This window comes from Coffea arabica, chromosome 9e (genome assembly GCF_036785885.1).
Source record: "Coffea arabica cultivar ET-39 chromosome 9e, Coffea Arabica ET-39 HiFi, whole genome shotgun sequence".
NCBI classification, from domain to species: domain Eukaryota; kingdom Viridiplantae; phylum Streptophyta; class Magnoliopsida; order Gentianales; family Rubiaceae; genus Coffea; species Coffea arabica.
In genome coordinates this window covers 34,721,699-34,793,787 of record NC_092327.1, presented here as the reverse complement: position 1 = coordinate 34,793,787, position 72,089 = coordinate 34,721,699, and the positions used below count along the sequence as shown (strand labels likewise).

At 36.7% G+C, this 72,089-nt stretch overlaps 4 protein-coding genes and 1 long non-coding RNA gene across 5 annotated transcripts; 3 read left to right on the top strand and 2 right to left on the bottom strand.

The window, feature by feature from the left end:
- Window positions 1-44,041: 44,041 nt before the first annotated feature.
- On the top strand, window positions 44,042-49,776 carry LOC113709800 (wall-associated receptor kinase-like 1). Its single transcript, XM_027232654.2, has 2 exons — window positions 44,042-45,058; window positions 48,427-49,776. Exons 1-2 carry the CDS (start codon window positions 44,143-44,145, stop codon window positions 49,611-49,613), a joined length of 2,103 nt encoding a protein of 700 aa, XP_027088455.1. The 5' UTR covers window positions 44,042-44,142; the 3' UTR covers window positions 49,614-49,776.
- Window positions 49,777-58,751: 8,975 nt separating this feature from the next.
- LOC140014539 (uncharacterized) lies at window positions 58,752-59,779 on the bottom strand. The gene is made up of 2 exons (XR_011821311.1): window positions 59,493-59,779; window positions 58,752-59,151 (listed from the first exon to the last, which is right to left on the bottom strand). It is a non-coding gene; the product is annotated as an uncharacterized lncRNA (long non-coding RNA).
- Window positions 59,780-64,292: 4,513 nt separating this feature from the next.
- Window positions 64,293-65,315, bottom strand: LOC140014698 (uncharacterized). The gene has a single exon (XM_072065794.1). It carries the CDS (start codon window positions 65,313-65,315, stop codon window positions 64,293-64,295), a length of 1,023 nt encoding a protein of 340 aa, XP_071921895.1.
- Window positions 65,316-68,156: 2,841 nt separating this feature from the next.
- On the top strand, window positions 68,157-69,488 carry LOC113709801 (wall-associated receptor kinase-like 6). The gene is made up of 2 exons (XM_027232656.2): window positions 68,157-69,210; window positions 69,286-69,488. The coding sequence occupies exons 1-2, from the start codon at window positions 68,358-68,360 to the stop codon at window positions 69,405-69,407; spliced, it is 975 nt and encodes a 324-aa protein (XP_027088457.2). The 5' UTR covers window positions 68,157-68,357; the 3' UTR covers window positions 69,408-69,488.
- A 157-nt stretch (window positions 69,489-69,645) lies between these two features.
- Window positions 69,646-71,503, top strand: LOC113709802 (wall-associated receptor kinase-like 1). Its single transcript, XM_027232657.2, has one exon. The coding sequence runs from the start codon at window positions 70,454-70,456 to the stop codon at window positions 71,501-71,503; it is 1,050 nt and encodes a 349-aa protein (XP_027088458.2). The 5' UTR covers window positions 69,646-70,453.
- The last annotated feature ends 586 nt before the right edge of the window (window positions 71,504-72,089 follow it).

Here is a 72,089-nt window from a genome sequence, read left to right as displayed (position 1 = left end):
TCTTAATTTTCTATTCTTTTTCACCTCATAAATTGCTTTCATCCCCTGATACTTGTTCGGAACAACTTTGAATTTACTCCTACAAGCAAACTCAGAAAATTCTTGCACAGAGGGATTAGTAGCATGAATAGCGAGCACAGAGTGAGAGTTAGCAGGATGTTTCATTATATAAAAAATATTAAAGTGGACTATTTCTCCATCAAATTCTATTGTGAGAGTATCCTTACTAACATCAATCTTAGTTTGGGCAGTACTCAAGAATGACTTTCCTAATATAATGGGTGATAGATTTGGGGCACTTTCATCATCCATGTAAAGCACATAAAAATCAGTAGAAAAAATCAATCCATCTACTTGCACTAAAACATCTTCAACTATCCCATCCAGATAAGTAAATGTGCGATCAGCCAATTGAATTATTATCCCTGTTTCTTTTAAAGGTCCTAAATTTAGGAAATCATAGATTGATTTAGGCATCACATTAATTGAAACCCCTAAATCTAGCATGGCATTTTTAATTTTAGAATGTCCAATCTTACAGAGAATAGCAAATATACTTAGATCTCCGCATTTAGATGTTAGTTTTCTTTGTAAAATCACTGAAACGTTCTCACCTATCACAATATGCTCATCCCCTCTCAACTTCTTCTTATTGATGCACAAGTTTTTCAAGCATTTAGCATATTTTGGCACTTGCTTGATCGCGTCCAACAAAGGGATATTGATTGCCACCTTTCGAAACACCTCTAGAATTTCCTTTTCCTTATCTTACTTCTTCGGTTTCTCCAACATGCTAGGAAAAGGCGGTGGGTTAGTCTTAACTGTAATGAATGGGTCCGGGAGTACCTTTGGATCTTTGTTACTTCTGCCCTCCTCTTCAAGCTCTTTCTCAATTCGTTCCTCGTTCTTGTCCTTAGGAATCACGAGATCGGGTCCTTGGATTTCCTTCCACTCCTCAAAGCCATTGCGCTCACATTCTTCAGGTTCAGTTCAGGTTGAGACGGCAATTTTTCATAAACTTGGGATTCCAGGCGGTTGATTGCTATTGCCATCTGACTCATCTGACTCTGCATTGCTTGCACCTGTCCCAGTTGATTCCTCATACTTTGTAGGTCAGAATCTGTTTTTTGTTGATTAGCAATCAATTGTTTCATCATCTCTTTTATAAACGGATTTGAGTTTGAAGGGAGTGGTGGTAGGTGAGACTGATGCTGCTGTTGATTCCCTTGCTATCTATTTGGTGCAAAATTTGACTGCCTATTTCTTTCATAACTGAAGTTAGGTTAATCTCTTCAACTTGGATTGTACGTATTCGAGTACGGGTCATAAGGCTTTTTTGGCGCGGGCGTGCGACGAGTCATATTCATTTGCTCCGCACTTTCTTCTTGAACTAGCGGACACATCTCCGTAGAATGTCCCAAAACAGTCCATACCCCACATACTTTGGCTTGTGGAGCATTTCTCACAGCCAGTTGTTGCACGAAGGACGTCAGCTCAGAGAGTTGTTGTTGGATAGATGATGTTTCCACCACATTCACCCTACGTGTTGGAATATCCTCTCTTGAACTGAACTGCTGTGAATTCTTAGCCATCCATTCAATCAACTCCAATGCTTCCCGAGTAGTCTTGTTCACCAATACCCCTCCACTTGCAGCATCGATTATGCTTCTATCTCTGAAGAGTAATCCCTCATAGAAATATTGGATGAGCAGTTGCTCACTTATTTCGTGCTGAGGGCATTTGATGCACAACTTTTTAAACCTCTCCCAGTACTCATAGAGAGACTCGCTTGGGTGTTGTTTGATGCCGCATATCTCTTTTCTTAAGCTGGCGGCCCGAGACGCAGGAAAATATTTTTCTAAAAATTTTTTCTTCAGCTAGTCCCACGTGCTGATGCTACCTGAAGAAAGGTAGTACAGCCAATCTTTTGCCGAGTCCTTGAGAGAGAAGTGGAATGCCCTCATTTTTATTTGCTCATCTGTAATCCCTGGGAGTTTCATACTAGTGCAGACCACATCGAATTCTTGCAAGTGCTTGTGCGGCTCCTTACCTGAAAGGTCATGAAAAGATGGTAAAAGATGAATCAATCCAGACTTTAATTCAAAGGGGGTATTATCATTCAAATTAGGAAAAGTGATGCATAAGGGGTGTTGATTTAAATTAGACGCAGTCAACTCCCTTAATGTTTGTGCATTCGCCATGGTGACTTTCTCTTAGTCTGAATCACTTGAATTATTACCACGCAAATTTGTCGACTCCACCTCTGGATTAAGTCCCTGAGGTGCAGCACTAGATTGCTCCACTCTGAGTTGTCTAGTTTCTTTCCTAGTTCGGCGTGCAGTTTTCTCTACTTCAGGGTCGAAAATCAATTCGCATGTACGAGAAGAATGGGGCATAAATTAGAAAAATATCAAGAAATTAGAAAAAAAAATGAACTTAAAAAGAAACAAATAAACTAACGCCAGTCCCCGGCAACGGCGCCAAAAATTGACAGGTGTCGAGCCTGTACAATAATAATTACTTACTCAAGAAAAATACAAATTTGTATATAGTGATAAGTAGGGTCGAATCTACAAGGATTGGGGGTAATTTGTTTCTTTAAAGTTCCAATTAACAACGGGGGGTTTTATCGGAATGAAACTAAAAATAATTAAACAATTCCACCAAAAGTAAACGATTAACTAACACGAATATAAACAGGAATTAAATAAACAATAGACATACTCTAACCAAGGATACAACTACTCAGATACAATCCATTCATCCGATCATTGATGCAAGGGTAGTTCACTTAATTTTATTAACAGGTTAGTTATAGCTGTCAATAAGCTTTGACGACCAACTTTTCCTTAATTTATTGATAACTAAGGTACGACCATTGATTACCCCTAACCAGAAAATACTTCTAGGTACGACCGTAGGAGTTAATTTCCTAATTACACTAAGAACTAGAAAAGTCTAACCCCAATCAATAACACGCTATGAGTGTTATTTAAATCAGATTGCACGTTCCTCTAGTGTGTAAAAACGCTAGTTGCCACTGATATTAATCAATTAAATAATTACAGATTTAATTGATTAATTTGGCAAGAGATTAATAAGTCACATTGAACATCGGACCCTTGACATCCAATTAACAAAATAATCCCATGAAAATTCAAATAGAAAACGTGCAAATATTAACAAATTAAGGAACACATGAAAGCTAATTCGATCTCACAGATATTCGGGACTGTGTCGTCGCATTGACCCTTGATTAGATGAGAAGCTTAGCCACGCCTCATGAGAAAATCTCCACGCAATTTAATTGATTTCCAAGGCATCACGTTTTTCACTAAAAATCAAGAAGTAAAAGATGTTTCTCCAGTCGGGAATAAAGTCGAACTGTAGGCATGCATGAACAATGAAGAATAATAATAAATCCTATCTCTAAACAATGACTCCCTGTTTTCGTTTGTCTCTGACGAAGATAAGGAAAAGAAAAGACAAAAAGTCAAGTGCTACCCAATGTCCTTCTTTTTCGTTTTCCTTAAGCTAGCAAACTACCTACTACCAAAAAGAGTACTCATCAGCAACAGAAAAGGAATCCTCTTGTAGCACAATGTGGGGCCAGGTCTGTAGATCCGTTGAAAGCTTCCCACGTGTGGAGCAATTTTCTCAAGAAGGTCCCCCTTTTTCGTACTTTTCAGTTCCACTTCCTGTAGATATGTCCAAATACCAAATATAAGTATATATTAATAATTATAACAATATTTGGTAAGGACAAAAAGGAAAATTAACAGTGAAATTACTAACAATTAACACCCTATCATCTCCTACCAAGAAATAAGCATGTAAAGAGAGTACAAGAAAAGAGAAAATGTTAAAAGAATTCAAAATTAATAAAAATTTGACATAAGTAGTACTTTTTTCAAATATATATTCCACATTAATTAAACTCTTTTCCAAAACATAGAAAATCATGATCTGTACAAATAAATATCGTAAACAAACTATAGTCTCTCATATTTATAATGCAATTTGTTTGATGAAATTACTTATTTAGTTCTAAAAATTTAGATATTTAGTTCGTGGGAAAGGTAAGGATTCAAAAAAAAAAAATTTTTTTGATTTCCGTAGAAAAAAAAAACCAAAAAAAAAGAAGAAAAAAAAATATTTCTCACCGTAGCTCAAATGGAGCCTAAAAAAAAAAAAAAAAAATCTTTTCTTTCTTTTTCTTTTTCCTTCTTTTCTTTTCTTTCTTTTCTTTCTTTTCTTTCTTTCTTCTACTCTGTGTTCCTGCTGGTCCGCCGCTGCTCTGCGCACTACTACCAGCTCCACCAAGCGCCATCCGCCCACTTTCCACCGCTCGCCACTGCCGCTGCGTGAGTGACACCGACGCTGCCACCTACCTCGAGCTCCACCAGCGAGCTGCTCCTCGCTCACTCCATCGCGCGAAGACCAGGCGAGCACGGCCCGCAGCCTCTCACCGCCACTGCGCACCTCTGCTCTCCGTCTCCCTCTCGTTGCCGCAGCAACCCAGCTCTCTTGCGCACGGCGAGCCAACTAGCTGCTGCCCATGGCTTGCTCTCACACCGCGAGCCTCCCTGTCCCCTTCCTCAGCGCCGCCAATCCATCAGACAGAGTTTTGCATTTGCTGGTTGAATTGAGTTATGATGACTCAGAACTTGGGCGCGTACTTCCACCACATCGGTTTCCCTCCATCGTCCCCGCCTACCCCGTAGCCACTTGAGAGGGAAGTTTCGTTGTCCTTTTCACTTTAACTGCTTTATTTCCTCCATTGAGGGCAATGTAGGATCTAGGTGTGGGGGGGGCAGCTGTGCTAGTTTTTCTACTTTTTAGTTTTTCTTAGATGTTTTTGCTTTCTTTTTTTTAATTTGCTATTTGTCCACCTCTCGTTCAATTTCTTTCTTCCTTTTTAATGATTAGCTCATAAGTGATGCCAAAGTTTGATGTTGGATTATTGCCTCTATTTCTACTTTTGCCAAGTTTTAATAATAAAAGGGTGTCAATTTAATGTGGTTGAATCCAAGAACATCTCTTTGGTGAATATCGATGATTGTTTTACTCTTATAATTTTTTGGTTAACTCTCCTAGGCATAGGGAATGACTGTTGCATTTTCATGTGAATTGGTCCGGTTATTAACCTTAGTTCTCTATATTTAAAAATGAGACTAGCAGCTGCAAAGTTCCTTTTGATTTTTGTGTTATTTTGAATTTTTGGTATTATTTGGCTGTGAATAAGAGTTGACTGTACTCCGCTAGTATTTACTACTGAGTAACCGGGGATCTTCACCAAAAGTGTCGATTCTCGCGTCAAAAAGTAGTAATTGCTATGAGTACGTGGTCACGTGGCGATAGAAGCTGAGTAACCGGGCTCCTTCATCTGGCCAATGTTGGAGTTCGCGTCAAAAGGCTCAAATGGCTAGCGACTAAGTCTTTTGTTACTATTGAAAAAAAAAAAGAATCAAAAAAAAAAAAGAAGAGAGAAAAGTAGAAAAACAATGTGAAAAAAAGTGAAGGTTATGTTAGTGTGTAATAAAAGTCAGCTTGCCGAATTATGGATTTAATGTTGAGATTTTGGTTAATAGTTGGACCATTTGCTGATAAATGTTGCACGTCATTCCTTTTTCTTAGATTAGTTAACTTGAAATTAGAGGAGTTTATGGTTTAGAAGCTAATCGGAGTGATGTTTCTTGGACTTGACCATTGATGCTTGATTATTATTTTTCTTGGTATCTTGGCAATTTGGTGGATAGAGCAATAGCCATTGTCAAATTTTGGTATCTGTTTACTATTCTTATGCTTGAGGACAAGCATGATTCAGGTGTGGGGGGAATTGATAGGTTGCAATTTATTCATTTATTTTATTATTAATTTTCCCTATTACCTGACTTGATGTGGATTAATTGTTGGATTCTACTCACTTTTCGTAATTTACATTTATTTCAGAGAGTAGAACGAAAATATGATAACAAGTGCCAATTTAACAAGAAAAGAGGCCAAATAACAGAGCTTATCCCAGGGGCATTAGTGGCAAAGGAAGGCTTTTGCCCATTTTGGTAATTTCAAAAGAAGAGAGCAGGGCAGAGACTTCTATTTTACTGGAGGGCTGGAGCGCCGCAGGGGGTCTCAGCTTCTTCTTCCTCCGGAGTCCTCTCCGCAAGGGAGGGGGCCGCACAAAGCCGCCGCGCAGGAGACTACTTGGAAGCTTTAGTTTTTTACTTTTCTTTGGTTGCTTTTCCTTCTGGCATGGCGGGTCCTCTTTGTTTTCTCCATTTCCTTAGTTTTTAGAACTTTGACTTTTCTTTTCTTTTGCTTCTCGTTAGTAGTTTCTTTTCGGCCGTATGTCAGGGAGAGCAAAAACATTGAATTCCTTCCTGTGGCTTGTCTTTCTTCTTGATTTCTCCGAATTGAATTTGACGATGGCCGCTACTGTTGCATCAGTTCTGCATGGGTTTTCCTCATCAACAATGAGTTAAACCCCTTTTTCTAGTCAAGGGACAACGGATGCTTTGGGTCATCTAAAATTGTGAGATCGTTTTAATTTTATCTTTTTCTTTTATTTATTGGTATCCGCATATTTCTTGATTGCTATGCTTATGGTTATTTAATTAATTGATTGTCTTGGATCCAGATAATTAGTTGATTGGATAATCTATTGTCAATTAGGGCATTAAATCCGTAATTGTTTAATTGTTCTAAAATAGTGACAACTGGCATGATTAGGTTTGTGTCAGGGGAATACGCGGGCTAATCTAAAATAACCCTGGTAGTGCGTTATTTGGTTAGAATAGGGCTCCTCTAATACGTAAGGCAATTGGGGAATTAAATTCTATGGGCGTACCTAGGATTATTTCTCAATTAGAGCAGTGATTAACGGGCGTACCTTGATCACCGACACAGTAAGGAGGGGTTGACTGTCATCGCTTGTTTGATAGTTATAACCTATTTATTGATAAATAATTGGAATTGGCTTTGCATCGATGATCAATTAGGTGAACCATTGCTGAAGTTATTTCTTGGCTAGATCCTTAATTATTACTCATTTGATTTTAATATTTTGTTATTTAATTTTTAGTAGTTTCTTAGATTTTATTTGAATTTCTTTGAGCGTCACCTTCTACACAAAAACACCCCCTTTGTCACTGTGAATTTGAAAAGAAACAATTACTCCCAGTCCCTGTGGATTCGACCCTGCTTACCGCTATCTACAGAAATTACTTTTAGTTTGAGCATGTTTTATTATTGCACAGGCTGACAACCTGTCAATTTTTGGCGCCGTTGCTGGGGACTGGTGTCAGATTAATTTGTTTCCTTTTGAGTTCATTTTGTTTTCATTTTTTATTTATTTTTCTCTTAATTTTTTTTTTTTGGATATAGTTTATGACTTCTAACACTTCGTATTTTGGTGAAATACTGGATTTTCTTTCCGGGAAAGGCGATGGGACTAGTTTTTTCGCTAAGTCTGCATACTCAGAGGCACTAAACTCTATTAGAAAAAGAATGGCTGCTGCAACCTGTAAAATTTGTTATGCCAGGGATCATTCAACCGGTATGTGCCCCGAATATCAAGATAATCTGAGTGTCCCACTCAACAATTATGGAGATTTTTCACCCTGGTCTCAAACGTGGTATAACCCTAATCCAAACGGGTATGATCAAGGATGGTGGGATAACTCCAATTATAATTATACAACGGGGCCCATGAATTTTCAGCAGTATGAGTCTCAAGAATCGTCATCTATGTCAGGTACGTTTTTTGAAGAAATAGTTGAACCAATAGCTACTAATACATACCAATTCCAACAGGAGACACAAATGAGGAATGAGATGATGAAGGATGCAATGAATTATCTGGCAGATCAACTATATCTATTGACATCCAGAATAAATCGAGTGGCTTCTCAAATGGAAGAATTGCCATCGAAAATCGTTGTTGATCTAGAAGAAAATGAGAGTGCAATTTGCTTGACTGGTGATGAGGAGATGCAAGAGTGTCAAAATGAGAAATCTACAGATGCAGTTGAAAAAGAAGCCGAAAAGGAAGAAATGGAACCCCAACCGCAACCCATTCAGGTGAAAAAATCCAGTGAACAATCTCCAAATGCGGTGACATCTCCTCCACTCCTTCATCAATATTCTCCTGACTCTTACTCTTCAATTCCTGTTAACGAAATTGACTTTATTATACCAGACAATTTTGAATTTCATGACAGGAATAAATTAAGAGTGGCGATGGCGAGATATCTTGAACCAATAAATGCAAGTGGGGGAGGAGTGAATGGAGAATGCAAATTATCATCAACTCGTTTGGCGCCATTCACTAGTCCATGGAAGCCCGTAGCTCGTATGCTCAAGGATTATTCTATTTACGAGGGTTATCAGGACTATATAGAGGATGAAACATTAAGACGAACCACAAGATTTTATCCTCCATGAGCAAAACATGATAATGTCTAGCCAAAGACATTAAAAAAAGGCGCTCATTGGGAGGCAACCCAATTATTTCTTTTAATTGTTTGTTTTGATTTTGTGTGATAGTTTAAATATGTTTTCCTTGAATTTGACTGATTTCGGGTTTCAATTTTCGTTTTTGATGATTTGTAGGTGTCTTTCTGTCATGACGCGCCCGCGTCATGACGTCTGGAGAGCTCACGGTCAGAATGGTCAAAAGGGGTTCCTGCCCTCATGACGTGCCCGCGTGACGTTCGTGGGAAAGGTAAGGATTCAAAAAAAAAAAAAAAATTTGATTTCCGTAGAAAAAAAAAACCAAAAAAAAAAAGAAAACAAAATATTTCTCACCGTAGCTCAAATGGAGCCTAAAAAAAAAAAAAAAAAATCTTTTCTTTCTTTTTCTTTTTCCTTCTTTTCTTGTCTTTCTTTTCTTTCTTTTCTTTCTTTCTTCTACTCTGTGTTCCTGCTGGTCCGCCGCTGCTCTGCGCACTACTACCAGCTCCACCAAGCGCCATCCGCCCACTTTCCACCGCTCGCCACTGCCGCTGCGTGAGTGACACCGACGCTGCCACCTACCTCGAGCTCCACCAGCGAGCTGCTCCTCGCTCACTCCATCGCGCGAAGACCAGGCGAGCACGGCCCGCAGCCTCTCACCGCCACTGCGCACCTCTGCTCTCCTTCTCCCTCTCGTTGCCGCAGCAACCCAGCTCTCTTGCGCACGGCGAGCCAACTAGCTGCTGCCCATGGCTTGCTCTCACACCGCGAGCCTCCCTGTCCCCTTCCTCAGCGCCGCCAATCCATCAGACAGAGTTTTGCATTTGCTGGTTGAATTGAGTTATGATGACTCAGAACTTGGGCGCGTACTTCCACCACATCGGTTTCCCTCCATCGTCCCCGCCTACCCCGTAGCCACTTGAGAGGGAAGTTTCGTTGTCCTTTTCACTTTAACTGCTTTATTTCCTCCATTGAGGGCAATGTAGGATCTAGGTGTGGGGGGGGGCAGCTGTGCTAGTTTTTCTACTTTTTAGTTTTTCTTAGATGTTTTTGCTTTCTTTTTTTTAATTTGCTATTTGTCCACCTCTCGTTCAATTTCTTTCTTCCTTTTTAATGATTAGCTCATAAGTGATGCCAAAGTTTGATGTTGGATTATTGCCTCTATTTCTACTTTTGTCAAGTTTTAATAATAAAAGGGTGTCAATTTAATGTGGTTGAATCCAAGAACATCTCTTTGGTGAATATCGATGATTGTTTTACTCTTATAATTTTTTGGTTAACTCTCCTAGGCATAGGGAATGACTGTTGCATTTTCATGTGAATTGGTCCGGTTATTAACCTTAGTTCTCTATATTTAAAAATGAGACTAGCAGCTGCAAAGTTCCTTTTGATTTTTGTGTTATTTTGAATTTTTGGTATTATTTGGCTGTGAATAAGAGTTGACTGTACTCCGCTAGTATTTACTACTGAGTAACCGGGGATCTTCACCAAAAGTGTCGATTCTCAAAAAAAAGTAGTAATTGCTATGAGTACGTGGTCACGTGGCGATAGAAGCTGAGTAACCGGGCTCCTTCATCTGGCCAATGTTGGAGTTCGCGTCAAAAGGCTCAAATGGCTAGCGACTAAGTCTTTTGTTACTATTGAAAAAAAAAAAGAATCAAAAAAAAAAAAAGAGAGAAAAGTAGAAAAACAATGTGAAAAAAAGTGAAGGTTATGTTAGTGTGTAATAAAAGTCAGCTTGCCGAATTATGGATTTAATGTTGAGATTTTGGTTAATAGTTGGACCATTTGCTGATAAATGTTGCACGTCATTCCTTTTTCTTAGATTAGTTAACTTGAAATTAGAGGAGTTTATGGTTTAGAAGCTAATCGGAGTGATGTTTCTTGGACTTGACCATTGATGCTTGATTATTATTTTTCTTGGTATCTTGGCAATTTGGTGGATAGAGCAATAGCCATTGTCAAATTTTGGTATCTGTTTACTATTCTTATGCTTGAGGACAAGCATGATTCAGGTGTGGGGGGAATTGATAGGTTGCAATTTATTCATTTATTTTATTATTAATTTTCCCTATTACCTGACTTGATGTGGATTAATTGTTGGATTCTACTCACTTTTCGTAATTTACATTTATTTCAGAGAGTAGAACGAAAATATGATAACAAGTGCCAATTTAACAAGAAAAGAGGCCAAATAACAGAGCTTATCCCAGGGGCATTAGTGGCAAAGGAAGGCTTTTGCCCATTTTGGTAATTTCAAAAGAAGAGAGCAGGGCAGAGACTTCTATTTTACTGGAGGGCTGGAGCGCCGCAGGGGGTCTCAGCTTCTTCTTCCTCCGGAGTCCTCTCCGCAAGGGAGGGGGCCGCACAAAGCCGCCGCGCAGGAGACTACTTGGAAGCTTTAGTTTTTTACTTTTCTTTGGTTGCTTTTCCTTCTGGCATGGCGGGTCCTCTTTGTTTTCTCCATTTCCTTAGTTTTTAGAACTTTGACTTTTCTTTTCTTTTGCTTCTCGTTAGTAGTTTCTTTTCGGCCGTATGTCAGGGAGAGCAAAAACATTGAATTCCTTCCTGTGGCTTGTCTTTCTTCTTGATTTCTCCGAATTGAATTTGACGATGGCCGCTACTGTTGCATCAGTTCTGCATGGGTTTTCCTCATCAACAATGAGTTAAACCCCTTTTTCTAGTCAAGGGACAACGGATGCTTTGGGTCATCTAAAATTGTGAGATCGTTTTAATTTTATCTTTTTCTTTTATTTATTGGTATCCGCATATTTCTTGATTGCTATGCTTATGGTTATTTAATTAATTGATTGTCTTGGATCCAGATAATTAGTTGATTGGGTAATCTATTGTCAATTAGGGCATTAAATCCGTAATTGTTTAATTGTTCTAAAATAGTGACAACTGGCATGATTAGGTTTGTGTCAGGGGAATACGCGGGCTAATCTAAAATAACCCTGGTAGTGCGTTATTTGGTTAGAATAGGGCTCCTCTAATACGTAAGGCAATTGGGGAATTAAATTCTATGGGCGTACCTAGGATTATTTCTCAATTAGAGCAGTGATTAACGGGCGTACCTTGATCACCGACACAGTAAGGAGGGGTTGACTGTCATCGCTTGTTTGATAGTTATAACCTATTTATTGATAAATAATTGGAATTGGCTTTGCATCGATGATCAATTAGGTGAACCATTGCTGAAGTTATTTCTTGGCTAGATCCTTAATTATTACTCATTTGATTTTAATATTTTGTTATTTAATTTTTAGTAGTTTCTTAGATTTTATTTGAATTTCTTTGAGCGTCACCTTCTACACAAAAACACCCCCTTTGTCACTGTGAATTTGAAAAGAAACAATTACTCCCAGTCCCTGTGGATTCGACCCTGCTTACCGCTATCTACAGAAATTACTTTTAGTTTGAGCATGTTTTATTATTGCACAGGCTGACAACCTGTCAATTTTTGGCGCCGTTGCTGGGGACTGGTGTCAGATTAATTTGTTTCCTTTTGAGTTCATTTTGTTTTCATTTTTTATTTATTTTTCTCTTAATTTTTTTTTTTTGGATATAGTTTATGACTTCTAACACTTCGTATTTTGGTGAAATACTGGATTTTCTTTCCGGGAAAGGCGATGGGACTAGTTTTTTCGCTAAGTCTGCATACTCAGAGGCACTAAACTCTATTAGAAAAAGAATGGCTGCTGCAACCTGTAAAATTTGTTATGCCAGGGATCATTCAACCGGTATGTGCCCCGAATATCAAGATAATCTGAGTGTCCCACTCAACAATTATGGAGATTTTTCACCCTGGTCTCAAACGTGGTATAACCCTAATCCAAACGGGTATGATCAAGGATGGTGGGATAACTCCAATTATAATTATACAACGGGGCCCATGAATTTTCAGCAGTATGAGTCTCAAGAATCGTCATCTATGTCAGGTACGTTTTTTGAAGAAATAGTTGAACCAATAGCTACTAATACATACCAATTCCAACAGGAGACACAAATGAGGAATGAGATGATGAAGGATGCAATGAATTATCTGGCAGATCAACTATATCTATTGACATCCAGAATAAATCGAGTGGCTTCTCAAATGGAAGAATTGCCATCGAAAATCGTTGTTGATCTAGAAGAAAATGAGAGTGCAATTTGCTTGACTGGTGATGAGGAGATGCAAGAGTGTCAAAATGAGAAATCTACAGATGCAGTTGAAAAAGAAGCCGAAAAGGAAGAAATGGAACCCCAACCGCAACCCATTCAGGTGAAAAAATCCAGTGAACAATCTCCAAATGCGGTGACATCTCCTCCACTCCTTCATCAATATTCTCCTGACTCTTACTCTTCAATTCCTGTTAACGAAATTGACTTTATTATACCAGACAATTTTGAATTTCATGACAGGAATAAATTAAGAGTGGCGATGGCGAGATATCTTGAACCAATAAATGCAAGTGGGGGAGGAGTGAATGGAGAATGCAAATTATCATCGACTCGTTTGGCGCCATTCACTAGTCCATGGAAGCCCGTAGCTCGTATGCTCAAGGATTATTCTATTTACGAGGGTTATCAGGACTATATAGAGGATGAAACATTAAGACGAACCACAAGATTTTATCCTCCATGAGCAAAACATGATAATGTCAAGCCAAAGACATTAAAAAAAGGCGCTCATTGGGAGGCAACCCAATTATTTCTTTTAATTGTTTGTTTTGATTTTGTGTGATAGTTTAAATATGTTTTCCTTGAATTTGACTGATTTCGGGTTTCAATTTTCGTTTTTGATGATTTGTAGGTGTCTTTCTGTCATGACGCGCCCGCGTCATGACGTCTGGAGAGCTCACGGTCAGAATGGTCAAAAGGGGTTCCTGCCCTCATGACGTGCCCGCGTGACGTTCGTGGGAAAGGTAAGGATTCAAAAAAAAAAAAAAAATTTGATTTCCGTAGAAAAAAAAAACCAAAAAAAAAAAGAAAACAAAATATTTCTCACCGTAGCTCAAATGGAGCCTAAAAAAAAAAAAAAAAAATCTTTTCTTTCTTTTTCTTTTTCCTTCTTTTCTTGTCTTTCTTTTCTTTCTTTTCTTTCTTTCTTCTACTCTGTGTTCCTGCTGGTCCGCCGCTGCTCTGCGCACTACTACCAGCTCCACCAAGCGCCATCCGCCCACTTTCCACCGCTCGCCACTGCCGCTGCGTGAGTGACACCGACGCTGCCACCTACCTCGAGCTCCACCAGCGAGCTGCTCCTCGCTCACTCCATCGCGCGAAGACCAGGCGAGCACGGCCCGCAGCCTCTCACCGCCACTGCGCACCTCTGCTCTCCTTCTCCCTCTCGTTGCCGCAGCAACCCAGCTCTCTTGCGCACGGCGAGCCAACTAGCTGCTGCCCATGGCTTGCTCTCACACCGCGAGCCTCCCTGTCCCCTTCCTCAGCGCCGCCAATCCATCAGACAGAGTTTTGCATTTGCTGGTTGAATTGAGTTATGATGACTCAGAACTTGGGCGCGTACTTCCACCACATCGGTTTCCCTCCATCGTCCCCGCCTACCCCGTAGCCACTTGAGAGGGAAGTTTCGTTGTCCTTTTCACTTTAACTGCTTTATTTCCTCCATTGAGGGCAATGTAGGATCTAGGTGTGGGGGGGGGCAGCTGTGCTAGTTTTTCTACTTTTTAGTTTTTCTTAGATGTTTTTGCTTTCTTTTTTTTAATTTGCTATTTGTCCACCTCTCGTTCAATTTCTTTCTTCCTTTTTAATGATTAGCTCATAAGTGATGCCAAAGTTTGATGTTGGATTATTGCCTCTATTTCTACTTTTGTCAAGTTTTAATAATAAAAGGGTGTCAATTTAATGTGGTTGAATCCAAGAACATCTCTTTGGTGAATATCGATGATTGTTTTACTCTTATAATTTTTTGGTTAACTCTCCTAGGCATAGGGAATGACTGTTGCATTTTCATGTGAATTGGTCCGGTTATTAACCTTAGTTCTCTATATTTAAAAATGAGACTAGCAGCTGCAAAGTTCCTTTTGATTTTTGTGTTATTTTGAATTTTTGGTATTATTTGGCTGTGAATAAGAGTTGACTGTACTCCGCTAGTATTTACTACTGAGTAACCGGGGATCTTCACCAAAAGTGTCGATTCTCAAAAAAAAGTAGTAATTGCTATGAGTACGTGGTCACGTGGCGATAGAAGCTGAGTAACCGGGCTCCTTCATCTGGCCAATGTTGGAGTTCGCGTCAAAAGGCTCAAATGGCTAGCGACTAAGTCTTTTGTTACTATTGAAAAAAAAAAAGAATCAAAAAAAAAAAAAAAAGAGAGAAAAGTAGAAAAACAATGTGAAAAAAAGTGAAGGTTATGTTAGTGTGTAATAAAAGTCAGCTTGCCGAATTATGGATTTAATGTTGAGATTTTGGTTAATAGTTGGACCATTTGCTGATAAATGTTGCACGTCATTCCTTTTTCTTAGATTAGTTAACTTGAAATTAGAGGAGTTTATGGTTTAGAAGCTAATCGGAGTGATGTTTCTTGGACTTGACCATTGATGCTTGATTATTATTTTTCTTGGTATCTTGGCAATTTGGTGGATAGAGCAATAGCCATTGTCAAATTTTGGTATCTGTTTACTATTCTTATGCTTGAGGACAAGCATGATTCAGGTGTGGGGGGAATTGATAGGTTGCAATTTATTCATTTATTTTATTATTAATTTTCCCTATTACCTGACTTGATGTGGATTAATTGTTGGATTCTACTCACTTTTCGTAATTTACATTTATTTCAGAGAGTAGAACGAAAATATGATAACAAGTGCCAATTTAACAAGAAAAGAGGCCAAATAACAGAGCTTATCCCAGGGGCATTAGTGGCAAAGGAAGGCTTTTGCCCATTTTGGTAATTTCAAAAGAAGAGAGCAGGGCAGAGACTTCTATTTTACTGGAGGGCTGGAGCGCCGCAGGGGGTCTCAGCTTCTTCTTCCTCCGGAGTCCTCTCCGCAAGGGAGGGGGCCGCACAAAGCCGCCGCGCAGGAGACTACTTGGAAGCTTTAGTTTTTTACTTTTCTTTGGTTGCTTTTCCTTCTGGCATGGCGGGTCCTCTTTGTTTTCTCCATTTCCTTAGTTTTTAGAACTTTGACTTTTCTTTTCTTTTGCTTCTCGTTAGTAGTTTCTTTTCGGCCGTATGTCAGGGAGAGCAAAAACATTGAATTCCTTCCTGTGGCTTGTCTTTCTTCTTGATTTCTCCGAATTGAATTTGACGATGGCCGCTACTGTTGCATCAGTTCTGCATGGGTTTTCCTCATCAACAATGAGTTAAACCCCTTTTTCTAGTCAAGGGACAACGGATGCTTTGGGTCATCTAAAATTGTGAGATCGTTTTAATTTTATCTTTTTCTTTTATTTATTGGTATCCGCATATTTCTTGATTGCTATGCTTATGGTTATTTAATTAATTGATTGTCTTGGATCCAGATAATTAGTTGATTGGGTAATCTATTGTCAATTAGGGCATTAAATCCGTAATTGTTTAATTGTTCTAAAATAGTGACAACTGGCATGATTAGGTTTGTGTCAGGGGAATACGCGGGCTAATCTAAAATAACCCTGGTAGTGCGTTATTTGGTTAGAATAGGGCTCCTCTAATACGTAAGGCAATTGGGGAATTAAATTCTATGGGCGTACCTAGGATTATTTCTCAATTAGAGCAGTGATTAACGGGCGTACCTTGATCACCGACACAGTAAGGAGGGGTTGACTGTCATCGCTTGTTTGATAGTTATAACCTATTTATTGATAAATAATTGGAATTGGCTTTGCATCGATGATCAATTAGGTGAACCATTGCTGAAGTTATTTCTTGGCTAGATCCTTAATTATTACTCATTTGATTTTAATATTTTGTTATTTAATTTTTAGTAGTTTCTTAGATTTTATTTGAATTTCTTTGAGCGTCACCTTCTACACAAAAACACCCCCTTTGTCACTGTGAATTTGAAAAGAAACAATTACTCCCAGTCCCTGTGGATTCGACCCTGCTTACCGCTATCTACAGAAATTACTTTTAGTTTGAGCATGTTTTATTATTGCACAGGCTGACAACCTGTCAATTTTTGGCGCCGTTGCTGGGGACTGGTGTCAGATTAATTTGTTTCCTTTTGAGTTCATTTTGTTTTCATTTTTTATTTATTTTTCTCTTAATTTTTTTTTTTTGGATATAGTTTATGACTTCTAACACTTCGTATTTTGGTGAAATACTGGATTTTCTTTCCGGGAAAGGCGATGGGACTAGTTTTTTCGCTAAGTCTGCATACTCAGAGGCACTAAACTCTATTAGAAAAAGAATGGCTGCTGCAACCTGTAAAATTTGTTATGCCAGGGATCATTCAACCGGTATGTGCCCCGAATATCAAGATAATCTGAGTGTCCCACTCAACAATTATGGAGATTTTTCACCCTGGTCTCAAACGTGGTATAACCCTAATCCAAACGGGTATGATCAAGGATGGTGGGATAACTCCAATTATAATTATACAACGGGGCCCATGAATTTTCAGCAGTATGAGTCTCAAGAATCGTCATCTATGTCAGGTACGTTTTTTGAAGAAATAGTTGAACCAATAGCTACTAATACATACCAATTCCAACAGGAGACACAAATGAGGAATGAGATGATGAAGGATGCAATGAATTATCTGGCAGATCAACTATATCTATTGACATCCAGAATAAATCGAGTGGCTTCTCAAATGGAAGAATTGCCATCGAAAATCGTTGTTGATCTAGAAGAAAATGAGAGTGCAATTTGCTTGACTGGTGATGAGGAGATGCAAGAGTGTCAAAATGAGAAATCTACAGATGCAGTTGAAAAAGAAGCCGAAAAGGAAGAAATGGAACCCCAACCGCAACCCATTCAGGTGAAAAAATCCAGTGAACAATCTCCAAATGCGGTGACATCTCCTCCACTCCTTCATCAATATTCTCCTGACTCTTACTCTTCAATTCCTGTTAACGAAATTGACTTTATTATACCAGACAATTTTGAATTTCATGACAGGAATAAATTAAGAGTGGCGATGGCGAGATATCTTGAACCAATAAATGCAAGTGGGGGAGGAGTGAATGGAGAATGCAAATTATCATCGACTCGTTTGGCGCCATTCACTAGTCCATGGAAGCCCGTAGCTCGTATGCTCAAGGATTATTCTATTTACGAGGGTTATCAGGACTATATAGAGGATGAAACATTAAGACGAACCACAAGATTTTATCCTCCATGAGCAAAACATGATAATGTCAAGCCAAAGACATTAAAAAAAGGCGCTCATTGGGAGGCAACCCAATTATTTCTTTTAATTGTTTGTTTTGATTTTGTGTGATAGTTTAAATATGTTTTCCTTGAATTTGACTGATTTCGGGTTTCAATTTTCGTTTTTGATGATTTGTAGGTGTCTTTCTGTCATGACGCGCCCGCGTCATGACGTCTGGAGAGCTCACGGTCAGAATGGTCAAAAGGGGTTCCTGCCCTCATGACGTGCCCGCGTGACGTTCGTGGGAAAGGTAAGGATTCAAAAAAAAAAAAAAAATTTGATTTCCGTAGAAAAAAAAAACCAAAAAAAAAAAGAAAACAAAATATTTCTCACCGTAGCTCAAATGGAGCCTAAAAAAAAAAAAAAAAAATCTTTTCTTTCTTTTTCTTTTTCCTTCTTTTCTTGTCTTTCTTTTCTTTCTTTTCTTTCTTTCTTCTACTCTGTGTTCCTGCTGGTCCGCCGCTGCTCTGCGCACTACTACCAGCTCCACCAAGCGCCATCCGCCCACTTTCCACCGCTCGCCACTGCCGCTGCGTGAGTGACACCGACGCTGCCACCTACCTCGAGCTCCACCAGCGAGCTGCTCCTCGCTCACTCCATCGCGCGAAGACCAGGCGAGCACGGCCCGCAGCCTCTCACCGCCACTGCGCACCTCTGCTCTCCTTCTCCCTCTCGTTGCCGCAGCAACCCAGCTCTCTTGCGCACGGCGAGCCAACTAGCTGCTGCCCATGGCTTGCTCTCACACCGCGAGCCTCCCTGTCCCCTTCCTCAGCGCCGCCAATCCATCAGACAGAGTTTTGCATTTGCTGGTTGAATTGAGTTATGATGACTCAGAACTTGGGCGCGTACTTCCACCACATCGGTTTCCCTCCATCGTCCCCGCCTACCCCGTAGCCACTTGAGAGGGAAGTTTCGTTGTCCTTTTCACTTTAACTGCTTTATTTCCTCCATTGAGGGCAATGTAGGATCTAGGTGTGGGGGGGGGCAGCTGTGCTAGTTTTTCTACTTTTTAGTTTTTCTTAGATGTTTTTGCTTTCTTTTTTTTAATTTGCTATTTGTCCACCTCTCGTTCAATTTCTTTCTTCCTTTTTAATGATTAGCTCATAAGTGATGCCAAAGTTTGATGTTGGATTATTGCCTCTATTTCTACTTTTGTCAAGTTTTAATAATAAAAGGGTGTCAATTTAATGTGGTTGAATCCAAGAACATCTCTTTGGTGAATATCGATGATTGTTTTACTCTTATAATTTTTTGGTTAACTCTCCTAGGCATAGGGAATGACTGTTGCATTTTCATGTGAATTGGTCCGGTTATTAACCTTAGTTCTCTATATTTAAAAATGAGACTAGCAGCTGCAAAGTTCCTTTTGATTTTTGTGTTATTTTGAATTTTTGGTATTATTTGGCTGTGAATAAGAGTTGACTGTACTCCGCTAGTATTTACTACTGAGTAACCGGGGATCTTCACCAAAAGTGTCGATTCTCAAAAAAAAGTAGTAATTGCTATGAGTACGTGGTCACGTGGCGATAGAAGCTGAGTAACCGGGCTCCTTCATCTGGCCAATGTTGGAGTTCGCGTCAAAAGGCTCAAATGGCTAGCGACTAAGTCTTTTGTTACTATTGAAAAAAAAAAAGAATCAAAAAAAAAAAAAAGAGAGAAAAGTAGAAAAACAATGTGAAAAAAAGTGAAGGTTATGTTAGTGTGTAATAAAAGTCAGCTTGCCGAATTATGGATTTAATGTTGAGATTTTGGTTAATAGTTGGACCATTTGCTGATAAATGTTGCACGTCATTCCTTTTTCTTAGATTAGTTAACTTGAAATTAGAGGAGTTTATGGTTTAGAAGCTAATCGGAGTGATGTTTCTTGGACTTGACCATTGATGCTTGATTATTATTTTTCTTGGTATCTTGGCAATTTGGTGGATAGAGCAATAGCCATTGTCAAATTTTGGTATCTGTTTACTATTCTTATGCTTGAGGACAAGCATGATTCAGGTGTGGGGGGAATTGATAGGTTGCAATTTATTCATTTATTTTATTATTAATTTTCCCTATTACCTGACTTGATGTGGATTAATTGTTGGATTCTACTCACTTTTCGTAATTTACATTTATTTCAGAGAGTAGAACGAAAATATGATAACAAGTGCCAATTTAACAAGAAAAGAGGCCAAATAACAGAGCTTATCCCAGGGGCATTAGTGGCAAAGGAAGGCTTTTGCCCATTTTGGTAATTTCAAAAGAAGAGAGCAGGGCAGAGACTTCTATTTTACTGGAGGGCTGGAGCGCCGCAGGGGGTCTCAGCTTCTTCTTCCTCCGGAGTCCTCTCCGCAAGGGAGGGGGCCGCACAAAGCCGCCGCGCAGGAGACTACTTGGAAGCTTTAGTTTTTTACTTTTCTTTGGTTGCTTTTCCTTCTGGCATGGCGGGTCCTCTTTGTTTTCTCCATTTCCTTAGTTTTTAGAACTTTGACTTTTCTTTTCTTTTGCTTCTCGTTAGTAGTTTCTTTTCGGCCGTATGTCAGGGAGAGCAAAAACATTGAATTCCTTCCTGTGGCTTGTCTTTCTTCTTGATTTCTCCGAATTGAATTTGACGATGGCCGCTACTGTTGCATCAGTTCTGCATGGGTTTTCCTCATCAACAATGAGTTAAACCCCTTTTTCTAGTCAAGGGACAACGGATGCTTTGGGTCATCTAAAATTGTGAGATCGTTTTAATTTTATCTTTTTCTTTTATTTATTGGTATCCGCATATTTCTTGATTGCTATGCTTATGGTTATTTAATTAATTGATTGTCTTGGATCCAGATAATTAGTTGATTGGGTAATCTATTGTCAATTAGGGCATTAAATCCGTAATTGTTTAATTGTTCTAAAATAGTGACAACTGGCATGATTAGGTTTGTGTCAGGGGAATACGCGGGCTAATCTAAAATAACCCTGGTAGTGCGTTATTTGGTTAGAATAGGGCTCCTCTAATACGTAAGGCAATTGGGGAATTAAATTCTATGGGCGTACCTAGGATTATTTCTCAATTAGAGCAGTGATTAACGGGCGTACCTTGATCACCGACACAGTAAGGAGGGGTTGACTGTCATCGCTTGTTTGATAGTTATAACCTATTTATTGATAAATAATTGGAATTGGCTTTGCATCGATGATCAATTAGGTGAACCATTGCTGAAGTTATTTCTTGGCTAGATCCTTAATTATTACTCATTTGATTTTAATATTTTGTTATTTAATTTTTAGTAGTTTCTTAGATTTTATTTGAATTTCTTTGAGCGTCACCTTCTACACAAAAACACCCCCTTTGTCACTGTGAATTTGAAAAGAAACAATTACTCCCAGTCCCTGTGGATTCGACCCTGCTTACCGCTATCTACAGAAATTACTTTTAGTTTGAGCATGTTTTATTATTGCACAGGCTGACAACCTGTCAATTTTTGGCGCCGTTGCTGGGGACTGGTATCAGATTAATTTGTTTCCTTTTGAGTTCATTTTGTTTTCATTTTTTATTTATTTTTCTCTTAATTTTTTTTTTTTGGATATAGTTTATGACTTCTAACACTTCGTATTTTGGTGAAATACTGGATTTTCTTTCCGGGAAAGGCGATGGGACTAGTTTTTTCGCTAAGTCTGCATACTCAGAGGCACTAAACTCTATTAGAAAAAGAATGGCTGCTGCAACCTGTAAAATTTGTTATGCCAGGGATCATTCAACCGGTATGTGCCCCGAATATCAAGATAATCTGAGTGTCCCACTCAACAATTATGGAGATTTTTCACCCTGGTCTCAAACGTGGTATAACCCTAATCCAAACGGGTATGATCAAGGATGGTGGGATAACTCCAATTATAATTATACAACGGGGCCCATGAATTTTCAGCAGTATGAGTCTCAAGAATCGTCATCTATGTCAGGTACGTTTTTTGAAGAAATAGTTGAACCAATAGCTACTAATACATACCAATTCCAACAGGAGACACAAATGAGGAATGAGATGATGAAGGATGCAATGAATTATCTGGCAGATCAACTATATCTATTGACATCCAGAATAAATCGAGTGGCTTCTCAAATGGAAGAATTGCCATCGAAAATCGTTGTTGATCTAGAAGAAAATGAGAGTGCAATTTGCTTGACTGGTGATGAGGAGATGCAAGAGTGTCAAAATGAGAAATCTACAGATGCAGTTGAAAAAGAAGCCGAAAAGGAAGAAATGGAACCCCAACCGCAACCCATTCAGGTGAAAAAATCCAGTGAACAATCTCCAAATGCGGTGACATCTCCTCCACTCCTTCATCAATATTCTCCTGACTCTTACTCTTCAATTCCTGTTAACGAAATTGACTTTATTATACCAGACAATTTTGAATTTCATGACAGGAATAAATTAAGAGTGGCGATGGCGAGATATCTTGAACCAATAAATGCAAGTGGGGGAGGAGTGAATGGAGAATGCAAATTATCATCGACTCGTTTGGCGCCATTCACTAGTCCATGGAAGCCCGTAGCTCGTATGCTCAAGGATTATTCTATTTACGAGGGTTATCAGGACTATATAGAGGATGAAACATTAAGACGAACCACAAGATTTTATCCTCCATGAGCAAAACATGATAATGTCTAGCCAAAGACATTAAAAAAAGGCGCTCATTGGGAGGCAACCCAATTATTTCTTTTAATTGTTTGTTTTGATTTTGTGTGATAGTTTAAATATGTTTTCCTTGAATTTGACTGATTTCGGGTTTCAATTTTCGTTTTTGATGATTTGTAGGTGTCTTTCTGTCATGACGCGCCCGCGTCATGACGTCTGGAGAGCTCACGGTCAGAATGGTCAAAAGGGGTTCCTGCCCTCATGACGTGCCCGCGTGACGTTCGTGGGAAAGGTAAGGATTCAAAAAAAAAAAAAAAATTTGATTTCCGTAGAAAAAAAAAACCAAAAAAAAAAAGAAAAAAAAATATTTCTCACCGTAGCTCAAATGGAGCCTAAAAAAAAAAAAAAAAAATCTTTTCTTTCTTTTTCTTTTTCCTTCTTTTCTTGTCTTTCTTTTCTTTCTTTTCTTTCTTTCTTCTACTCTGTGTTCCTGCTGGTCCGCCGCTGCTCTGCGCACTACTACCAGCTCCACCAAGCGCCATCCGCCCACTTTCCACCGCTCGCCACTGCCGCTGCGTGAGTGACACCGACGCTGCCACCTACCTCGAGCTCCACCAGCGAGCTGCTCCTCGCTCACTCCATCGCGCGAAGACCAGGCGAGCACGGCCCGCAGCCTCTCACCGCCACTGCGCACCTCTGCTCTCCTTCTCCCTCTCGTTGCCGCAGCAACCCAGCTCTCTTGCGCACGGCGAGCCAACTAGCTGCTGCCCATGGCTTGCTCTCACACCGCGAGCCTCCCTGTCCCCTTCCTCAGCGCCGCCAATCCATCAGACAGAGTTTTGCATTTGCTGGTTGAATTGAGTTATGATGACTCAGAACTTGGGCGCGTACTTCCACCACATCGGTTTCCCTCCATCGTCCCCGCCTACCCCGTAGCCACTTGAGAGGGAAGTTTCGTTGTCCTTTTCACTTTAACTGCTTTATTTCCTCCATTGAGGGCAATGTAGGATCTAGGTGTGGGGGGGGCAGCTGTGCTAGTTTTTCTACTTTTTAGTTTTTCTTAGATGTTTTTGCTTTCTTTTTTTTAATTTGCTATTTGTCCACCTCTCGTTCAATTTCTTTCTTCCTTTTTAATGATTAGCTCATAAGTGATGCCAAAGTTTGATGTTGGATTATTGCCTCTATTTCTACTTTTGCCAAGTTTTAATAATAAAAGGGTGTCAATTTAATGTGGTTGAATCCTAGAACATCTCTTTGGTGAATATCGATGATTGTTTTACTCTTATAATTTTTTGGTTAACTCTCCTAGGCATAGGGAATGACTGTTGCATTTTCATGTGAATTGGTCCGGTTATTAACCTTAGTTCTCTATATTTAAAAATGAGACTAGCAGCTGCAAAGTTCATTTTGATTTTTGTGTTATTTTGAATTTTTGGTATTATTTGGCTGTGAATAAGAGTTGACTGTACTCCGCTAGTATTTACTACTGAGTAACCGGGGATCTTCACCAAAAGTGTCGATTCTCGCGTCAAAAAGTAGTAATTGCTATGAGTACGTGGTCACGTGGCGATAGAAGCTGAGTAACCGGGCTCCTTCATCTGGCCAATGTTGGAGTTCGCGTCAAAAGGCTCAAATGGCTAGCGACTAAGTCTTTTGTTACTATTGAAAAAAAAAAGAATCAAAAAAAAAAAAGAAGAGAGAAAAGTAGAAAAACAATGTGAAAAAAAAGTGAAGGTTATGTTAGTGTGTAATAAAAGTCAGCTTGCCGAATTATGGATTTAATGTTGAGATTTTGGTTAATAGTTGGACCATTTGCTGATAAATGTTGCACGTCATTCCTTTTTCTTAGATTAGTTAACTTGAAATTAGAGGAGTTTATGGTTTAGAAGCTAATCGGAGTGATGTTTCTTGGACTTGACCATTGATGTTTGATTATTATTTTTCTTGGTATCTTGGCAATTTGGTGGATAGAGCAATAGCCATTGTCAAATTTTGGTATCTGTTTACTATTCTTATGCTTGAGGACAAGCATGATTCAGGTGTGGGGGGAATTGATAGGTTGCAATTTATTCATTTATTTTATTATTAATTTTCCCTATTACCTGACTTGATGTGGATTAATTGTTGGATTCTACTCACTTTTCGTAATTTACATTTATTTCAGAGAGTAGAACGAAAATATGATAACAAGTGCCAATTTAACAAGAAAAGAGGCCAAATAACAGAGCTTATCCCAGGGGCATTAGTGGCAAAGGAAGGCTTTTGCCCATTTTGGTAGTTTCAAAAGAAGAGAGCAGGGCAGAGACTTCTATTTTACTGGAGGGCTGGAGCGCCGCAGGGGGTCTCAGCTTCTTCTTCCTCCGGAGTCCTCTCCGCAAGGGAGGGGGCCGCACAAAGCCGCCGCGCAGGAGACTACTTGGAAGCTTTAGTTTTTTACTTTTCTTTGGTTGCTTTTCCTTCTGGCATGGCGGGTCCTCTTTGTTTTCTCCATTTCCTTAGTTTTTAGAACTTTGACTTTTCTTTTCTTTTGCTTCTCGTTAGTAGTTTCTTTTCGGCCGTATGTTAGGGAGAGCAAAAACATTGAATTCCTTCCTGTGGCTTGTCTTTCTTCTTGATTTCTCCGAATTGAATTTGACGATGGCCGCTACTGTTGCATCAGTTCTGCATGGGTTTTCCTTATCAACAATGAGTTAAACCCCTTTTTCTAGTCAAGGGACAACGGATGCTTTGGGTCATCTAAAATTGTGAGATCGTTTTAATTTTATCTTTTTCTTTTATTTATTGGTATCCGCATATTTCTTGATTGCTATGCTTATGGTTATTTAATTAATTGATTGTCTTGGATCCAGATAATTAGTTGATTGGGTAATCTATTGTCAATTAGGGCATTAAATCCGTAATTGTTTAATTGTTCTAAAATAGTGACAACTGGCATGATTAGGTTTGTGTCAGGGGAATACGCGGGCTAATCTAAAATAACCCTGGTAGTGCGTTATTTGGTTAGAATAGGGCTCCTCTAATACGTAAGGCAATTGGGAAATTAAATTCTATGGGCGTACCTAGGATTATTTCTCAATTAGAGCAGTGATTAACGGGCGTACCTTGATCACCGACACAGTAAGGAGGGGTTGACTGTCATCGCTTGTTTGGTAGTTATAACCTATTTATTGATAAATAATTGGAATTGGCTTTGCATCGATGATCAATTAGGTGAACCATTGCTGAAGTTATTTCTTGGCTAGATCCTTAATTATTACTCATTTGATTTTAATATTTTGTTATTTAATTTTTAGTAGTTTCTTAGATTTTATTTGAATTTCTTTGAGTGTCACCTTCTACACAAAAACACCCCCCTTTGTCACTGTGAATTTGAAAAGAAACAATTACTCCCAGTCCCTGTGGATTCGACCCTGCTTACCGCTATCTACAGAAATTACTTTTAGTTTGAGCAGGTTTTATTATTGCACAGGCAGACAACCTGTCACAGCACATTAATAAAGTCATTGAATCATACATAAATCAAATGACAAGTGTACACTTGGCTCTCCTATCTGCCATGGCGGAAGGGGAGGGAGTGGAGAAGAGGGATTGAGGGAGAAGAAGGAAGGATGGGAGGGGAGGGGAGGGCTTGAGGAGGAGGGAGACACAGTGGAGGAGGAAGGAAGGAAAGGATGGTGGTAGTGGTGGGTGAAAAAAAAATGTCGTATGATTTATTTTATTTGTTTTCGATATGTCTATTTTGGGTTGCTGGTTTTTGCTTATGTGTCATTCATCTAATTATGATAGTGTATACACTGACAGTATATATAAAATTTACTCCTACAGTATTATATTTGAAAACTTATCTTTAAAAAAACACTACTCCAAACAAATACTATATAGAATTTTGTTTACATTGTACTTTTTTAATTGTTAATTGTCAATTATTCAATTATAAAGTCCATCGTAGGTTGGACTTTGAATTCGAAGAAAACATATCTACTGGGAAGTGGTTAATGAATTCGACACAGCTACTGGGAAGTGGTTCCTAACAACGGGATTGGGGTAAACTCACGGTATAACAAGTGACTTGGAGGAATAGAAATAGAATAAGTAAATTCATTTAACCTAATGCCCCTAAAAATTGATATTACAATCTAAACCTTTACTCTCTCTCTCTTTTCTTGGTAGATTTAAAACTTTAATTTACTAATGTTTATTGATAAATTCTATCTGTTGCTCCCGTGCTTGATATGTGCATTTATTTCTTTTGCTTAACAATATTGTTTTGTTTATAAAATTGTAATATTATAACTAAAGTATAAAAATATTCCATGTATATAACAACTCTAACGAAACATGATATTATCAATATTTGATGTGTTAAGTTCGAACTATAAAAATTCTTGGTTTATTATTCAAATTTAATCCTTGAGGGCATGTTAACCAATAAGGATGGTTTCAGTCTCTTTCAGTTTAAAATTTTCTTCTTTCGTGAAAACATATGGTTAAAGAAAATGGAATACATAAAATTATTTTATTATGATGTTAGTTACTAGAATTCCACAAAATAAATATAGTAGAGTGTTTTACTTTTGGATAATATAATCACGTGCAAATCATGAGAGCGATTTTAGTTCTCTAAAGCACTCTTAAAGCTAATACTGTTTGCTGGACCACCGAATGGGTAATTAATTGAAGTTTAAAACAAACTTTGCAATAGAAAATTCACTATTAGTACTAGACTACTAGTATGTGTGTGTTTGTGTCGATCAATTAATTGTCGGGGAAAAAAATAAATTATCTTTTAATAGCTAGTATGCACCATTTGAAGATTCATGAATGTTATTGATCCTTTCGTACTTAAACCCTAAAATCTTTCATATCTATTTGTCCAACATGTTGAATTAAGATTCTCAAGCTTAAATCTTCGAAAGGGCAGAAATTCCCTCCTTGGAATATCCCGTTGCTCAAAGAATAAATTACTCCACAAAGCATCTAAAGTCATGAAAATTTGCTTTGATTCCTTCAGAACAATATTTTTAAGCACGAAAAGCCCAATTCCTAGGAGACCAGCCATGGGGAACAAAGTAGTATTTATTCAAACTGCACACATTTTGCACTAATACAACAAAAAAACTTAAGTAAAAATATATACACAACTCTATCAAGAAATCTACAGAGAATAATTGAAAACAACCACCAAAGTTCACAAATGACAAACTGTGAATGTTTTACTGAAAACACAGCATGAACAAATTGAAAAGAAAAAATAATCGATGAATCTGAGAAAAAATCTGGATCAATCGGTTCGAAATTTGGGGGAGAATTAGCCATCATCCGATAAATGTCTTCGCTTGTCAACAGGTTACCTTTGTTTCTATCCAATCCTTCATTTGACAATATTTGCACTACTCCAACCCCATTTGCTCCCTCTGCTTGTTCATGGTGGCTTCAGAATCTCATTTTGCTGAATATTTTTTGGCTTTGGATTCTGCAGGAGAATTTGAGGTGCATCATTTTGGTTGGTAAGCTCCTTGACAATCTCCTCAATCTCTTTAGGTCCCAGATCATTTACACCGCTCTCAATGACCGTATCCCTCACATTCTTTTCACCTTCAAAAGTTCTGAGAAGGTTCTTTTGTGCCTCAGCAAGAAAGTCCTCAACGGCCCTCTTGGTTATAGCCTCCACAGCCACAGGAGTCCGTGGGAACATGTTCAGCAAATCCTCATATGCAATGGCTTAAAACTTTTCCATGCTCAGGTGCCTTCTGTTATAAATAAAAGGTGTATTTCAAAAGATCTTGTTCTACATTGGAAAACCAATGGTACTTCTCATCATTTATAATGCTTAATCTTTTATTGAGTTTGTGTTAGGTTAGTAACTAGTATGGGTTTGCATGCATAAGAGGGAAGTTGAGTTGGGTTATTTCAGTACAAACTGACGGATTCGTACCGTCGCGCGTGGGTACAAGAAATTAGGCATGTTTCTTTTATGCTACCAGAAATTATCGGGCGTGTTTCTTTTATGCTACCAGAAATTATCAGGCACATTTCTTCTATGCTACCAGAAATTATTTCTTATCCTCTGCAACGTACACTTTCTGAATTTTATAAATAGCAGCTTTCTTCTTCTTCTTCTTCCACTCGCTATTGAATTTATGCAACGTTTGCTAGTTCAGATCTTTCTTGTTTGCAACAAGAAGAAGGCTTGTTTAATCTTGGAGAAACATTTCAACCTCATGAAATAGTTTCTTAGAACAAAGCTATTAAGCACGATTCAATCTACATGTTATTAGTTTTACTTATCATGTTTTGCCTATTTTTCCCTTCATCTTCTCCAAATAGGCTCCAAGGAAACTTCTTCTTTGCTTGGATTCTGAGTTCTGCTGATTCCAATTGTTTTTCCTTTTGTTTTCCTTTGAGAATGCTGCTTCTGATGGTTTAATCCATTCAGCTTCCCGCAATACCACTCCATTAGTAGACTTTCTGATAAAATTAAGCAACTATTAATACCCTAATGCCCCCTAGAAATTGATATTACCATTTAAACCTTTACTTTAATAATGTTCATTGGTAAATTCTATCTTTTTATTATACCCTAATTGACAGGTGCCGAACCTGTGCAATAATAAGTACCTACTCGAGAAAAATACCGATTTTGTATATAGCGGTGAGTAGGGTCGAATCCACAGGGACTGGGGATAATTCGTTTCTTCTAGAGTCCAAGGTATGGGGGGTTTTGGATTAAATGCTAACTAAATAAATTAAATGCAAAAAATAAATAAAAGGAATAATTATTGGAGAAACTCTAGCCAAGGGTACACTTCAGAAATGGTTCAGGCACTGATCATTGATTCACAGATAATTCCACATTTATTAATAGATTAGTTATAGTTGTCATGCACGCGATAAACAACCAACCCTTCCTTAATTTGTCGATAGCCAAGGTACGACCGTTGACTATTTCTCTAATCAGGAAACAACCCTACGTACGACCGTAGGATTTAATTTTCTAGATTTGCATTAATAATTAGAAAGGCCCAATCCTAACTAACAAACACGCTACGAGGGTTTGTTTAAATTAGATCGTATGTTCCCCTGTCATAAACCCAATTACGCCAGTTGCTACTGAGATAGGGATAACGAACAATTACGGATTCAATTACCCCTATTTAGCAAAATAGCCTATATGAATAATTAAATATTGCGCATCTATTCAATCACTCACACGAGCTATAGCAATTAAAAGCAGGAAACATATAAATACCAATAAATTAAGGAAGCAATTAAAATAAATTAGATCTCACAGTAATTATTGAACCAAATCTTTAGTTGTCCCCTTGACTAGAAAAGGTTAACCACGCCTCATGAGAAAATCTCCCCGTTGGGGAATATTGTCGAATACCTGGCGTGTGTCAGAGGCCAGTCCAAAGAAAGAAAACTAGAACTAAACTAAAAAACTAAAACTAAAGCCCTAGATATCTTTTGCCTCTGTACGTTGTCCCCTTTTAAAGCAACAAAAGAAAGATGACTAAAAGCTATCTAGGTGGTCCCCACACATGTGGACAAAGCCTCCCAAGTACTTCTTGTTCCAAGTCTCGTTGCTTTCTTTGAATCCCAAATGACCAAATGCCTTTCACTAGCTTATGGCCCCCCACCAATTCAAGGGCCCAAGGATTGAAACCCTTAGAAGTCTCCATATTTTTCACAAAGTTCCTCCTTTTTGGTAGTTTTCTGCTTCATTCCTGAAATTGATTCCAAATACCAAATATGAGTAAATATCAGCAATTAACACAATATTTGTCAGGGATAGAAGGGAAAATTAATAATAAAAATACTAACAAATTATACCCTATCAATTCCTCCCACACCTGAATCATGCTTGTCCTCAAGCATAAGAACAGCAATTGAACACCAAAATTTTGACAATGGCTATTGCTCTAACTATCATATTGCCAAGATACCCAGAAAAACATATATCAAGCATCACAGTTAAGATCCAAGAAAAATCACTCCGGTTAACTTCTCAACCACCAACTCCTCCAATTTAAAGCAAACTAATCTAAGAAAAAGGAATGGTTGCTCACATTTATCAGCAAATGGTCCAACTATTAACCAAAATCTCGACATTAAGATCACAAACCGGCAAGCTGACTTATTCACATACTAACACAATCTTTATTTTATTATTTTTTTCTTTTTGTTTTGTTTTTGTTTTGTTTTTTTTTTTTTTGAGGAACAAAAGACTTAGTCTATAGCCCTTAGAGCCTTTTGACGCGAACTCCAACATTTGATAGATGGAGGAGCCCGGTTTCTCAGCTCCAATCGCTACAGGACCACGCACTCATAGCAACTACTACCTTTTGACGCGAAAATCGACACTTTAGGTGAAGATCCCCGGTTACTCAATAGTAACTACTAGCAGAGTACAGTCAGCTCTTATTTACAACCATACAACACAATAACTAAAAAATAACACAAAAATAACAACAACCAGCCTCAAATTTCCAAATATGGAGAACTAAAATTAATAACTGGACCAATTCACATGAAAAATGCCAACAATCATTCCCTATGCCTAGAAAAGTTAACCAAAAATTAGAAAAGTCAAGCAATTACCGATATCCACCAGAGAGATGTTCATGAACTCAACCACATTAATTTAATACCCTTTTATTAATAAAACTTGGCAATAGCATAATTAGAGGCAACAATCCAGCATCAAAACTTGGTATTCATTTAAGGACTGACCACTAGAAAGAAAAAGAAAATAAAATAAATGAAAGATAGGCAAAAACTAACTAAAAATAAAGGAAAAGCCCCTAGAAATCGAAAACTGGAAATACTAGCACCCAAACTGACCCCCCCACACCTAATTCACACATTGCCCTCAATGTGATAAATAAACAATAATAGTAAGCAAAAGAGCAACGGTACTTCCCTGAAATCACGGGGACCATGGCGGGGCCACAGCAGTGAGTGAGGCGGGGAATGGTTGAGTTGGGTTGGAGTAGGCTAAGGTCAAGAGGTTCTGAACCTAGAAGAGAATTTTGATCTCACTATTGCCGCTAACAAGTAACCCAATCAATAGAAACAAAATTGCCAACATATAGAGGAACAAGTAAATGCAGATCAGTAGAAATCCATATCCTCTAATGAAGTCAAAAATCAACCCAATAAGCTCAGGTATCTCCCAATTCAAAAGGGTAGTGCATAATAAATGGCTCACCAAATTAGCAATTTAAAGCCCTGAGCAACTTAAGCCCAACAAGTCAATCAGTACCAGAAAACCACTCCAAACAATGTAACAGTTAAACTCCACAGGCAAAGGACGTCCAACCAATTTCACTCAAGCAAACTAGGAGCAATGCGACTGATTAAACAAAGCAACGAATTTCAGCAAATGGACACATAGCCACCCAAAATCCCAACAAATGCCCCCAAGAATTCAGCAAGTCCAGTAAGAGCAGGTCAGAATATAGGCAATAACAACTTAGTCACAAGCTCTGAGCTTCCAATCAAGCAGCCAACCAAAGAGAATGAATGAATGTTAGGCAAACTACCACAACCAGTACCACTGGTGCACGCACAGAGAAGAATTAAATCAAACGGCAAACTCAATTCACTGAGAAACCCCAAACAATCAACTTAGCAACCAACTTAATTTATGGGAACAATCAGCGTAAAAATTGACAATCTGGCCTCAGCTAAGAAAGTAAAAATCTGTCATCTGCTAAACAAAAATGAAGAATCTGGCCTCAGCTAAGAAAGTAAAAATCTGTCATCTGCTAAACAAAAATTAAGAATCTGGCCTCAGCTAAGAAAGTAAAAATCTGTCATCTGCTAAACAAAAATTAAGAATCTGGCCTCAGCTAAGTAACAGGAAGTTGAAAAAGAAATCACCAGAGTCTTGGAGGAGGAAAAAGGCACCGCGCGTACGTCGCACGTGCTTGGACAGGCCCGCTGAGCTCCACGTGCTGGGCCGCTGCCTGGCTGCGCGCCTGAGCTGCGAGGAGCTGCGCGCACAAAGGGGAAGCTGCTGGTGGACTGGAGCTCCTGGTGCTGGGCTGACTCGCGTGGACTGGCGAAGTGCGAGGGGGGTCGCGCGAGGGACAGAGGAAAGCTGAGACGGCGCGGGCTGGTGGAGAGTTGGTGGCGCGGCTGGCGAAGTGCGGCGGGCTGGAGAGGGTTGCGCAGGGGAGGCTGCAGCGTTGGGCTTAGGGCGGCATGCAATGAAGTGAGGTCGAGGTGGAGCTGGGCAGAGAGAAGCCGCGCGCGCAAGGTGGGGCAGATCGGCAGGCGGCTGCGCGCTGGGGTTGCGCGCGCTAGCAGCAGTCGCGCGACTGAGGAGGTTGCGGCCGAAGTTGGCCGCGAGCTGGTGGTGGGGTGGGGTCGATGGTTGCGGTGAAAGAAGCGGCGGCTGAAGCAGGCGTCGTGCGATGGTGGCCTGCTCGCTGGAACTGCGTGGGAGGGGTAGAGATCTGCTGGCGGAAGCGCGCGGAGAGAGAGAGAGATGGCGGCGGACAGGTGGGTATGTTGGGTGAATGGGTGAAGAAGAAAAGAAAAGGGGAAAAGAGAAAGCAGCGGGGAAGAAAGAAGAAAGAAAGGAGAAGAAGAAAAAAAAAAAAAAAAGAAGAAAAGAAGGAAAGAAAGAAAAAAGAAGAAAAAAAATGAAATTTTTTTTTTTTTTTCAAAAGCTATCCGAACGTAGATCTGAAATCTGAAATTTTTTTTTTTTTGAAAGTAATAATAATAAACAATAATAATAATAATAATAACTTTTTTTTTTTTTTTGGATAAAAAGCATGGTTTGGGTCGTCCAATACCGCGCGGGCACGCCAAGATTGGTTTTCGTCCTCTGGTATCAGAAAACGCAAACACCGCGCGGGCACGCCAAGATTTCACTTCCTGGTCACAGTGGAGGAGATATTAGCCTTGATACTACCCAATGGAGAAACGACAAAACGAAAGAAATAAACAACTAAAACCAATAAAATCAATATTCGGGTTGCCTCCCAAACGAGCGCCTTTCTTTAATGTCTTTGGCTAGACATAGCCTGTTTATTCATGGAGGATAAAATCGCGTAGCTCGCTTCAATGCTTCATCTTCAATATGATCCTGGTAACCCTCATAGATGGAGTAATCTTTGAGCACACGAGTTACGGTCTTCCATGGAGTAGTTGAGGGCGCCAAATAAGTCAACAATGATCTGCATTCTCCACTCACTCCTCCATCACACGCATTCATTGGTTCAAGATATTTTGCCATCTCCACTCTTAGCTTATTCCTGTCATGAAATTTTAAATTTTCTGGTATAATAAAATCAATTTCAGTAACAGGAGTTGAAGAATAGGAGTCAGGAAAATATTGATTAAGTAGTGGAGAAGATGTCACCGCATTTGGATATTGTCCACTGGATTCATTCACTTGGATGGGTTGCGGTTGGGGTTCCATTTCTTCATTTTCGGCTTCTTTTTCAACTGCATCTGTAGATCTCTCATTTTGACACTCTTGCATCTCCTCATCACTAGTCAAGCAAATTGCACTCTTATTTTCTTCAAAATCAACAATGGTTTTCGAGGGCAATTCTTCAATTTGAGAAGCCACCAATCGATTTATTCTGGATGTCAATAGACATATTTGATCTTCCAGATTACTCATTGCATCCTTCATCATCTCATTTCTCATTCGTGTCTCCTGTTGGAATTGATATGTATTAGTAGCTAATGATTCAACTATTTCTTCAAGAGACATACCTGACATAGATGATAATTCTGGAGACTCATACTGCTGAAAATTCATTGGCCCTGTTGTATAATCATAACTGGAGTTATCCCACCATCCTTGATCATACCCGTTTGGATTAGGGTCATACCACGTTTGAGACAAGGGTGAAAAATCTCCATAATTATTGAGGGGGACACTCAGATTATCTTGATATTCGGGGCACATACCGGTTGAATGATCCCTGGCATAACAAATTTTACAGGTTGCAGCAGCCATTCTTTCTCTAATAGAGTTCAGTGCCTCTGAATATGCAAACTTAGAAAAGAAACTAGTCTCATCGCCTTCCTCGGAAACAAAATCCATTATATCACTAAAATACGGAGTGTTAGAAGCCATAAGCTATATATAAATAAAAAATAAAAAATAAAAAAATAAGAGAAAAATAAATTAAAAATGAAAACAAGGTGAACTAAAAAAGAAACAAATTAATCTGACACCAGTCCCCGGCAACGGCGCCAAAAATTGACAGGTGCCGAACCTGTGCAATAATAAGTACCTACTCGAGAAAAATACCGATTTTGTATATAGCGGTGAGTAGGGTCGAATCCACAGGGACTGGGGATAATTCGTTTCTTCTAGAGTCCAAGGTATGGGGGGTTTTGGATTAAATGCCAACTAAATAAATTAAATGCAGAAAATAAATAAAAGGAATAATTATTGGAGAAACTCTAGCCAAGGGTACACTTCAGAAATGGTTCAGGCACTGATCATTGATTCACAGATAATTCCACATTTATTAATAGATTAGTTATAGTTGTCATGCACGCGATAAACAACCAACCCTTCCTTAATTTGTCGATAGCCAAGGTACGACCGTTGACTATTTCTCTAATCAGGAAACAACCCTAGGTACGACCGTAGGATTTAATTTTCTAGATTTGCATTAATAATTAGAAAGGCCCAATCCTAACTAACAAACACGCTACGAGGGTTTGTTTAAATTAGATCGTATGTTCCCCTGTCATAAACCCAATTACGCCAGTTGCTACTGAGATAGGGATAACGAACAATTACGGATTCAATTACCCCTATTTAGCAAAATAGCCTATATGAATAATTAAATATTGCGCATCTATTCAATCACTCACACGAGCTATAGCAATTAAAAGCAGGAAACATATAAATACCAATAAATTAAGGAAGCAATTAAAATAAATTAGATCTCACAGTAATTGTTGAACCAAATCTTTAGTTGTCCCCTTGACTAGAAAAGCTTAACCACGCCTCATGAGAAAATCTCCCCGTTGGGGAATATTGTCGAATACCTGGCGTGTGTCAGAGGCCAGTCCAAAGAAAGAAAACTAGAACTAAACTAAAAAACTAAAACTAAAGCCCTAGATATCTTTTGCCTCTGTACGTTGTCCCCTTTTAAAGCAACAAAAGAAAGATGACTAAAAGCTATCTAGGTGGTCCCCACACATGTGGACAAAGCCTCCCAAGTACTTCTTGTTCCAAGTCTCGTTGCTTTCTTTGAAGCCCAAATGATCAAATGCCTTTCACTAGCTTATGGTCCCCCACCAATTCAAGGGCCCAATGATTGAAACCCTTAGAAGTCTCCATATATTTCACAAAGTCCCTCCTTTTTGGTAGTTTTCTGCTTCATTCCTGAAATTGATTCCAAATACCAAATATGAGTAAATATCAGCAATTAACACAATATTTGTCAGGGATAGAAGGGAAAATTAATAATAAAAATACTAACAAATTATACCCTATCACTAATGTACATTTATCTCTTTTATGTAACATTATTGTTTTCTTTACAAAATTTGTAACATTATTACCTAAGCATAATGATATTACGTGTGCAATAACTTTGGTAAAATATGATATTATCAACATATGATGAGTTAGGCTCGAGCTATTACTTATCTGAATAGATTAAAGATTTTCAAAAAAAAGTTTGATATGTAATTTCAAATTTAATCCTTACGGACGTGTTAACTACATAAGGATGTCTTCAGTTTCTTTCCATTCAAAATAATTTTTTGTGAAACAAATGGTTAAAGGAAATGGAAAACATATAAATACTGTGTTATAGTGTTGGCAATTAGCATTTCACAAAATAATAGTAGAGTATTATACTTTTTGGGTAATATACTCACGTGCAAAGTTCGTGAGCTATTTCTCACCCTGGAGTTTAAATTTTTGCTTTTGCATTAATTTGCCCAACATGTTGAATTAAAATTCTTAAACTAAAACTTTTGAACGGGTAGAATTTTCCTCGGAATTTCTTGTTGCTCCAAGAACAAATTACTCCACATAGCATGTAAAATGTCATGAAAAATTTTTGTGATTCCTTCACAACAATATTATGTAATAAGCGCGAAAAGCTCAAGTCCTACAAGGCCAACCATGGGGGACAAAGAAGTTTTTTTTTTTTATTCAAACAGCACACAATTTGCACAGATACACCAAAAAAAGACTACATTGAAAAATATATACACAACTGTATCAAGAAATCTACCAAGGAAACTTAAAAACAACCATCAAAGTACATAATAATAATAATGACAAACTAAGAATCTTTTAATGGAAACAAAGCATAAACAAATTGACAAGAAAATCTAGCCTATGAATTTGAGAAGAAATCTAGGTCAATTGGGTCGAAAATGGGGCGAGAATCAGCCATCATGCTATCAAGTCTTCGCTTGTAAACAGCTTATCTTTGCTTCTATCCAATCCTTCACTTGACAACATTTGCGCTACTTCCAACTCCTTTTCAGTCAGCCCATTCCCCTCCTTTTGCTGAGGGTTCAGCTGTTCTCCATGGTTTAGTGGCAGAACATTTACACTGCTCTGAATGACTGTATCCCTCACATTCTTTTCACCTTCGAAAGTTCTCAGAAGATTCTCTTGTGCCTCAGCAAGAAATGCCTCGACGGCCCTCTTGGTTTTAGCCTCCACAGCCACAGGAGTCGGTGGGAACATTTTCAACAAATTCTCATAAGCAGTGGCATAAAACTTCTCCAATTTGATTTGCTCAGGTGACTTCTCGGAATAGGCTCCATGGAAACTTGGTGACTTCTCGGAATAGGCTCCATGGAAACTTGGTGACTTCTCGGAATAGGCTCCAAGGAAACTTCTTCTTTGCTTGGATTCTGAATTCCGCTGATTCCAACTGTTTTTCCTTTTGTTTTCCTTCGATGAGGATGCTTCGGATGGGTTAATCCATTCAGTTCCCTGCAATACCACTCCATTAGTAGACTTTATGATAAAATTAAACAACTATTAAGCTAGTTAAAAAAAAAACACAAAGTTGATGTATCAGTATAACTGTGTGTCAATTAAATAAGACAATTTGTACCTTAAGCTGCTTTGGTTTGCAAGCCTCTTTTGCATCCTCCAGGTTATTTTTACTCTTGATGTACTCTACGACTTCAATCACCGAACGAAACATTTTTGTAGACGTTGCATGAAAATAGAACTACAGCACAAAAAAAAAAAAAGCTCATTAGTTTCTTGGATCGAACAAGACGTATTAATTGGACAATCAATTCAGTTTCTATGCATGAAAAATTAGCTACAGGAGTTGTGCACATGGGTTGCACAAGTTCAAGAGTCAACTTCTGATGTGTTTTTTTTTTTTTTTGGGTAAGTCTGATGTGGGCAATGTTTTAAAAGACCAAGGCGTTGGACGAGACGTTTTAACTCTATCCAGACGGGGCCAAAGCCCCGAGGCGTGGGCTGTAGGCTCCATAAATTTTTATTTTTAAGGCAAATTACACTTTACTTTCCTGTGATTTAGTATTTTTCTACCTAATCCCCTATAATTTTAAAAACTATACATAACCCCCTCATAATTTGGATTAAAGTGTGAAAGTGACGGAAATGATCATTTGTAACGGAATTTTTAAAAATATTGAAAAATTACCCTTATAAATATATAACACACTAATTCCGTATGGTTTTCTGTTTTACTATATAACCCCTTTATGATTTAATACTTTACCATATAACCCCTTTATAGTTTTCAAAATATACACATAACTACCCTTAATTAATAAATAATTTTCAACTTTACATAAGGGTATTTTTGATATTTTAAGTAACTTTGTTACGAATGATCATTTCTGTCACTTTGATACTTTAATTGAAACCAGAGGGGGTTATATATAACTTTTGAAATTATAGGAGAGTTATGTAAAAAAATACTAAACCACAGAGGGATAAAATGTAATTTGTCCTTATTTTTAAATATTCTTTTTAAATTTTTTAATAGTTAAGAATATAAGAATACAAAAACTGTGTATTAAAATTAGAAAAAAAAAGAGCCATTAAGAATACAAGTAATTACAACAAATTGTACAAATTAAGAAAAATACATAATATTTTGAAATTGTAAAGTAACAGTTGTGTAGGATAATAAATTAAAAATGAAATTTAATGTTTTGGGACGTTGTAGAAGTGAAAATTTGAACTTAGATGCAAAACGACCAAAATAAATAATCTAAGTCCAGACCACTGACTACCTTCATCTTTTTCACCACACCAATCAATATCACCGTCACAATTTGGAAGAGTGTACCAAATTCAACATATCATAGAGATTGATAGAGCCAGCCAACCATACAAATCTTCCTATCTATTTCATCTTTCCCTCGCTCAAAAACTTCTCAACCCACAACTTTTTTCTGACTTTCTATGCGTTTCTCAGCCCCAAGGCGTACGCCTTTTACTTCCTGAGTTTCGCCCCAAGACTTGAGGCATTGTTGGGCATTAAACCCAAGTGTTTAACTGTACGATGTCATTTTATTGCAGGTGTCCATTTACTACATGACAAGAAGTAACATTTATGTGCTTCTACTGATGAAAGTTTCGCCTTATCGAAATGTACGTGATTCAAAGTTATACTGTTAAATGTACCATGCAATTTTTGTTTATCTATCGACAATAGTATGACTGCAAAATCAATTTTCCATCCATGAACTGAATTTTCTTACCTTATCTCTTGTGCCGTTTGGACGTTCCCTTGTCTCCCTTTTCCATCCCTTCAAGAGATGAGGAAACGGCAGTAGATGCTCTACGTCTATTGCCCCTTCTTCCATCTCAGGAGAAGATTCCACCTGCATTACCAGAGACGCAAATGTATAAGAACTAGCACGCATTTGGATTTGAACCTACATTATTTCTTTACCATTCTTTGATGCTTATGCATTCACAAAAAATAAATAAATATTTCTCTGATGCTTAATTAGGAAAGACCGAGCACTGAACTCACATCAATCAATTCTAAAGCATGCTGGGGTGGATCATCACCACGCTGCAGGAATTTGAAGTAGACGTACGAAGTTCCTACAACCTTCGCAGTGCATAAACGTTTTTTCTTTCTGGTGTTCTCCATTTCACCAACTGGCACCTGACACAGGATCAGGTGTTAGAAAGAGTTTTACATCAAACCATCTTCATGCCCTGCTGAATTCATGTAATGCTATGCAGAAATCGCGCAAACCATTTGGAAAAGATCGAGAAGACAAGATTTACACCTGAGCACCCCATAAATTGTCTGTTGATTCATCTACAGATTAAAAAACAAAAAAAAAATCTTACTTCAGTAATAGAAAGCTCCTTGCTTTGATGAACAACATCTTCTGGTCCATTCAAGACAGGAAGGGGAACATAGGGTATGATCTCCCAGCCGGCTACACTGTTGGAGTTCTGATTGGAGGTTGATGCCATTTCACAAAGATAGACAAAGTGATAAATATTACAAATGAAGAGCTTAAGGGTTCAGCTATTTGCCCTTGAATGTGCGTCTAAGGAAGAAGATCTGTGATATGTGTCCTAAGTACATTACAGGGATATATATATATTGCTCATGAGTCTTGGCAAATAGGGAAAAACTTTGATATTTGAGATGTGCATGAATATACCCCTCATTGCTCCATTGATTTTTGAGTAAGTAAACGGTACTTTCCAAATTTTATACAGATATCCTTATGTAACAATGTCTGGATTTTGCATTAATTGCATAAGCTGATTAATAAGGATTCTCATGATTACTACCCCAAAGCTGATGATTAATAAAGATTCTCATAATTACTACCTCACTAATATTATATGGTAACTAAATGTACTACAAATCTCTCTTACCATACTATTGTGAATAAGGGTAAACCCGTATTTATTGGCTTTATTAGCTTAGAGATGATGATAAATAAGAAAGTAGTTAAAAAACAAATATTGTTTAATAAAATCATAAATTGTGCATCTAAAGTGCACTAGAAAAAAATATAACAAATTAATGCAGCATAGTATGAACTTCTCATAAAACACAAGTGGTCTATGATAGGGTTAAGGCTTAATTTGATGATTCATTTTCCTTAACAACTACCATAGTCACCAAAAATGAAAAAGCCCTTATTCATGAAATTGAGAAATTTTACAATTCATTCTATACCGTTGAAAGTAATATTCAACATACACACACATTCAAAATCCAGGACCCCTCTAAAGATACCCACATAAAAAAAAAAAAAAGATGAAGAAAAGAGAAGAAAGCTCTTACATATACATGTGTTGGCATGTAGGCACAAACCGCACTTTTTTTTTAATATTTTGTTTCCCAAGCTAAACTGCTCAAAGCAAAGAAGAAAAAAACACTTGAACAAGTTTCATTCTAACCTAGGTTGAATACTATAATTGACGTTGACATGCCACTGGATGACAACATGGGAATGACATTGGTTCGCCGTAAATAAAACATTCATCAGGGAATTCAAACCCTCTAGATGGGCAACAATGCCTGCCAAACATATCTAGGAAACAAAGAAACAGTTTGTCTAGGGCCAGGTTTTCCTTTCAACGAGATTATTAAGGGTATATAAAAGCTAATTCAACCTTGGCATAAATTAATGGCTATTAAACAAGGCCTAGTGCTTGCACCAAAAGGTAAAACTGATTTTTCCTAAGCTTAATATCAGCATTTCAAAATTAAAAATTCACCGCAGTTCAATTGTTCTTATATCTTGAAATGAGCACCATATATGACTTCCTAAAAGAAATACTTTGATCGCTATTAACAACCATATGAATGTTTTGTTTTCATACAATTTGTTGACAATTTTTTTTTTCATTTTTTCTTTCTGTTTTTTAGGACAATTTGTTGACAGTTAGCTGGCAAAGATTTTTTTTTTTAAATAAAGTTTTGTGTTGAACTCTTTATAACTATATCAATGCAATAAACAGCACTAAATGAAAAACATAATATCATATGAGCCGAATCTTATGAATGAAGCTCATTAACCAAAACAAAAGACATTGTTAAAATGGACATTCTACTAATAATTGCTTTTGCAAAAATGGTACTTATGCACTTATCCTCAAAGAAAGATATATGCTAATCTACAGTATTGCTAACTATAAATACATGCTCAACATGCAAAGCCACTGTATTTCTTTTTCTACACCTATTTTGAGCGATGGTAAACAATTTTTTTTTCCAATCTAAATGTACCAAAAGATAGCCATGCACTAATGCAGCTTGGATTAATTTTGACCTACCCTGGCCATAGGGCTTTTCCTGAAATTAGGAGTACATTTTTAAATTTTTTTATTACTTGGTAAAAACATATACTAGATTGACATTTTATATAACAAATACACGACAGTCAATTTGTTGGGAAAAAAAAACTTGAGTGGAACATTCAACCCTTTTAATACAAGTTCAAAAACAACATTTCAACAAAAAAAAGAAAAGCGAATCTTATGATTTTCTTTCTGTGACCTGAAAATATAAAGCATCGTACTATAACACCCAAAGTTCAAACAAAGGGGAAAATCAGAAGAACTACAGTTGAGTTCAATATTCTGATGCATGTACCGAGATAATATTTCATAGGGAAACAACTTCGGTATTTATTCTATGCTACTTGGACTAGTAGCATCAATCTATGTCCATTTGCATCTAGGAATCAGCAGAACTGCAACACGGTCTTTGCAAAAACGTTTTCCTAGTGAAAATTCCAGTCTTAGACCTCAAAACTTGGTGAGGTTTAGCTTTTAAGTCTTGAATGATCCAAAGGTTAAGGCAGCAAGACATGATTGATAGAATTATTTAGGCTGCAAAGTTAATAAGTAGTTTCTTAGAAGAAATGCGTATTCAAAGTAGTCTACTTGTTGTTCCACATTTTTCATTAAAACTTTCTCTTGCCAGTATACGAATTTAGCCAAGCGACTACTATTGTTTTGTTTATGGTTTCACAGCTTCCGCTAAGAAGGGGCACTAAACAAAACATAGCGATCACTTTATGTGTTCTAGGACTTCCTCATTATCGGCCAACCAAACTTGAAGGAGAGTTGGATTGGGTGGTATGATAGGAAAAGTTGTAAGTAAAAAAATTTTAGATTCAAAACCTTTCGTTTATCAAAAAAAAAAAATTTAAAAAGACCAAACAAAGTCAAAGTTATGGAGTTCATTTGTAGGCACTGACTTGCGAAGGCTCATCACTGTCCAAGTAGTGAACGAATAGAAAGTAGAGCGCTCTTTTCCAAATTGCTACGTGTACATTTTCCACTCTATTTTAGTTTAAAAACTACTAGGATTAGAGAAAATCTTAGTACATATCAATGAGAGCAACATATTCATTACTTTTTTGTTAGCATGGATCTTCATGGTATGGTTATATTTCACTTTGATCCTTAAACTATAGATGCATTTTCACTCTCATTCTTAAACTCCATTTTTAAACATTTTACCCCTTAAAATATGAAATCTATTCAACTTTAGTTTGAGACACTTTATCCTCCGAATTATGAAATTGATCCCACTTTAGTTTTTAAACTTTGATCTTCGCCTGCTTATGATTTATCTAATTTTGATAATTTTGTAAAATGAGTTTCACCCTTTAGGGGATAAAGTGTCCAAAATTTAGGGACAATTCTGTAACATGAGTTTCACCCTTTACAATTAAAAATGACTTTTACAAATGAGAAAGTAGATATCTTGAAGATTGACCTTAAACAGTTCTTTAAGTCAATCTAGATTAGGAACAGAACTAACGGTTGTTCCAAACAACTGAGAGGGTGAAGAATATTGGATAACTTATTCTTAAACTTGTTATTAAGAAAAAACCAACCTCGTCATGTAACAAAATAACTTATTCTATTCTTGTTTTCTACAAATCTATCTCAGTCATACATATCACATTGATCACAAATCATGGTCATCCCCCAATTCTTTAGCTTATCACTAGTCGTAAGCTTCCTTTTACACATCATCCACAAAATCAAAAGAGAAGCCTCCTCCAGGTAATGAAAAGGAATAAACTGGTCAGGAGTTGCCTGTTTCGAATGAAACTAACATTTTACTGAATCAGCTGAACTTTTTTTTTTTGCCTGTTTCTACCGCCCACAAAATTTATGCAACTGAAAATTAACAATGGTGGTGCACAATTACGATTAATTAGTTAGTATTATAGAGGCCGTACTTCTAAAACAATATCACATGTACTAATTGACGCGTGTAATGCTTACCTCATTTCAATTTTTTTCTTTCTAATAAAGAGTTCAAATTTACACCGTCTTCATTATTTAACAATCCCAATTCTCTGAAATCAACTTATAAACTTTGAACTGTTCAAGGTCTTGTGATTTAAGAAATTTGAGTACTCCTAGCAAAGACTTGAGAATCCAATAGACCAGGAACAGGTGTAACTCATTTTTGGTAGAAAGATGTGATTCCCTTGGACGTTGCTTCTTAGCTAAGTATACATGAACTCTAATCTGCTTGAGAAAAAGTCAATAAATCCTTTTTTTTGGTACAGTCTTATACATGTCAATCATCGTCATTTTGTAAAGAAGTAAAGAATAGAGCCAACTTGCAACTGCTAAAGCACATTGCTATACACACACACACACACACATATATATGTGTGTGTAGTTTGTGCCGTAAGGCTTGTCTTCATCCAGGATCTATTACTAAAACTCTTCTTCAGATTGCTACACATTTACCACTTCGTTCTTATAACTACTAGGACTCGAGAAAACTTTGTGGCACATCCATCCTTAGTACTGGTGATCAATGAGTTCAAAATACTTACCCTCCTCTCTCTTCTTGTTAGGTTGGATAATCACCTTTCCTACATGCCCGACAATTGGATCATCATTAGCTAAGCCAGGATGCAATGATACTTGTGGCAATGTTCCCATCCCTTACCCATTCGGGTTGACTCCTGGATGCGCTCTCCACAAATCATACATCATAATTTGCAATGCTTCCAAGCCATATCTAAGTAACCTCAACCTGGAGGTGCTGGACGTGTCATTGGTAGACCAAACTGTAACAGTAAATGCCCCATTGACTTATTTTTGCAACTCTGATCAAGCCCAGAGAAATGGTACCAACAGCAGCAGATGGATCAGCTTGGATCTTGCCGGAACCCCGTTCTTGTACTCACAAATACAGAACAAACTGATGCTATTTGGGTGTGGAAATGTTGTTCTAACTCAAGAAGAGAACAAGGGTTTAGCAGGTTGTACATCAATTTGTCAATTCAGCAGTTCTTATCAAGCGGCTACTAGTACCAGTTGTAACGGGGTTAATTGCTGCCAAACAACAATTTCTGTCTACCTCTCCAAATACAGTCTGAATTTCAGGAGCTTAAGTTTCAAGCGGTCAGGATACTGCCCATCTGCTTTCTTGGTGGATCAGAACTGGTTGCCAGAGCAGTTTTCTGAATCTTTGCAATTTATTCCGGTTGTTTTGGTCTGGACTCTATCAAAAGTCGATGTCACAGTGGTTGATAAATGTCCATACTACAACTATAGTCTTTACTCAGACTCCGGGGTATATGTGGAAGCTTATGGATGTACAGATTGCCCAGCAGGAACTTATAATCTTGTCTACGGCGCTGCTATCAATCCATATCTACAATCAAAATCAAGATGCATCGGCCGTGTAAGATATTTTATAATCCTGGGAGCAATAGTACTAATTGGTAAGAAACCCTTCAATTCTCTGTTTTACTGCAATATAACAATTTTGGTAATTTTAATAAGCACTAAGAGAACGTAAAACTTTTGACTCCAATTAAAATTGTGATAATGTGCACATGCTTAATTTTAACTTTTCTAAATGCATTTTCTTAAGCAATGTGAGATTTAGGAAGTGGGAGGAAAGGGGAGAGGGATTTAACCTTAAAATCTTTAATTCTTAAAATCTCAATCTTACTCTTTACACCAAGTACTCCGACAACTTTTCTATATGCATATTTATGGGCATTGCTCTTCTAAATAATTAAAAAATAATAATTTTTATGCTTTATAAGAATATTGTTGGATCTATTAGATGTGGATCCAAATCCAAGAATAAAATCTTTTGACATTTCTAATATTTTCAACTACATTATTACACAATATAGACTTCAATGTATAAATAACATAACAAAAAAAGAAGGCATTGTTTAACATAGAAGCTCTTTGATCATAAATCCATAATTACTATATTTCATGTGGTATTAGAAAATGACCCCCCTTACCTTAGGCTCCTAACTTTGCCACTAATCAAAATTGTCACCTACAAAACTCAAAAGTCTATTTGAAAGTAAGATTAGCAAATTTTACAAAAATTTGAAAGTGGATGAGATCAGTCGAATTGTCTTAGTTGAAGATAAGATTGCATCTGTTTACGTATTGAATGAAATTGAAGCTAGGGAAACAGTTGAATTTGGTTGCAATGTGAAAGAATAGCCTTGAATCTTTAGAATGAGAATGTTGGTATTGTTGTCTTTATTAGTGATACTATTTAAAAGAGAGAATCTTGTCAAGCGCACTAGATATATTGTGGATGTTCTTGAGAAAGTACTATGTTAGGGCATGTGCACATATATATGTGCATATATGTATGCATACATCTATATATATATATATATATACACACACATACAAATATATATATATATATTTATTTATTTATATACACACACACTAGTAGTAGTTGAAGTCCATAACAATTGGAGATGGAGTGTAAGGATTGCTAAATAGTTTTAATAGGGAGTTTTTCATTTTAATTACCATTATTATTGAAATTTAATCATTTGGAATGTTTCATATCTTTAATTACTACCACAATTAAAACGCAATAAATCTAATTGAAAGATGGCGGTAATATGGGCATGACAAAAACTAAAATTAAAAAGTGTTTACAAACTTACAATGCCAAAACTCATTATACTTTTAATATAGTAATTTAATTTAATATAATTTTAGTAGTAGTAATAATAATAATAATTAATAGATAGATAGATAATAGATATGATAGAGAGAGATGTCTATGTACATGTGACATATGTACCTATATGTGTACATAAACACATACATATATATATATATATATATATATATATCCATCAGCATACATCTTTTCTTCCTTCTCCTTCAAGCTTCCTTCAAAGTTGCATGATAAAAGAAATACGAGTGGCAGTGGTAGAACATTTGAATCACTCACTCAAGAGAGTCTCTAGTCCAAGAATAATAGAATATATAGAAAACTAAGATGTAATGAAACAAAATTTGGGACAAAAATGATGGTGTTACCAATGTTTTAAAACCCAGCCTGGACCGGCCGGTCGAACCGGTTGAACCATCGACCAGCCTTCTTTCCGGTCTGGGTTTGTTTAAAAAACCAGTTTGTATCAATTTTCAATTAAACCAGCTGAATCATTCGATTCAACCACTGAACCGTTGACCCAGAACGGTTTTGTGTGAATCGACCAGTTCAATATCAAATCTTAATTAAGTCAACAATTTTGAATTTGGTCAACATTCCAAATTATTATTTTACCAATTAGCCTTGCATAATTATCTCCAATTAATTAGACAATAACAATTATTGCCTTATTCTACTCATTTGTCTCTCCCCTCTATAACTACATATTAACTCTTGTTTAACATTTATAACATATAATTTGACCATGTTAGTTTTTTTTTTAAATCTTGAATGCATTTCATTTATTTGTTAATGCCTTTTAAGTGTTTCAATTTTTATCATATAAACTAGTACTCATATAATTTAGGAAACTTAAAAATATATGAAATAATACTATTTAAAATCCTTTAACTTATAAAAGCTATTTTTGAGTCTTAAAAAAATAATACTCCCTCCGTTCCAGAAAGTGTGTCGCGCTTCGGAACTTGTAATTATTATCAACAGTGCAAGACTTTTAAATGATTTGCGTTTAAGTTCCGGCAATACCCCCTTCACTTTTAATGTATCCATACGTGGTTGGATGATAAAAGGGCCATAAGTTATGATAAGACAAGTGGAACCCAAAAGAATGAAATGTCTCCACACTACTTTAGAGGAAAGTGTCATGCACGATTGTTATTTGCATATCACGTGAGAGTCACAAACTGTTAAGTGCAGTGTTGGTACTTGGTAAGTGCATAATTGGGCCCACTAAAAGATAAGAAAAGACTGTCACATTGAAGGGTATGGAGCGGAAATGTGTGAGTTTTTATTGCCAATTTTAGTAAGTGACAATCATTTTGGGATGGATAAAAAAAGAAAGTGTGACACTATCAATGGGACGGAGGGAGTACTACTTAGAATAATAGAATGAGAATTGAAGTGATTACATTTAACAATATGACTTAAGTTTCTACAAATATTTGTTTGTTTTTTTTGATGTTTAATATTTATTAATAATATTTATGACATATTTATAACATCACAGGTTAATAATGGTCAACCCAACAGTTGAACCAATAACCCTTGACCCATTCATTTTTCTAGATCAATGAACGGTTTGGATTTCAAAACCTTGGGTGTTACCGTTTCTGAATGAGTGCAACATTTACTAATAAATTGAAATTAGTTAAAAATGACTTGTATAATTTTGTAAAACCAATCTTAAAACCAATATATTTAGCAACAAAAGTCACATGTCATTCGTGCAACACTTTGAATGGCAGTAAGTATCCGAATTGTACATTGTAAACTTTTACATTGTTGGCCAAATCATTGCCTTTCAAAGTTGGAAATGGTTCCGAGTGTCCACCGTCCTGCCCAGGTTTCGGTAGAACATGAATTAATAATCAAGCCTGTCACCATTCCTTGTTTTCAAGCTTGTATACCACACAAAACCTTGATTTAGCACATCACTGTGCGAAAATATATTCAACTAAAAGCTGTATAAATGTAATGCCATCTACTAATTAAGTTGTATAACTACACTAGGAAATTTATCGAACTGATTAGGTCAAATTGTTCTATGGCACCAAGAAAACAAATGAAAAAAAAAACCTAATCTAGTTTAGGACAAACAATAACTTCTAAACAACAACACAATTGTTTATACTTTTGCAGGTGGTATCTTAAGCACTTTTGTATTATGCCTGATAGCTGCTATTTTTACCATGTGTAAAATAGTAAAGAGGAAAAGAAATAGAAGGATGAAGGAGAAATTTTTTATAAGAAATGGAGGTGTATTGTTACAACAACAGTTATCTGCTGATGGTGTCATTGAAAGAACAAGTATTTTCACAAAAAGCGAGTTGTCCAAGGCCACTAACCGATTCAGTGAAGATCGAATACTTGGACAAGGTGGACAAGGAACAGTTTACAAAGGAATGCTTACTGATGGAAAAATTGTAGCAATCAAAAAGTCAATGAAGGTGGATGAAAGCCAGATAGAACCATTCATCAATGAGGTTATCGTTCTTTCACAAGTCAATCACAGGAATATAGTAAAACTACTAGGTTGCTGTTTAGAGACAGAAGTTCCTCTATTGGTCTATGAATTTATCCCTAATGGCACCCTCTCTAGCCTCATTCATAATCAGATTGATGATTCAATCCCCTTCACTTGGAACTTCAGACTAGGAATAGCAGGTGAAGTAGCAGGAGCATTGGCATATTTACACTCGGCAATCGCAATTCCTATCTATCATAGAGACGTCAAGTCCAACAATATACTTTTGGATGAGAAGTACATAGCCAAAGTATCAGATTTTGGAACCTCAAGGTCCATTGAAGCTGATAAAACTCATACAACTACACTCGTCATAGGTACTTTTGGCTACTTGGATCCGGAATACTTTCAGTCAAGCCAATTTACTGAGAAAAGTGATGTCTACAGTTTTGGGGTTGTTCTTGTTGAGCTCTTGACAAGAAAAAAACCCATATCAGCGTCTGAATCAGAAGAAGACAGTCACTTAAACTTGGCCACAAGGTTTTTGACCCTGATGGATGAAAATCGTGTCGACAGTATTCTTGATCGTCAACTTCTACATGAGAGCATGGAGGAAGAGATTATGGCTGTTGCCAAACTGGCTCAAAGATGCCTGGATTTAAATGGGAAAAACAGGCCAACTATGAAGGAAGTAGCCATTGAGTTGGAAAACATTAAAAGGGCAGCAAAAGGTTCAACTGTTCACAGCCAACTGTTCAAGCAAGGAGAGTGTGAATCTGTTTTGTTAGCTGATACTGAAACTTCATGGACAGCCGAAAGTGATAGCACAGATGCCGTTCCACTAGTATGGCGTACAGTTTAACTTCGAAACCAAAAAATGTACTGCAGTTTTCGTTTTGACATCTGTTATATTAGTCTTGTTACCCTAATTCTCTCTCCTTTTTTTTTTCTTTTTCTTAAATTTTTATATTGTAAAAGCAAAATGGATTAAAGGCCCACTCACTAGTTTAGTTGAGCACATTATATACGACAATGTGTCATCAAGAAGAAAGAATCTTGTGAAATGAAAAAACATTTTGGAAATGGATAAGATTCGTAAATTTGTTAGTCATAGCACATTTTCATTTTTCTTTTTTAAGAGCCATGAATGCTATTACTGCTTTACTCAATCCATAAGTATAATTACTGCTTTCATTCATATATTCCAGAATTGAATCGGATTATAAACTAGTATAATTTCCTAGTTGACTCTTTCTGCTTCTTCAAACTTGGCTCAATATGAACAAAACATCACAAGTCACAAACTTTCTTTCTTATCATGTCTTCACAACAGCACTTAGAGGCTTGCTAAAGCCTAAAAGGCTAGCAATGAGAGAAATTTTTTATTCGTTATTGCTCAAACTCAATTTTCCATTAAGGACAATATGCAACTCTATTGATTTAAGAAATTGGACAACAACTACCGCAGTTCACTAATTCGATGAATTTCTCTCATTTAAGAAACTGAAGTATATATAAAGGTAGAGAAAATGAAGAAGGTGGCATGAATATCTTTGCGACAGAACTTATCATGACATTATCCTTGATCTATCTAAACCTCAGGTAAAAATTTTATCTATTTCCATTTTTCCCTCACTCAGTCCATTGACCGCTCCTAGTACATCATCAATATCTAGATCAGTGAGTTTCCAAGATTGGCAGTTCCATATTATTGGCTTGCTAAGGATTTGTGCGCAGCTGTAGATTGCCACCTTGCAGAAAGTTTGGTGGCTCTAGATGTTGGAGATTTTTAGGATTATCAAATGCTGCCTGATAAAGCTCGTTCGTCCTCTCTTCAATCATGCGCAGATCTATATTTTGCCTGATAGATTGCCACCTTGCAGAAAGTTTGGTGGCTCTAGATGTTGGAGATTTTTAGGACTATCAAATGCTGCCTGATAAAGCTCGTTCGTCCTCTCTTCAATCATGCGCAGATCTATTTTTTTTGCTAGATGACGAGCATTTGGCGCCTCTGGATTGATCCCACCTTGCTGGATGTTTCGCGGCTCGGAATTTTGGAGGAATACAATTTCAGAATATCAGCTCCAATGTCGCGAAGCTCATTTATCATCTCCTCAATCTCCCCACGACTTTGATTACCAACAACCTCTTGATGTTTGCTCCTATTTCCTTCTTTTCATAAACCTCCAAGCAATTTTTCTTGTGCATCGGCTAAAATGTGCTGGTTTTAATCTTCTTCTCAACCTTCTTAGCCACAGATTTAGGTGATAACAGGTTCGTCAGATTTTCGTGGGCTGTAGCAAAAAATTCCTCCAATTGGAGTTGTAGTGGTGTCTTCTTTGCATGATCACCAGGGAAGCTTCTCCTCATCTTGAACTTTGATTCGTCTTGGAACCCTTTCTTCTTCCTTTTACGCTTGTTTGATGAGGATATTTCTGATAATTTAGCATGGTTGTGTCATCCCTGCACCAAGAGGCAATACAGAGATTAGTAGGATTTTGGACTGGTGAAAATTTTTTGCGAATGTAACTAACTGGTACTGCAACTGTAAATATTGTAGAGTATTTGAAGTAACTCAGGTTAATTATACCTGATGCTCTTCTGTATCTTCCAACTTGTTTATGCTTTTTATGTAGTCTGCCACTTCAATTACAGACGTTAATATAACTCATAATTGCTTTCGCAAAAATGGTACTTTTGTACTTATCCTCGAAGAAAGATGTGCCATATTGTTCTATTTGAACTAATCTACCATATTGCTAACCATAAGTGCACACTCAACATGCAAAGCCATTGTATTTCTTTACAATTATTTTGAGCGATCGTAAACAATTTTTTCCAACTTAAATGTACCAAGAGATAGCCATGCACTAATGCAGCTAGGATTTTCAACCAACCCTGGCCATAGGGCTTTTCCTGAAATTAGGAGAACATTTTTAAATATTTTATTACTTGGGAAAAAATGTATAATAGATGGATATTTTATATAACAAATACACACAGTCAATTTGTGAAACAAAAAAACTTGAGTGACGTTTCAAAGAAAAAAAAAAGAATCTTATGATTTTCTTTCTGTAAGCAGAAAACGAAAAGCATCGTACTGTAATGCCTAGAGTTTGAACAAAGGGGAAAATCTGAAGAACTACAGTTGAGTTAAGTATTTTGATGCATGTATAGAGATGGTATTTCATAAGGAAACAACTTTGGGCATTAAATTCTATGCTACTGGACTGGTAGCATCAATCTATGTCCAATTGCATCTAGGAATCAGCAGAATTACAACTCGGTTATAGCAGAAATGTTTCCCAATGAAAATTCCAGTCTTAGACCTCAAAACTTGGTGAGTTCTAAGCGTTGAATGGTTTACAGGTTAATGCAGTTAGACATGATTGATAGAAATATTTAGGCTGCAAAGTTAATAAGTGTTTTCCAATTAGTAGAAATTAATACGTATTCAAAGTAGTCTACTTCTTGTAATATTTTTCATTGAAGCTTTTTCTTGACGAGTAAAGGTGTCAATCACAATCCAATTATACTGATCCGTCCAAACCTGCTCACCAATAACTGTCCATTAATTTTGAATAGGCCTAAATAGATGCCCAATTTAATCCATTTAATTGGTGAATAATGGGTTGGCTCGACTCACCCATTTATACCTATTTTATAATAATTATACATTTAAACTCAATTTTTTGTGAGTTTTAAACAAATAAATTTGAATGTCTTACCAATCTAATAACAACAAAATACTGTTATTTCTTGTCAAACAACATGCAAAAAAATGAAAAAGAAAAATAAGTAGAATTTTAAGTGACTCATCAATGGGTAATTAGGTATATCTATACTTATTTATTAAATGACTATAAATGGGTATCCATTTATATCCGAGTATGGATGAGTTGATCCAATTATAACACTTATTTTGATACCTCTATTTACAAAGTATACGAATTTAGCCAATGTTCCAAGGTACTACTATTGTTTTTGTTTATAGGCACGTAGCTTTCTTTAAGAAAGGGCGCTAAACAAGGAAAAGTCTGAAGTAACGATAGTTATGGTAACGAAACTATTTTTACCTGATATAACAGGTAAAAATACTTTTAGCGACCATTTGATGACCTGTTGTACTGGTCATCTAAATGAAATAGTACCTAAAATGGTGGTTAGTAAGTTTTCCATAAAGAATAGTAAGTTAACTTGATATATTAGTAACTTTTATGTCTCAAAAAGTAAACTTGAATAAATATGGAACTAACTTTGTTTTTTATGAAGTAAAATATTACTCTATATCTGAAACTTAGTTTTTGGAGGGTAAGTTTAGTTCAAGTAATAGTAAGTTTTTATAGATTAATAGTAAATATTGTTGATAGATTAGTAAATTTGGTTAATCATCAAAACTTAATAGTTTGTGGCATAAATTTACTATTTTACTTAAAGAAACTTACAATTGTACGTATCATTTATAAATGTTATATGTTCGAAGCATTTTAAATATACTATGAAAACTTTTTTTTTTGCATATGACCTTATAAAATATGTAAGAATAATTTGTCATATTTTAAATTTTTTATTACGGGAAAATAAACAACTAAGTTCCCAAAATATTTCACTTTTATTGTTTAAAAAATCTCAACTTGTTGGTTAAATTCACAATAATTCGATTGTCAAAAATAGTTTTTCTCAAATTAACTTTAATGATTGGATGTGAGATACAAAAATGGTAAAATATCCCTCATACATATGTCAAGGATATTTCCGACTTTTAGTAAAAAAAAAATTTTGTTGTTAAAATAACATTTATCATAGTGTACTAATTATTTTAGAACCATTTTATAGGTGAACTAAATATAATTTAAATTATACAATAGATTATACATGCATGTGATTTTCATTTATAATTATTGGATCCTATTCTTATGAACAATCTCCCAAGGAAAAAAATCAAGATCATACTGATTTTCTTATATTCATTGTTATACTAATTTTGTCATTTTTATTATTATATTATTTCTCATTTTGTTTAGGCCTTAACTCTTATTATTTCTTGTGTCTCAGATGTAAATTTATTAAAACTTTATCATCTTACTATTACTTTATCAAGAGTTAATATTTATGTATAAAAACTTACTATTACTTGAATTAAGCTTACTCTCTAAAAAGTAAGTTTGGGAAATAAAGTAGTAATTTATCTATTTAAAAAGTAAGTTTAATATTTATTCCAACTTACCTTTTGAAGTATAAAAGTTACTAATTTTTTACTGTTAACTTATTATTTTAGATAGAAAACTTACTTTCTTATTTTTAAGTGTTATCCTATTTAGGTGGATAGACCGATCAAATAATCAAATGGTCGCTAAAAGCAAATAAAAAATAAATCGAAAATGGTAACGAAATTTGTTATCCTATTTATGTCTTAAAAAGTAAAATGAAATAAAATTGAAAGTTACTTTTTAAAAAAATAAATAAATTACTGCCTTTATTCGAAACTTTCTTTTTGGAGAGTAAGTTTAGTTCAAGTAATAGTAAGTTTTCACGGATTAATAGTAAATCCTGTTGATAGAATAGTAAATTTGGTTAATCATCAAGACTTACTAGTTTGTGGCATAAATTTAATATTTTACTTAAAAAAACTTATATGAAACAAGTATTAGAAAGTTTATTTAAAATAATGCTAAGATTTTTTTGTTAAGGATTGAAACTTAATATTATAGTTAATAATTATTGGTAACGTAAATGTATAATATATGGTTGTATGTATCATTCATCAATGTTATGTGTTTTAAGCATTTTAATAAATGTATGTATCATTTACAAAGGTTATGTGTTCTAATAAATTTATTTTCTAGGTCACAAGCATAAAAGTTAAATTTGTACTAATGTGGCATAATCTTTGAAAACTATAGTAAATTTACCCATAGATTAAGTTTCGTGAGATTCAAATATATTTTGTATCATTTACAATATGGATTTATATGCATATATATATTTTTTATCAAACTTACTTTTAATTGGCAAATAGTATGTAAATTATTATAAAATGTCATTTTATAATAATCATATTTTTTATTGGTGAATGGTATATAAACTGCTAAAATGGCCAATTTATAAATGCTAAAATCTAGTTACTTTATGGCATATATTAGTTTGATCAACTAAAAAATTAGCGTAATTAAGTGTACGTTGGTTGTTGATTTGAAATTTGCACCCTTGTCACTATTTCGTTATTTCTACCACAAGTTTTTGTGATCAAAGTAAAACAAAGTCAAATATTTTTACCTGATATAAGTTGTATTTATATTTAGTAAAAAATTAATAAACCATGATTACATTTCATAATTTCTAATGAAATTAGTAACATTTTGTAAATAAATTGGAATAATTTGTAAAATATGTTATTTTTTTGACAATATAATTAGGGGTGGCAATCGGATCCAAATCGGAGTGACGGGTCGAGTTGAGACCCAAGTATAATAGATAACTGGTTGACCCGAACTTGACCCCCCAACCCGAAACGGGCCAGGATATCCGACCCGAATCTGAAAATTCCAGGTTGTCAGGTTGGTGGGACGACCCGAATGACCCAAAACTTAATTTTAATTTATTAATTTACCACTGTAATTTGTAATTCACACAAGACTAATTACATAATCAAGTAATAAAAATTTAAATAAATAATCCCAAACCAAATCTAAAATAAATTAAAAACATCGTAAAAGTGTTTTGTTCCAAACCAAATATAAAATAAATATAAGCAGTATAAAAGTAAAAAATAATATAATACATTATTTGTCCAAATATAATAATTTCAACTTCAAATAAGTTAAATAAATTCATTTAGGATTAAGTGATTAATGCCTTTGAAACAAAAAGAATAACGTAGGTTAGTTAGGTAAAAAAAATTTTCATTCATAAACAGGTGATCGGGTCGTATCGGATCACACATGGTTTGACCCGAATTCGACCCATTTTCATTTCGGGTTCGTCGCATGCGACTCGATTCTGACCCAAACCCGCGAAACCTCAATCCGAATCAATTAATTTCGTGCTAAGTTCATATCATTTTTTCAGATCGACATTTTATAATTGCGACCCCTAAATATAATCAAAAGAAATTTGCAGCATAAAGAAAGGATGATGGCATACGTATAAATGTGAGCAACTATATACATATCACACCATAAGTTTTCGTTTGATTTGTTCAAAACATAGGTAATATATTCGTTAGTAGATATAAAATGCATATTAATTTTCTACAAATGGAAAATACAATTTCATATATACTAACTATTAACAGAATGTGTAGTTTGAACACGATCAATTGAACGCATATTTCGTTTGTTTAGCTATCATTTATTTTGTTACTTAGGTTGAATATTTACATTTGAATAGAGTATTGATATTTACATATTTCAATTATTCTTAATGAACTTCAATTAAGTGTCAATGACAACAATTATTAAAATATAGTTTTCTTAAATTTTTTGATGCTGTTAATCATTTGATGCTGTTAATGTTAATATGTTGGATTACTTCTGTTAAATTTGTAGGGGTGGACGAGGTCTTGATTTCGTTTATACAGAGCTAAAAGAGCTATTTCTAAAGAACGATGGGATCAGGAAACCAGAAATCGTCTGGTTTGTTCTGGGATTAGGCGATAATCCTCTCTCTTGTAGGATTTTAGTTTTGAAAGTTTCCAAATTATCCATTCGATAACAGAAGAAGCGGAGTCGGTGAGGATCCTTCCTGGAACGCGGATAAACATAACCCAAAGCAGGGTTTGGAGAGGATACCCCCGCAATAAGGATCTCACTGGTCTTTTGTCGTCTATCTATTTTAAATTGGAGAGTTGGTTACAATTTCTGGTTAATATCATGACCCGATCGAAAATTAGCTATGAAAATAACAAGTCAACAACACCACACCACCAATGCATAGCAGGACCAAAGTGGAAACCTTGGCCTGGGAATTCGATCGAATCGTTGGAACTGAGAACTAAATAAGAAGAAGGCAGATGACTCTAAAGAGATAGGTGATATCCGAAAGTGTTTCAGGAACCCAAAACCGTTTTCAGGAACCGATAATTTTTTTTTACTTAGATATGTACATTTTTTACTTTTAGTATTAGTAAGTTTGATTTAAACATAAGTAAATTTTGTCAAACAATAAGTAAATTAAATTACTCACAGTGTAAATTTGTATTTCTGACTAAAACTTATCTTTCAGGCATATACTTACTAGTTTTAATTAAAAACTTACTAAAGTTAATATTAATTATTTTAATATAATATTTCAAAAGAGGCCGCTGAAAAATTTGATCTATCACTAAAGGTAATGGAAACCTATAATAGCAGGTTTCCCTAATATCGTTACCATAACTATAGGCACTGTAGCATTGTCAAGATCAAATGCTAAACTTCACAAAATGATGAATGGAAACTGATTTATTATGATTAAATGACAAAATTAGCTAAAATATTAATCAAATGAAAATCAAAACTATAAATTCTTCAAAATTATTAAACCTTCCCTATTTCATCCTAAAATTCACGAAAAATCTGTCCAAAAAACATATTAAAGCATGCCAACAACAATTTAGATTTTGAAGGGACAAAATTGATTGTATTTTCCTAATTGTTATGGGCCTTAGTAACATTAAGCCAAAATTCGAGGGTTAAACATGCAATTTCTGAAATTTGTTGCATGCATGTTACGAAGCTTTCTTATGCTTCTGCAATTTCTTATCCGCAAGGTTCTGCAAGTTTCCATACCGCAACTTTCTTTCCATTTCAGCATGCAGACATGTTCACCAACTACCAGGATCTTAACTCTCAATTATCAACTAAATCAAAAGCTACATTTTGTTGCAGGATTAAAGCAAAAATCTGAGCTGACTGTCAGGGACAAAGGGAACTAATCAGCAAAAGAAAAAAAATGCAGCAGGACCTTTCTCTGCAAAATCACATTTACAAGCTTTCCGTAGCTCTCGGCTATTCATCACCTAAATCTATCGCACAACAATGAACGAAAAGGGAACTACAACATGCCATTTTGATAAGAAAAACAATTCCATCCCTCTAGCATCAAGAACATGAACTAAACTACCCAACCTGATAAACCCTCTTTCTGAAACAAGAACATACAACGCAGGAGCAAAGAATCTGGCTTGACTGAGATAGAAAGAGGGAGGCCTCAACAACTCGAGCGTATAAAACACAAAAGAAAGACCAATGCAACATCAAAACCTTAGGTTTCCTTTTAAAATTCTGGTTGAAGACTTTTTGCGAGAAAATTATTTCAATCAGTACCAACCTACCCCATTACCGATCACTGGATTGAGAGCAAGAGGAAAGGAAAGAGGATATACAAACGGATACTTATGCATATTTTAATAGAAAATAAGTACAGAATTCATTCATCAAAGCTGTCAACGGATACTTAGGCATATTTTAATAGAAAATAATTGCGGTAATTTTTATACATACCGAAAATTAATAGAAAAGAAAAATCAAAGTCTGATTTATGACTTCTAATTTTTAAAATTTAAGGGGCAGCCAACCAGAGACAATATGATAACTAACAATTAATGTGTTCCATTTTTCAAGTGGGAATACAAAATGAAAGATCAAAAAATATCTAGAGAAAAAGGACAAAACCGTTTTCCAGGAAATAGGTAGTCATTGTCTGCAAGTCATTTCTACTGATTTTCATTTCTTAGTATTGAATTGCACCGGCCAAACCCACCCTTGAGGGGGCCTTAACTTCCACGTTTTGCAAAACAGCCACAACAATAAAGGACAAAAAAATTAAAATCAAAGAAAACAGCAAGGACCTCTGTTTTGTCGGTTGGAGGAAGAATCAGGACGCAGCAAATTCACAACCTTAGATTCAAGAACTTAAAGCTTAAAAAATATATATATATATATATATATATTGGAACACCAGAAATTAAAAAGGCAAAAAATTCAGAATCAAGCAAAAAAGGAAGATAGGAAAACATCCCTTTATGCAAAATTGAAGGAGGTATATTAATATCTTTTCCCTCTCTGCAAAATTTCAAGTTATATTATAAGAAACTGATGAAGCTGCACTCATCCCATCACCACAAACAAGACTGGAAAGAGAGTATTAGTGCTTCTCATCTAAATATGTACATCTGATTAAACCCAACAACAAAAAAAAAAAGAAAAGCTACAAAAACCCATAAGACAAAAGGGGGGGAAAACAGAAGAAGAAGAAGAGGAAGAAAGCAGGTACAAGGAAGATGAAATCACTGTCTCTAATATGATTATTTAGTTTCCAACAGAAGTAGGTCTATTTTCAGCCAATCCCAAGGGTGATCTTGAGCGCTGTTGTCGACTGACGAGGGTGATTTCTTTAAGAGCTGGTCTCATCTCTGGCTGCTGAAGAGCACAGAGTAGCAATCATAACACACAGATTTCTCTTTGACATTTCACCAAACATCTTATATGCATTCACAAATTAATCACATTTAACTTAAACGTCTAGTCAAGTCCTAGATGCTTCATATGGCTATTAAGCATGTTTTACCAGTAGACAATCCAAACTACAACCAAATCAAGGCTAGATGTTTCAGTGGACATTTTCAGCCCCAAAATTGCAATAAAATCTTCAAATTCTCAGCCTTGATTTCGCAAGAAAATCTTGACAAACAAAACAAATGAAATATAAATAAATTACAGCAATATAATCAAACGATTTCAAGAGGACATGATGGGCTAACCTCGTCACTGCTATCTTTGATTGGCTACCACCGTCGAAAAACCCTTTTGTTGTGTCTGCATTTGGCAGCATCCAAAAACAATCTATCGATGAGAAAGGATAGAGGGAAAGTGGGATCTGAAGATGAAAATTTGAAGTGGGAAAATTTATTCGCTTGTAACCAAGAGAAAGTGTGGACCAAAGTGGAAATCTTTGCCTTCAATCGTATGTTGGAACTGAGAACTAAGTAATAAGAAGGGAGATGACTTTGACAAGATGATATCCGAAAGTGTTTCAGAACCCAAAACCGTTTTTAGAAACTGGTAATTTTTTTACTTAAATATGAACATTTTTTACTTGTAGTATTAGTAAGTTTAATTCAAAAATAAGTAATTTTCGTCAAAAAATAAGTAAATTAAATTACTCAAAGTGTAAATTTTTATTTCTGACAAAAACTTATCTTTCAGGCATAAATTTACTTGTTTTAATTAAAAACTTACTAAATTTAATATTAATTATTTTAATATAATATTTCAAAAGTCGCTAAAAAATTGGATCTGTCACTAAAGGTAATAGAAACTTGTAATAGTAGGTTTCTCTAATATCGTTACCATAACTATAGGCACTGTAGCATTGTCCGCTAAACAAACATAGTCATAAACATAATTAGTCATGTGCACAGTCCACGTGTTCCGAGACTTCCTGACTATTGACGAAACAAAGTCAAAGTTTAGTACCATTTTTCGGTGACAATTTAACGACACTTCTTTATTTATATCAAATAGTTAATTTATTTAACTTGTAATGTATTCTTAATTGTTTAGTAACCCAAATAATTTTAATTTAACTCAAGTTTCCTTTATTCTCACGCGATAAGTGGGATTAAGATTAAATTTGACGCCGAATAGTGATACTGAAATTCCCAATTATTTTGCAGGCAATGACTTGCAAAAGTTCACTGCTGTCCAAGTGGCGAACGAATAGAAAGAAACCACTAGGATTAGAAAAAAAATCTTATGCACGCATCAACGAGTGCAAGATATTCATCCTCCTCTCCTCCTTTTTTTTTTGTTACCATGGATCTTTACTGTATGACTAAATTTCACTTCGGACTCTTAAACTATAAATGCAATTTCACTCTAGTAGGTGTTTGGTAAATAGGTTTCAAATTCAATTATATCCATATATGATGTTTGTTGGGGGGGCAATGGGAATGATAGGTCTCTTCTATGAGTTTTCTAATTAATCACCTCTCAATTGAGAATCATCTTAATTATTCATCATATTCTCCTTAAATGTAAAAATTAGAATATACACGCTTACATTTATTATACTCCCTACACACTCTTCCAAATCAATTTCACTTTTTGCCAAACAGTTAAAACCAGAATCCCCTCTTAAACTGGGGACAGCCGCTCAATTGTGCACCTGCAAGTCAAACCCACTGAAAAAAAAAATGTAAAATAATTACAGCTATAACCGACTCAAACCATTAACAGCATTTAAAAGTAATTACTACCTAATTTGACTAGTTCAATGACATTAACGAATACATTATATATAGGATCATAACATTAGTATTATCTAATTTTATTGTTTTCTATATGACTACTCTTTGGGTCGTCGGGGCTTAGTAGACTCACGGAAACTCTTTTTTTTTTTTAGAAACGATAGAAATTTTATTGCAAATAAAAGGATAGTACAATATATGAGCAATGGCTCAATTTGGACTTTACAAAAGTGTACTAAGACACAGAGGGTCTAGAATCTCCTCATCAAAGTGAAAGTGCATTGCTAGCTTACTTAATCTCTTACTTATGCTATTACCTTCAACAGGTAGGCTATCAAATGAGCATCTCCTAAACAAAGAACTGATGTGTCTTATGTCCTCCAGGTGGCCTGCCATACACATGTCCCTTGAAGCTTGACATTTTATCAATTGTAACACCTGAGAGCATGATAGTAGAATCTTAATGTACTGCCAACCTTGTGCCATTATCTTGCATAGAGCTAGTTGTAGCGCCACAAAATAATCCAACGTAACAGAACCAGTGCTCCTCTCCTTCAATGCCCAGGCCGCACATATCTGGCTTTGAGTGTTTTGTACTGTGATGCCAATTCCCATATTCTGCCCTTCAGTATGTTGGCCAACTGCAATAGATATGGTCCGCATATTGTCACTCTCCCCCACCATTTCATCCTGGACTTCTGTTGTCTCTGTTTCTGAGATGCTCAGCTGCTGCTCTATCTGTTGGGCTTTTTGGAATTCCTCCCACTCCTTTACAGCCTTGGTAATTACTGTCATGGGATGCTTATGTTTCTCTTCAAATTCAACTTCATTCCTTGCTTTCCAGATTTGCCACAAAATTTCCACAGTCAATGCTATATGTTGCATTCCATCCTTACGGCTCTTCACCTCCATCAGCATGGTCCACCACCTTCTGAAATCACATGTATATTCCGTCAGTCCATCCCACTGTAATGGAGCCATTTGCCATATCAGTGTTGCCTTTCTGCAATGGAAGAAAATGTGTTCTATTGTCTCACTGTTGTCCCCACATGTTTTGCATATCAGGTCACCTTTTCCAATTCTTCTAAAATGGTTTCTCTTCCTGGTAATGTTTGGTGTAAGCACCTCCATAAAAACAACTTTTGCTTATGTTTAATCCTCATTTTCCATAGCTGTTTCCATACCTTTTCACAGCCACCTGCCCAACTTGTTTCTCCCCCTACCCGCACTTGAGGTATGCCCTGCAGATTCTCTCTTGCCAGTGCTTTATATGCTGAACTGACTGTGTAATTTCCATTGTTGCTATTGTTCCAAAAGTAACTGTCAGCCCTGCCTGTTATGCTTATAGGCATTTTGAGGATTAACCTTGCTTCATGTTGGCCAAATGTCCTAAAAAGGAGGACTGAGTTCCATCTAAAATTAGATATCAACTCACTTACTCGACTGATGTTGCATCCTGGAGGTTTAGGGGACTGAATTTTACCATCACTGCCTGCCTGTAACCATGCGTCCTCCCAGATTCTAGTGTTTTTCCCATTTCCAATTCTTTTCCTTGCTCCTTTCTTCACTCCTTCTCTTGCCCCCATCAGACTTTTCCATATCCAAGATGAGTTACACTTTACTTCACAGCTCAAAGGTGATGTCTTAGGATAGTATCTAGCTTTCATGACTTTACTCATCAATAAATTTGGACATGTGAGGAGTCTCCAAATCTGTTTTCCCAGTAGAGCTTGATTGAAGCCTTGGAGATCTTTGAAGCCTAATCCGCCAATGCTCTTGTCGGTTGTTATCCTTTTTCCAGGAGCACCAGTGAATTTTCCTTTTTCCATTCTCTTCTCCCCACCAAAATCTGGCCATCAATCCGTTAATTTCTTTGCACAACTTAACTGGGAGCTTAAAGACCGACATTACATAAGTTGGCATTGCCATTGTGATGGCTTTGAGCAAGACTTCTTTCCCTGCAAGACTTAGCTGTTTATTGCACCAGTTAGAGACCGTCTTCTGACATTTATCTCTGATGAAACCAAATATTTGGTCTTTCATTTTTGTGACAACCATTGGCAGCCCCAAGTACTTTCCTTGCTTTACCACCCTTATGTTACCTAAGATGCTATAGATCTCTCCTTGTTTGTGTTGCTCCACATTCTTGCTGAAGAAAATTGAAGACTTATCCATGTTAATCATCTGGCCTGATCCTTTTCCATACGTCTTTAATATTCCCGTCACTGCTTCAGCCTGAGTTTTGTCCGCTTTGCAAAAGATCAAAGAATCATCTGCAAAGAAAAGATGAGTTATTGACGGTCCATGTCTGCTGATTTTCATCCCGGTCAGACTTTTGTTCCTCTCTGCTTGGGCCAGCAAGTTCGAAAAGCCTTCTGAAATGAGCAGGAATAGATAAGGTGATAGCGGATCACCTTGTCTAATTCCTCTGGAAGGTATCACATAGCCTTTAGGTTCCCCATTGATGTTGAAAGAAAAAGAAGCTGTCGAAACACACTCCATTATCCAGTTGATCCAAGTGCTACAGAATCCCATTTTTTCCATGATTGCTTCCAAGTATCCCCACTCCACTCTGTCGTAAGCTTTTGACATATCTAACTTTAGAGCCATAAAACCTTGTAGACCTTGCCTTTTGTTTTTGAGAAAATGTAAGTACTCATGAGATATAATAACATTATCCAGAATTTGTCTTCCAGGAATGAAAGCTGCCTGGTTTTTGCTAATGCATCTGTGCAAGACTTTTTTCAATCTATTTGCCAAAATTTTGGAAATGATTTTGTAAAGCACATTACAAAGGCTTATTGGCCTGAACTGTTTAACCTCAGTGGGGTTATCTACTTTGGGGATAAGGGATATAATGGTATGGTTTGTTGCCTTCAACATATGCCTAGAATGGAAGAAGCTCTTAATGGCTTGGATGACATCGTGTTTGAGAATGTGTCAAAATTTTTGAAAGAAAAGTGGTGTCATTCCATCTGGGCCAGGAGCTTTGGTTGGGTGCATAGAAAAAAGTGCTTCTTTGATTTCTTTCTCCCTAACAGGCTGAGTGAGGTCTGTGTTCATGTGGTTAGTAATGGTTTGTGATATTCCCTCTAGAACCACATCTGAAGGATTCGTCCCCTTACTACTGAAAAGGTCAGAGAATTGCTTCACAACTTCTTCTCCAATTTCATCATCTGACTTAGCCCAGGATCTGTCCAGCCTTTGTATCTGTTGCATGCAGTTGCGCTTCCTATGCCCCTTTACCCTTGCATGGAAATATTGAGTATTCCTATCCCCTTCCTTAAGCCATTGAACTCTAGATTTTTGGCTCTAGAAAAGCTCCTCTTCCTCATAAGCTTCCTTAAGTTGCATTTTAAGAACCTTTTTTCTTTCCCTTATGTCCTCACAATCAGAGGTTTGGAGATCACTCAAGAGTTTTTTAAGGCTTTTAATTTTCTTCCTAGCATTTCCTGGAAAATTGTTTTTCCATCTCAAAATGGCCAGCCTACATTTTGCTATCTTCCTATGCACTTTATACATATAAGAGCCTGATTGTTCCTCTTCCCACTCCTGCTTCACTACTTGTTGCAGTCCTTCTTTTTTCAGCCATCTTCTATCAAACAGGAACCTGCTCTTCCTCTTCATTTGTAGAGGATTGGAGTCTAACAAGATCATGCTATGGTCAGAGCCAAAATTTTCCATGTGTTTGACTGTCGTTCGGTCAAAAATTTGGCTCCAATCACTACTCGCCAATGATCTATCCAGCCTTTGTTTAATCTTTCCCTGTTGAGCCCAATGATTACTCCAAGTCCAGGGATTGCCTTCATATCCTAAATCAATGAGGCCATTTTGTTCAATAAAGCTCCTGAAGTATTTGAAAGTTCCTTCCTCCCTTTTTCTACCCCCCCATTTCTCCTCATTTGATATGATGTCATTGAAATCGCCAGTAATCACCCATCTAGAACCCCATAAAATTTTCCTTCTCTCCACGACTTCCCACTGGCGTCTCCTGATTTGGTCATCAGTGCTAGCATAAATTCCTATGAACCACCAGTCTACATCATGATCAGTGTCCATTATGTGAATTTCCATGGTGAAAGCAGTGGTTTTAACCTCCAAAACTTTTACTTCAGTATTCCAAAATATAGCCATGCCCCCTGATTTATTCATAGATTCCACCACCACACTCTCTTCGAATCTCAACTTCCTTTGAACTTTCTCCATGAATTGTTTTCTATTTTTAGTCTCACACAAAATGACCATATTAGGGGAGAGGAGGTTGCAAGCCTCCTTCAACTGGGGAATTGTCAAGGGGCTCCCAGCACCTTGACAATTCCACACCAGTGCTTTCATTTATCCATTGGTGACCAGGTTGGGCTGGTCACCTCCCCCTCTCCAAAGTTTGCACTGCTTGCTTGATTAGCTTCCCTCTTTCCCTTTTTTCCAACTGATTCTGTCACTATTGCATCCTCCATTACTTCATCCACTAGCTGGAATTTTCTCTTGGCAGCAGAGTTCGTAGAGTTCCCACATTTCTGTGCATCAGCCAATAGTTTTCTTTTGATCACTGGAGTTCTTAAAGTTTTGGCTTTAGATCTTCTAGTTGTTACCAGTTTATTTGTTTCCTCTAAGACCTCCAACTGTTCTTCCACCTGCATGTTCTCAGTTACCTGTTCATTTAATACATGATCCACAGGCCTTTCCAACACTACATTGAGATTACCTCCACGAATATTCCATGCAGAAGTTTCCAGTTCCTGAGTTTCTTTACCCACTTTAGCTTCCTTACTCTCCTCCTTGTCTGTCACCTTGGCTTTGGCTTGAGTTAACATGGTGGATTCTGCTTGTTCTCCACTCTTATTTTTCACATTTTCGTTTCTCAGAATCTCTGGAACACTCCTCTCTACTAACTCCCTTCCATTTGGTTTTGGAATAAGTTCTCCATCCTTAAATCCCCACTTTTGCTTGCTAGGAGATCTAGATGCAGGTTGTGGACCTCTTGATTCTTTTTGCGGTGATGATTTCCCCCCCCAGCTCTGAGCCATGGTCCAAATTGGTTATCCTGGTGACCTTTTCCCAGTTGTATTCCATCTGAGCAATTTCTTTCACTGTGTCCTATTTTGCCACAAGTGTAGCAGAAATCAGGGCATCTTTCATACTTGAAGCTTAGCCATTTCACTTTCCCTTCCAGTTTAACCATAGTACCCCTCATGAGAGGTTCAGAGATATCTGCCAAAACCAGAATTTTAATGTGTCTGCCTTCTTTACCCCCTCCTTGGGGTATGATCACTTCTTTTGTTTCATGGAAAACTGAAGCTATTTTCTTTCCCACCTCCTTTGATATCCAGTGCACTGGGAGGTTCCAAACTTGAATCCATAATGGGGCTATATTAAATTCCACTTCATTCTCTTCAAATCCTTCAAACCACGGTCTGATTACGAGTATCTGTCTATCAATAACCCACGGACCCCCTGTACAAATCCGTTCCCTATCCTTCACATTGGCCATGAAAAACTGAAAGGTATTGACTCCTACCTCCACCACCCTTAGGCCTTTGGGATAACCCCATGCCAGAGTTACAAAATTTTTAACTCCCACAAAGTTGATTACCTTTTCACCTTTTATCTTCCCCACCAGGCTTTCCTCACATTCCTTAACACTGGGACAGACATCCCCCAATTCTAGTTCTGTACCACCCAGTTCTTTTGTAGATAAAGCAAACTTTTGCAATATCTCAATTATTTCCTCTGCCATCGAAACCTACTGGTGTTCTATAAGGGAATATCACAAAAGAGCGCAGAACAGAGTAAAGGACCAGGGTTTAAGGAAGCGAAAACAGGGTTGACCTTCAAAACTCTTCCGAACAGAGAATGAGGTGCGCACTAAAGGTAATGAACCGCTCAGGTGAATAAAGCCAAAGTAACTAACTTACAAACACCATATAAAAACATAGAGAAGCCACACTGTTAAAAACTGAGTGTTTGTCCAACGCAAAAAGTAAAGCTGCCTTCACTTTAAACGCAGACCATTTTCAAAGTTTTCACTTTTTTTGATAAATACTCTTTTTTTTTTCCTGTGAATAAAACAAAACGGATGAAAAGCGACAAAAAGATGCTTGCTACTACCCCGCCAGAGTACTTACAGGAGTCGGCAAGATCCTCTTGGTAAAAGCTTTAAGGTTGTCTGTCGACGCTTAAGACCCGACAGAGTAAAATGTGGATCCTGGTACTGCTGTTCCTTTATTTGCACCAATGAGAACTAAAGATGAGATCTTGTCGGGAGTTCTTTAATGCTGACATTGGGTCTTTTGGATTCACTTGAAAGCTGAAACAACGAAATTTTGTTGTCTTCCAGATGGTAAATTTAGTGCCCTATTATTCTACTAAGTTCAGACAGAGAGTTATGCCAACCTCCCAAGGAAGGAGATTTGCACACTTCCCAATAGAGAGAAAATATGAACTCCCAAGAAGAGAGAAAATGCTCGTGATATGACTCACGGAAACTCAGTCATGATGCTTTGTTTAATATCCTATTCGTACCGATGAGATAACCCCTTTTTGCTGAGACTTTTTCTTGAACTTATGAGGCCCTGATCCAATTTACATCAGGTTGTGGCTGCAAACAGAAAATCTTTTCAGTTGATCAGAAATGGATTTGAAAATTTATGCAATTGAAAATTAACAGTGGAGGTTCACAACCATGATTGATAAGCACTAAACAGGGGGTACTTTTAAAAACATTATCATGTGTATTAGTTGATGGGCGTAAATGTCAACCTCATTACAAATGTTTTATTTTCTCTATAATAAATTATTCAAATGAGTAAATCTTATATACACTGACAGTGTATACACTATCACCGCTTGATTCATGACATGTGTGCAAAAGTTGAATTTACATCATTTTCATTATTTAACAATCCCATTTCTCTGAAATTAACTTATATGAACTTTGAAACGTTCCGGATTTTGTGGTGTAAGAAATTTGAATACTCCTAAACAAAGACTTTTTAAGGGTCCAATAGTCCTTGGAACAGATGCAACTCAATTTTGTTTTCTTTTGGCAGAAAGATGCAATTCCCCTGGATGTTGCTTCTTAGAATATATCTGCTTGAGAAGAAGCCATTGTTCTTCTTGTTTTTTTTTGGGTACATTCTTACAGATGTCAAATCATCATCTGGTAGACAAGTGATCACCAGATCTATAGTTTGAGCCATTACTGCTAGTCAGAGCATTACTGTCTACATAGGTTGAGCCATGAGGCTTGTCTTCATTCAAGATTTACGACTAAAACTCCTCTCCTAATTGCTACTCATTTACCACTTCAATCTTATAACTACTAGGACTCAGAGAAAACCGTGTGTACACAACATCCATCCTCAGTACTAGTGATCAATGAGTTCAAAATACTTACTCTCCTCTCTCCTCTTCTTGTTAGGTTGGATAATCAGTTTTCCTATATGCCCGACAATTGGAGCATCATTAGCTAAGCCAGGGTGCAATGATACTTGTGGTGATGTTCTCATCCCCTACCCGTTCGGGCTGAGTCCTGGCTGCGCTCTTAAAAGATCATACATCATAATTTGCAATTCTTCCAAGCCATATCTAAGCAGCCTCAACCTGGAAGTGTTGAATATATCGCTATGGAACCAAACAGTCACGGTAAATGCCCCGTTGACTAATTTTTGCAGCTCTCATCAAGCTCAAAGGAGCAGCACCAGTTGGATTAGCTCCGATCTTGTGGGAACCCCTTTCTTGTACGCACAAAAGTACAACAAACTGGTGCTTTTTGGGTGTGGAAATGCCGTACTAAACCAAGAAGAAAACAAGATTTTGTGCGGGTGTACGTCGACATGTGAACTCAACAGTTCTGATCAAACAACTAGAGCTACAAGTTGTTACGGGGTTAATAGTTGCGAATCAACAATTCCTTTCTATCTCACCAAATACAACCTGAATTTCAGGGACTCAACAGTTAACCGCTCAGGGTACTGCCCATCTATGTTCTTGGTAGATAAAAACTGGTTACCGGAGAAATTTTCAGAATTTTTGCAACTTATTCCGGTTGTTTTGGCCTGGACACTATCACAAGCCGATGCGACAGCGGCTTGTGATTGTTTCCCCTTCAGTGACCGTCTCTACCTGAATTCCGAGGCATACGTCCAATCTTTTGCTTGTCCAGTTTGCGGATTTGGCATGTATTTCCCTGATACTAACCCATATCTATCACCACAATGCGTAAGGCCAGGTACGATCGAGTGACATTGCATTTAAACACTTTTCTAATTGAACCTTGTCTTCCAATTTCTTTTCGTCTGTGTAGGGATACCCATTGATGCTAACTCGAGGACGAAGGACGGGAAACAAGCTCTTGTAGGTGAGACACCCTTTAATTCTCTGTTTTACTTCAACAATAATTTTGGTATCTCTTCTTTTATAGAATAAGCCTTAAGAGAAAGCAAAATATTCGATCCATAGAGAATTGTGATAATATGTATGTTCCCGACTTCAACTTTCCTAAATGCATCTTTAACGGGTAATAAATCGTATTTTCTCGTAGAGTAGAGAGGGGGACAAAACCATGATTGTGGGAGCACAGTCCTTTTGGCCGTCCTAATCTTTGGGAGCAAAGTTTAGATTGACATATAGAAGTGATGTATTCCTTAAGTTTTAGACATTATGTAGAATAATATCAGTTTTTTTTTTTAAGAAGAATTTGAAACTGTTTGAACTTCATGGAAATTGAAGTGTATATATACATACCCACATATAATTTAAAATTACTTTTATCAAGTTTATGCCAAAGTTGATTTGAAATATATTATTCCCTATAATGATTAAGTACCTTTTCATTTTTTTGATTTTTGATAATTAAGTACTTACTTTGAGTCTTTTGACTAATTATTCTTTTCCCCTTTTTCTTTTAGTATTTCTTCTTTTCCTTTTCCCTTTTTTTTTATTCCTCTTTCTTTTTTCAAGCTTCTTTCGAACTTATGTGGCAAAGAATACCCAGAGGAGGCATAAGAGGAGCATCTGTACTAATAAGAATTATACAGAACAAAGACACCATGCCTTGTTTTCAAGCTTGTACCACACTTAACTTTTACTCCGCAAATCTCTATGGGAATATGTGTTGGTCTACCAATCAACTATTAGCTGCAAATTCGTAACGTCTTTTGCAAACTAGTCGCACAACTATTTGCACTTGGAAATTGGTAGAGCTGATGAGGCAGAACTGTGGTCAAATTGTTTTGGCGCTGACCAAGAAAACAAATGAAAAAGCCTCAATTTCCCACTTTGGAACAAACCATGGTACTATTATGAATTTTGCAGGTGTTTTCACAAGCATAGGTGCGTTACTTATCATAGCTGCTAGTTCTACCATGTACAAACTAGTAAAAAGGAGAAGAAACAGAAGGATCAAGAAGAAAATCTTTAAATGAAATGGAGGTCTTCTGTTGGAACAGCAGTTACATACTGATGATAGTGCCATGGAAAGGACAAGGATTTTTGCAGAAAATGAGTTGGCTAAGGCCAGTGACCAATTCAGTGAGGATCGCATACTTGGACGAGGTGGGCAAGGAACAGTTTACAAAGGAATGCTAACTGATGGAAAAATTGTAGCAATCAAAAAGTCAATGAAGGTGGATGAAAGCCAGTTAGAGCCATTCATCAATGAGGTTGTCATTCTTTCACAAGTCAATCACAGGAATGTGGTAAAACTACTAGGTTGTTGCTTGGAGACAGAAGTTCCTTTATTGGTATATGAATTTATTCCTAATGGAACTCTCTCTAGCCTCATTCATAATCATATCGATGATGAGTTCCCCTTCACTTGGAACTTCAGATTAAGAATAGCAGGTGAAATAGCAGGAGCTTTGGCATATCTACACTCGGCAATCTCAATTCCCATCTACCATAGAGATATTAAGTCCAGCAACATACTTTTGGATGAAAAGTACACAGCCAAAATATCAGATTTTGGAACTTCGAGGTCCATTGGAGCAGATAAAACTCATCTAACTACACTTGTTAAAGGGACATTCGGCTACTTGGATCCGGAATACTTTCAGTCAAGCCAATTTACAGAAAAAAGTGATGTCTATAGTTTCGGAGTTGTTCTTGTTGAGCTCTTGACAAGGAAAAAGCCCATATCATTTTCTGAATCAGAAGAGGATGGTCACTTAAACTTGGCCACAAGGTTTTTGACGATGATGGATGAAAATCGTCTGGACAGTATCCTTGATCGTCAGCTTCTTGATGAGAGCATGGAGGAAGAGGTTATGGCTGTTGCTAAACTGGCCCAAAGATGCCTAGACTCAAATGGGAAAAACAGGCCAACTATGAAGGAAGTAGCCATTGAGTTGGAAAACATTCAAAGGGCGCCAAATGGTTCAACTATTCAATCACCTATTCACAGCCATATGTTCAGAGAACCTGAATTTGTATCGTTTGCTAACACAAATCCTTCATGGACAACTGAAAACGATACCATTAGCTTCGCTGCTGATGCTGATCCATTATTAGATTACAGGATTTAACTTTGAATTGGAAGCAATTCTCCTTCTCTCTAAATCAAATTGTCTCCTTGCACAAAGACTAGCTTCATCTTCCATGCGAGGGAGACCAACTGGTATCGGTCTTCCCCTCTTACGGCTTTCTCTTGCTTTTTGCATCATAAAAGCTCACCTAAGATGTTTTAGGTTCCGTTTGATAAAACTGAATCTGAAGTCTGAATTCTGAATTCTGAAATCTGAATACTGAAACAATTAATTTGCTGAATTTTAAACACTGAAAAGAAATATATGAATGTCTGAATTTTAATACTAAACCTATTAATATTGTTTCATGAACATTTATAACTGAATGTTTAATAAATTAAATTTGACAATTTTGCTCTTTTATCTTTTCATCCAAAAAAGAAATAGAACCTATGATTTAATTAGATAAAAATGTTAGGTATGAAAATGACAATATTTATTTTTAAATCAAATTAATATAAAAGATAAATTATATTATATAAGGAGTATGGAGAAGAAGTGAAAGCCATTCAAAAGGGAGAAAAGAAAAATAGAAAATCATTAGATAGAGACTATTAGATTGTTTAATTATATAAGAATTTTGAAC

Coding starts and splice junctions, on each gene's coding strand:
- LOC113709800 (XM_027232654.2), top strand. CDS start 44,143: ATGAGTTCAAAATACTTACCCTCCTCTCTCTTCTTGTTAGGTTGGATA. Junction 45,059..48,426: donor GGGAGCAATAGTACTAATTG/GTAAGAAACCCT, acceptor ATACTTTTGCAG/GTGGTATCTTAAGCACTTTT.
- LOC140014698 (XM_072065794.1), bottom strand. CDS start 65,315: ATGAAAGCACTGGTGTGGAATTGTCAAGGTGCTGGGAGCCCCTTGACA.
- LOC113709801 (XM_027232656.2), top strand. CDS start 68,358: ATGAGTTCAAAATACTTACTCTCCTCTCTCCTCTTCTTGTTAGGTTGG. Junction 69,211..69,285: donor ACCACAATGCGTAAGGCCAG/GTACGATCGAGT, acceptor TCGTCTGTGTAG/GGATACCCATTGATGCTAAC.
- LOC113709802 (XM_027232657.2), top strand. CDS start 70,454: ATGGAAAGGACAAGGATTTTTGCAGAAAATGAGTTGGCTAAGGCCAGT.